Here is a 72,089-nt window from a genome sequence, read left to right as displayed (position 1 = left end):
TGTGTTCAGACTCACTCTAGTTTCTCCAGCTTGTGGGAGTTCTTGAGGAGCTCTGAGAGATGCTGAACTCCTGCATCACAAAAGCCGCCCCAACATGGGGAGTTAGTATGTGCGACATTACATTTGACATTACATTTGGCTGACGCTTTTTAACCAAACACACACATCAAGGTGTTCTGCACTTTCATCCTTGGAACAAGAGAAACACACAACAGTTTCATCGCTTTCATCTCAAACAGTCTATAGTCATTTACAGAATAGAAGTGAAACACTGATTTTGAATCAGGGCATAATACACATAACGCACATAAACTTGATGAAATCTAGGTGCCATTTGGACCTTAAATTCGAGCCCTAGTTCAAACACTACAACCACTAATATGGAGCCCTAGTTCAAACACTACAACCACTAATATGGAGCCCTAGTTCAAACACTACAACCACTAATATGGAGCCCTAGTTCAAACAGTAGACACTACAACCACTAATATGGAGCCCTAGTTCAACCACTACAACCACTAATATGGAGCCCTAGTTCAAACAGTAGACACTACAACCACTAATATGGAGCCCTACTTCATACACTACAACCACTAATATGGAGCCCTAGTTCAAACAGTAGACACTACAACCACTAATATGGAGCCCTAGTTCAACCACTACAACCACTAATATGGAGCCCTAGTTCAAACACTACAACCACTAATATGGAGCCCTAGTTCAACCACTACAACCACTAATATGGAGCCCTAGTTCAACCACTACAACCACTAATATGGAGCCCTAGTTCAAACAGTAGACACTACAACCACTAATATGGAGCCCTAGTTCAAACAGTAGACACTACAACCACTAATATGGAGCCCTAGTTCAAACAGTAGACACTACAACCACTAATATGGAGCCCTAGTTCATACAGTAGACACTACAACCACTAATATGGAGCCCTAGTTCAAACACTACAACCACTAATATGGAGCCCTAGTTCAAACTCTACAACCACTAATATGGAGCCCTAGTTCAACCACTACAACCACTAATATGGAGCCCTAGTTCAACCACTACAACCACTAATATGGAGCCCTAGTTCAAACACTACAACCACTAATATGGAGCCCTAGTTCAAACACTACAACCACTAATATGGCGCCCTAGTTCAAACACTACAACCACTAATATGGAGCCCTACTGTAGTTCAACCACCACAACCACTAATATGGAGCCCTAGTTCATACACTACAACCACTAATATGGAGCCCTAGTTCAAACAGTAGCCACTACAACCACTAATATGGAGCCCTAGTTCAAACACTACAACCACTAATATGGAGCCCTACTGTAGTTCAACCACCACAACCACTAATATGGAGCCCTAGTTCATACACTACAACCACTAATATGGAGCCCTAGTTCAAACAGTAGACACTACAACCACTAATATGGAGCCCTAGTTCAAACAGTAGACACTACAGCCACTAATATGGAGACCTACTGTAGTTCAACCACTACAACCACTAATATGGAGCCCTAGTTCAAACAGTAGACACTACAACCACTAATATGGCGCCCTAGCTCAAACAGTACAACCACTAATATGGAGCCCTAGTTCTGTTCAAACTTGTCATTCACAAAAAAAAAATAAGCAAAATAATAGCATAGTTGACCCTACAGTCAAGTTATCAATCCCTTGGCTACTTGTTGTCTCTGCATTTCCTAATCTCGTCGGCGGGACAGACTGACTAACTGTTCAATTATAGTGCTAATCCCGACATTCCTAACCCTGCTCACAAGTGCCACATGGTGGTTGTTTGGGTCATTGCAGCTTCACTGGGGAAAAATAAATAAAATATGTGTGATTGACGAGTGAAACCGGCCAATTAAAAGTGGTGCCCACTGTAATCAATGTTTGATAAGAAACATCCCCCAGACTTACCCAATGTACCTTCCTCTGCCATCATTCCAGTCTCCAGCTTCTCTTGCTGCTGGAACATGTAATAACCTCCTCCATTTGCTGCCACCATGTTGTCTATCTTGTCCAGGAGAGCAGAGACTTGACTACGGTCTAGGGTCTCATTGTTGTTAAACACATGGTATCTGTCACCACATTGTTTAATGACGTTCCGAAGAGAAAATGTTGGCTTCCCCAGGTAGTGTTCAATGGGCTTGTTCTTCAGATCATCTCCTTTAGTGAAGAGCACAATAGCATAATTGATGAAGTTATCACCGAAAGCTTCTTGAATTATCTCCACTGCTAGACGCTCCTCTGGAGTAAAGCGTCCCACTGGTATCACCAAGAGGAACACATGTGGGCCTGGTAGTACCAGTGAGATGCAGTTAGAGATTTCTTTATTGGTGTGTTCATTGTCACGCTCAGTATCAAACAACCCTGGAGTGTCAATCACTGTAATCTGCCTCCCATTGACTTCAGCTGTCTCTCTCTGACACGTGCTAGTAACCGAGTCAGCAGATAGTTCTGCCCTGAACATGTCTCTCCCTAAAATGGTGTTTCCTGTCGAGCTCTTCCCAACTCCAGTCTTCCCCAGCAGCACTATCCGGAGTTCTGGAGAACACACTGTAAAAAAAAGGAAAAGACAGAGATGTCCAACTGATCAAACCATACAGTAAAAAAGGTAATATCTCTAGCTCTAAATACATTGATGGGATCTAAAATTAACAGTAAATTACTGCAATAGTAATGCAAAAGTAGAAATAGTATCATGTTTTTCCACATTTTTTGTGACATGTTTTGAAAGATGAATCACATTATTTTGTGTCATATACTGTTATATCACATCAAATATAAATTATTATACCACCTATTTCCATGAAAACTAACTAATACAGCACATTTCTGTAAATTTAAGCATTATTATTCATAATACAACATTTATTTACCATATTTCTAGGTAATTCAATTTTTTTTTAATGTGAAAATGTTTCTAATTAAACATTGACAAACAACATCAAAATAAGGCAACATCTTGTTAAAATTACAACTACAAACTGTATTTTAATTATGGAAAATAACCATACTTTTATGTGAAAGTAATTTTCTGTTATTTCACAGTATTTTTTGGTGCCCCAGCTGCCGGAAATGTACTGTTTTTTTAAGATGTTTTTTTTTTACAGTGCATATTATGTTACAATTACTTAAAACAGTCTGTTTTTTGAATGAAACACAACCTTATTGTGTTCAAATGGTCATTCCAATTGAGTGATCAATATGTCTAATTGAATCAGTTTTCTGAACTGCATCATAGCTCATTGCCACAAAGTAATTGGCCAAGTTTCAACTTTCTGCTTGATGCTCTGGTCACTAAGCTGAAGGAGCATTTATTCTGATATCTTGATATGAATCCAGAAAAGAAAATATTTTGGGCCAGATCCGCATGAAAGCCTTTAGATCGAGGAGGTGGTTCCGGTCAGGTGATTAATGGCGCCGGCAAGGTGATACGCTGAGTTCTCTATCCTCAAAATGTTTGTAAAATAAGCAACTAGAAGTTTTATGTTGAAAATGAAGGAAAATAACGTTTATGTAATCTAGAGAAAGAAACGCAGATGTCCCGAAAAACAAGTAGAACTGGTAGGCAAAAAAAGAACCAAGAAAAGGAGACGGCGTCGGACATGGTAGACGCAGACGAAATGAGAGAACTTATGGCAGACTTGAAGAAATCCCTCTCGGGGGAAATTCTGGACTTTAGAATGGAGTTCAGAAGTTTCAAAAATGAAACGGAAAGAGACATTAAGCAAATAATGCAACAAAACGCGGCATTACGACAAGACGTCGAGACCCTAACGAAGAGAACAGATGAATTGGAGACGCGGGTGAGTGGACAAGAGGATGAAACGTTTAAATATCAAGAGGAAATCAAGCGCATGCAAACCCGTATTCATGAGATGGGTGAGCAGGTGGATTACATTGAGAACAAATCGAGACAAAATAACGTTTGCATCTACAACATCGATGAAAATACTGAAGGGGATGATATGACTACGTTTGTTCAAAAACTGTGCAAAGACGTTCTGCGCATTGAGCAGGAGATTCCAATTGCCCGGGCGCATAGAATTGGCCAAAGAAACGAGGGTTCTCTTAGCCCAATTATTGTGTCCTTCACAAACTTCAATGGGAAGAAAGAAGTGCTTAAAGCGGCCTGGTCAAGAACAGAGATACTCTTCAACGACAAGCGCATATATCTGGATCATGACTTTACAACAAAAGTGAAGCAACAACGAACTGAATATAGATCTGTGCGGGAACAATTAAAAAAGTTGCAGATTAAATCGCACATCTTGGCCCCAGCAAGGCTCAAAGTATTCAATCAGGATGGAACTACAACAGTCTTTAAGAATGCAAAACAAGCCCAGGAGATTCTACAACAGAGAGGCCTATACAAGCCAAATGAAGGCCCTACTGGATGAAGAATCTACTAAAGGTTCGCTGGGAAGTAGGCTGATGTTTAGGAATACAAAAACTGATCGATGCTTGACGAGGACATTTGTGAGTGTTTCCTTCATTGCTATTTCCAAAAGGAACTTATTTAAGTTATGTTTCTATCTAATTTCATAATTGATCTATCTGATAAAAGACCCCCATTGATATACGTTGGTTGAATGGGATGGTTTATAAGCTTCAGCTTCATATGAAATGACAGACTTGAGTGTTTTTTTTTTTTTTTTTTTTTTTTTTTTTTTTTGTGTTGTTTGTTTTTGATGGGATGTCAGAGGGACCCAATGTGGAAGCAAAGCTGAAAAGAGGATACTGATTAAATTCTCTCTCTCTCTCTCTCTCTCTCTCTCTCTCTCAGTGGAAATGTGTGGATGAATGTGTTGGTGTATGTGTGTGCATGTAAATAGGGGAGGGTTTTGGGATAGGAGTGAGTGTGTGAATCGAGAGCAGAAGTATAAATGTGGGGGTCTAGGGATGTGTATGTGGGCGTGCGTGCGCGTGTGTGTGCGGGTGCATGTACTGGGATGGCATCGGGATATGAGTGGATGGGTGTGCATGTGTGTGTTTGTTTGAGTGTAGAGCATGAGTATAGGTATGGGGAGTTTGGGGATGGGTGAGTGTGAGTCTGAGTGTGGGTGTGTATGTGTGTGTATGTATGTATGTGTGTGCTTATGCATAGTGGAGGACATCGGGATATGAGTGGATGTGAGCGAGTGTGTGAGCCTAGAGCATGAGTGTAAATGTGAGTGAAAGGACGAGAGTGTGTGTGTATGCATGACTGTGTGTGAATCTAGAGCATGAGTATAGATGCGAGTGTGAGTGTGAGTGTGAGTGTGAGTGTGAGAGAGTATGAGTGAGTGAGAGTGTGAGTGAGTGAGAGTGTGTATGTGTGTGTGAGTGTGAGTGTGTAAGAGTAGACTGAATGTCTGTGAGAAGGGGGGGGGGGGTTGAAGGGGTTTGGGGGTGGATCTTTATTGTGTTGTTTATATTCATTTGAAAGATTAATTAATAGAAAAGGGGATTAGAGGCTATGTATAACCTTGTCAGGTATTAATACCTGTGTGTAAAGTGTATATATACACTTTAAAGGCGGCCGAGGCACGCCAATACAACCATTGGAGGAATATGGTTGATGAATACCTTTTTTTTGTTCGGAACCAACTGTTTTCTTTTTTGTTCTTTCTTTTGTTTTTTCTTTTCTTTTTTAGACACTCCCTATACACTACATACATTACTCTTTCCATAGCTTCCAGTTTCCGTACGCACATTAATATTGTCGGTAAAGGTATAAGTATTGGCAGTAAAATAAATACGATTGATTTGAGTTTTGATTTCAAATTACTCAACTATTCGGTAGAAAAAATGATTTGCTACATTAATATGTCTGATAATTGATTGATGCATGATCTCAATGTAATATCACTGAACGTAAATGGTTTAAATAACAAGGTAAAGAGGGAGAAAATCCTCCTACAAATGGAAAAGGATAAAGGAGATATTATTTACTTACAAGAGACACATTTGCAAAAGCAAGAATATGAGAAACTTAAAAGAAAGACAAATGCTCAGATATTTTTCAGTTCATATAACTCAAGTCAGAGAGGAGTGGCAGTGATAATTAAATCACATGTAGGTTTTGAAGTAGAAACACTTTATAAAGACAAAGAAGGTAGGTATGTGTTGGTAGTAGGAAAAATAGAGGGAGCATATTTCTCATTCTTCAATGTTTATTACCCCCCAGACACAGGAGTAGTTCTTATGCAACAATTGATAGAACTTCTAACTACAAAATGTAAAGGGATAGCAATCCTAGCTGGAGACTTGAATCTGATTATGAATGCAAAATTAGACTCCACTAGTGGTAAGATACATAGAGCAGAAAAGAACGCAAGCCTCTTGAGGAAAACATGTGCAAATGTAGGGTTGGTAGATGTATGGAGGATGCTTCACCCTGGTAAGAAGGAGTATACATGCTACTCAGGAAGGCACTCTGTATACAATAGATTAGACTATTTTTTTATGTTTAAAAATGATGTGACATTGGTAAAAAAATGCAGGATTGGAGCAATTACTATGTCAGACCATGCAGCCATTACAATTGTAATCACAGTAAATAGCACTAAAGGGCAAACTACATGGAGACTAAATAACTCATTATTACAAGACGCAGAATTTATTTTAAAAATTAGAAAAGTAATTAAAGATTATGTAGAAATAAATGATACAGACGGTACAGATCCAGTATTACTATGGGAAGGAGCTAAGGCGGTTATAAGGGGCCATATTATATCATATGCATCAGCAAAAAAAAGAATAAGGGAAACACAACAGAAAAGGTTAATAGATGAAATTAAACAGCTAGAGAATAGACATAGTCAGACAAATAGCAAGGAGGACGAAGTAGAACTAAAAGAAAGACGTCAAAGGCTTGATGATATCCGTATATTGGAGATTGAGAAACTGATGAGATTTACACAACAACAGAATTGGGATGGGGGCCCAAAATCTTTAAAGCTCTTGGCTTATAATCTCAAAAAACAGACAAATAAAAGTTATATCACAAGATTAAACACAAAGCAGTCTGAAATTATTATTGATAAGGACCAAATTGCAGAAGAATTTGCTAGGTATTATGAAAAATTATATACAGAGGAGGTTAAGGAAGATGTAGTGTCAATACAGAATTATTTAAAGGATCTAGAGTTGCCAAGACTAGCACAGGAGAAGAATGAAAATCTGGTAAAGAGAATTACGACAGAGGAGGTAAATGCACAAATAAAAAACCTGAGATCTGGGAAAGCACCAGGTGATGACGGCTACACAAATGAATTCTATAAAATCTTTAGAAATGAAATAGTTCAGCTTTTAGTTAAGGCATATAACCATGCATTAGATTCAGGAAAATGGGCACAAACATGGAAATCATCAATTATAAGTCTAATATATAAACAAGGGAAAGATGCTACAAAATGTGCTTCATATAGGCCAATATCATTGCTTAACACAGATCATAAAATTATATCAACTATATTAGCTAATAGGTTAAAAAATATTATTGTAGATGTGATTGATGGAGATCAGTGTGGTTTCATACCAGGAAGACTATTGGTGGATAACATTAGGAGGACTATAAATATTATTGATTATGCTCAAAAACAGAATGAGGATTTATTGTTAGTAATGTTAGATGCGGAGAAAGCCTTTGACTTGGTAAGCTGGCCTTTTATGTTTGCTGTTCTCGATAAAATAGGTTTAGATCAAAAATTTTCTTTATGGTTACAGGCAATATATAATAATCCAGTATCCCGAGTGAAAACTAATGGAACTATATCAAGAAAATTTGTCCTACAAAGAGGTACTAGACAAGGAGATCCTCTTTCTCCACTGCTATTTGCAATATATATTGAAGTTTTAGCAGTAGCCGTAAGACAAAATGCAAACATAAAAGGGATTAGAATAGGAAAAGAAACACATAAATTAGCACTTTATGCTGATGATATAATAATATATTTAAAAACACCAGAAAAGACAATACAAGAATTAATGGTAGTAATTCAAGAATATAGTAAATTTTCAGGTTACAAACTAAACGAACATAAATGTGAGGCTTTAAGTGTAGGGAAAAATACTAAGCAGACCGTGAGGGATCTATTCAATATTAAATATACAGAGAAAATTAAATATTTGGGCATATATATAAGTAAGAATTTGGATGAATTGTATAAAATCAACTATGGTACCCTGGAAAACAAAATAAAACAAGATTTGAATAGATGGAGACTTGTCCCAGAAGGTTTAGTTGGACGTGTGGACACTATTAAAATGATGGTGCTTCCACAGTTCCTGTTTCTATTTCAAGCACTACCACTAGTCATAACAGAGTCTCAAATTACTGTCTGGAACAAAATGCTGACTAATTTCGTTTGGAACGACAAAAAGCACAGGGTTAAATTAAAATTATTAACTCAGCCGAGAGAAGAAGGGGGATTAGGAATGCCAAATCTTAAGAATTAGTTTTTCTCAACTCAAATTGAAATTATTTTGAAATGGATGAAGAGTGAGGAGAAGACCAAATGGGTAAAAATAGAAAGAGAACTAACTAAAATATCATTAGGTACTGTCCCATTTGTAAGTCGGAAGGTTCAGAAACAACATACTGACAATTTCTGCATTCAGAATACAATATTGAACTGGAGACGATTATGTAAGATAATCAATATACCGTCTGAATACATTTTACTTAGAGAAATTAAGCATGATCCAAATTTTATCCCAAGTAAAACAGATAAAATATTAGATGACTGGGCTAAGAAAGGATTAGTGACGTTCTCACAAATGCTCACAAAGCACACAGTGGATTCATATGATAGTATTACAGTGAAATATAATTTAGACTCAAAACATTTCTTTAAGTATCTACAAATAAGGAGTTATATCAATGGAAATCCACAAGGAGCAACAGAGAATCCTTTGTTGCAATACCTAATTGAAATAAGACACACTGGAAAGGAGAGACTTTCAAAAATATACAAAATACTTCAAAACATAAGTCAGAGAGAGAATGAAAAGAAGGGAAAATGGGAAGAAGAATTAAAGTTTACTATTACAATGGAACACTGGAAGGACTCTCTAAAAGACATTTTCACAATATCAAAATCAAAACACTGGAATGAATTTAACTGGAAAATTCATCAACAAGTATTCCTTACGCCAGATAAGTGTGGGAAATATCAGTTGTCAGGTACAAGGTGTTGGAGAATGTGTGGAGAACAGAATGCAAATCATGGTCATATCTTTTTTCTATGCCCTATGTTGAATGAATTTTGGAAAGAGGTTAAGAAAGCTTTGTATTTTATTTTCGACATAAAAGAAATATTGGACTGGGAAAATATCCTGGGTATTAACATATTGGGAAAAATAGCACTAATAGATAAAAATATATTTAATATAGTACGGATAACAGCCCTCAAACAGGTGACAATGTCCTGGAAACAACCTAAATTACCAAACTTAGATAATTGGCATAATTTAATAAAAAAAAGTCTTAGAAATGGAAAAACTCACATTTAAAGTAAGAGATAACTTAGACAAATGGAAGAAATTATATCCTGAGGAAAAAATAAACAAAATAGAACATTATTTCAATAACATGTGACAGATACTGGATGCAACACACACACGCACACACACACGCACACACACGCGCACGCACGCACACACACACACACGCACACACATACACACACGCACACACACACATACACTACACACTACATGGACATTACTCTCTTTTCTCTTTTTCTTTTTTTTCCCCATTATTTATTTGTTTATCTATTATTATTATTTATTTACTTTCTACCTATTTCCTTTTTGTTATATATAAAAAAAAAAAAAAAAAATGCAATCATAAAATATTCCTTGAATGACTTGATTCAATGTGTATGGATAAATGCAAAGACTGTTTAAATGTGTACAGCATGAATGACAAAAGGATTGCAATAAAGTAATAAAAAAAAAAGAAAGCCTTTAGATCCATCTGCAGCGGACATGCGGTATCTGACTATGGGCCAGATGTGCACCTGATAGAGGGTTCAGCTCTGCTAGCAATGCTGTTTACATGCTGTTTACATGTTATTAGTGGGCTTGATCAAGCAAGAACATGTTGTAGTGCACTTAATCTGTATACCTTTGGGGATTGAAGAACATGTCTAAGTGCAGTTAATCTGTTTACCTGATGTTGGCCCAGGCTGAGGCAGGGAGTCCATGCTGAGTCAGATCCCCCTCAGGCTGACTGGGACGAGGAGATGTGGCACATGTCTTGTGGACACCTCTAGGACTCCATACTTTGCACAATGCATACATGTATGTACAGTATGAGTAATTATTGGATTGGTTGTGAGTAGGCATGTTACTGAGGAAAACTGCTGGATTTACTTTATTTTATTGTGTCAGTTGCACATAAATGTTTTTGCTCAGAGTTCTGCATGTCTCAAAGATATTTCACTCTGGATGAAAAATGTACATCTTCAGCTCTCCAAACTGTATACCCCTAGAAACATTTCTTAAGTACCTTTAAGTAAATGCACAATTTAGAATATAACACACATGCTTGAACCGTCGGTTGACACCTGAACATTACCTCAACCAGACGTCTGCATGAAAACATTGAGCCTAATTCACAAGAGAAATGCACACGGCAGTGGGTTACTGACATATGAAAATAAAAATAATCAAATAATTTATTACAAGAACCTAGACCTAGTATCCGACCCAGTTTTCAGCTTAGAACCTAGACGTATCCGACTCAGTTTTCAGCTTAGAACCTAGACGTTATCCAACCCAGTTTTCAGCTTAGAACCTAGACGTATCCAACCCAGTTTTCAGCTTAGAAGCGTTTCAATAATTATAGGTAAATTGACCAAGGCACTTTTCCAAAACAACGGTGGTGCACAGTCATTTACCAGCTAAAGAAAAATCTACTTGGCTACCCAAATGAGAAATGGTACATTTAAATGTAGGCATTGTAAAATGTGGTATCTAAGGCTAAAGGGTTCACCTACCCGGTAACACTACATACATTTACAACTAACCATTTAATAAATTGTAAGAGCACATGTCATATATATTGCCAAAAGTATTGGGTCACCTGCCTTGACCCCCATATGAACTTCAGTCACATTCTACTCTTAATCCATAGGGTTTAATACGACAATGGTCCACCCTTTGCAGCTACAACAGCTTCAACTCTTCTGGGAAGGCTTTTCACAAGGTTTAGGAGTGTTTTAATGGACATTTTTGACCATTCTTCCAGAGGCGCATTTGTGAGGTTATACACTGGTTTTGGACAAGGCGACTGGCTCTCAGTCTTTGCTCTATTTTTTCCCAAAGGCATTCTATTGAGTTGAGGTCAGGACTCTGTGTAGACCAGTCAAGTTCATCCACTTGACTGGCCACATGCAGCAACTGTCAGTTTCTCAGGCTTTAAGCATAGAACCTGGCTCTCTGAAGACTACATATCCTGTTCAACTGTTTCCTCTGCCCAACTGATTCAGAATAAAAGTCCTCACTGCAATAATTAGCATTAGCATTAGAATTGTTAACATAGTTGGCATTTTTAACATAACTGCTAGCATTATCATTAGCTAAGCTAGCTATCCAACCAGATTAGCATGGTTAACATTGTTAGCAAAACTGCTAGGAAACATTAGCTAAGTTAGCTAAGCAACCTGATTAGCATATTAGCTTTATTAGCATAATTCCTAGGAAACATTAGCGAAGCATTAAACACCTATTAAACTATATGCCTATCACCATCCATTTACAATGATATACTTCTGTCAACATCAATCTAAACCAAAATATATCTGTCTATCAACATTCACTAAAATGTCTTTCTATCAACAGCTTTTAAGCTATCCATATTCAATTTTTAAACTGTCTACCTTCACACTATCAACTTTCATTACAGTAAACAATGGAACCACTATGTCTACCCTAGCAACACCTTATCTACATTATCTATCTACATTTTTCTCATTTTCATGCACTGGTAATTCCTAGGAATCATTTCTAGTTTACATAGCAGTCACATTATAAAGGTCTACCGGGGAAAATCTTGCTTTCATAAATGATATCTAACAAAAGCATAGCATCACTGACAATGTGTTCAATTAGCTGCTAGATGAAGCACTCTCCTTCACCAACCTGTGAGCTGTTGCACACTCAAGTGGTCGTCTCATCTGCTGATCTGCAACCGGAGTCCTGCACCGCTAGCCCTGGTCCTCTTGCTTTAATCCTTTCATTTTCTAATATATCTGTATATCGTTTCTTATATCTGTAACCATATGCCTTTCTTCAGAGAATTAGAAAGCCACCATCAGATGCAACAATCATAAAACATGTTCCCTATTTCTCCGTGCGAATGCAAATGGCCTGGCGACGCCCATGTCTCAATGAGACCAGTTGGTGCAGATTAATTCCCCTAAAGCATCATGGCGCCAAGCATGTTGTTGGGGCTGTTTTAGTTCAGTTTAGTTTCGTACTGTTCAGTTGGACTGCCTGAAGCTACAGTACCCTCCAGAATGATTGGCACCCTTTGGTAAAGTTGACTGAAAACAGGTATATATAAAAAAACAATCTTTTGGGGATTTATTGTGCTCCTACAATGAAAATGAGGAAAAATTCATTCTGGAAGGGAAGCACATTTATTCTGAGAAAAAGGAAAATCTCATAAAGAAATAAATATTTTTTTAACAAAATCACATTGCTTACACTTATTGGCATCCCTGAAAAATCTTATGTACAAAATCCAACAGAAGCATTTTCCTATCTAATTGCAACACATGTAAGTAAATCAGAGTGTCTGTGAACTTTCAGAAGTAGTTTGTGACATTGTTTTTCACTATGGTATGAAATAAAGTCACTCAGAAGCTAAATCCAATTGCACACTGTTCCCACTTTGGCCAAATCAAATGCTTGACATGTTTTGAAATCTGTTATCCTGTAGAATTCTTTCATTTATGACATAATGATTAAAACACATGCACTTATGTCTTAGTTAGGGTGTGGATACACACTTTATAAACCCCTTCCGAATACTACAATTCATGACTAACTCAAAACTTACAAGTGCTAAGTTAAGGGTATTTTGTGAGCTCATCTAAAGTGAGGATTTTCTTTTTTTTTTTTTTTTCTTATTCCTTTATTATTTAGCGGACACTTTTATCCCAAGTGACTTAAACATGTCTGCTAAATGAAAGGCCAAGGGTAGAACGGTGAAAGCCAGACTTAACCATGTCTGTTAAATGAAAGGCCAAGGGAAGAACGGTGAAAGCCAGACTTAAAACTTGTGAGTTAAATGAAAGGCCAAGGGTAGAACAGTGAAAGCCAGACTTAAACATGTGAGTTAAATAAGCCAGGGAAAGGATGGACAGCCTCTCGGGCTACTGCATGCTAGCTCAGCTCTTTATTCAGCTCTCCCACTTCAGAAACAAATATCAAATTATAAATATAGCCGCAAGCGGCGATGGCGGGCCCGAGCCCCAGCGGTGCGGAGACCTGTGACATTTCGGAATCTAACAAAGCAACATGTGCGTGTTGGTGGGCATGTGCATGAGCAACACACATGTCCACCAAATGTGGTCAATTTTCCTGAATGTATGTGTCAACCACAACAGACAACACGCTAGGTGGCGCTATAGAGTCCCTAAGCCACACCCTACGCCAGAGCTCTATCTCTGACTATCGATAGCAATAACGCATAAGCCCACCAAATTTGGCTCATTTTCATGAATGTGTGTGTCAACCACAACAGACAATGCGCTAGGTGGCGCTATAGAGTCCCTAAGCCACACCCTAGGCCAGAGCTCTATCCCTGACTAGCGGTAGCAATAATGCACATGCCCACCAAATTTGGTTCATTTTCGTGAATGTATGTGTCAACCACAACAGACAATAAGCTAGGTGGCGCTATAGAGTCCCTAAGCCACACCCGAGGCCAGAGCTCTGTCTTTGACTAGCGGTAGCAATAACACAGAAGCCCACCAAATTTGGTTCATTTTCGTGAATGTATGTGTCAACCACAACAGACAACGTGCTGCTAGGTGGCGCTATAGAGTCCTTAAGCCACACCCTAGGCCAGAGCTCTATCTTTCAGTAGCGGCAGCAATAACACACAAAACCACACAATTTGGTTCATTTTCGTGAATGTATGCGTCAACCACAACACACAATCTGCTAGGTGGCGCTATAGAGTCCCTAAGCCACACCCTAGGCCAGAGCTCTGTCTCTGACTAGCAATAGCAATAACACACAAGCCCACCAGAATTTGGTTCATTTTCGTGAATGTTTGTGTCAACCAAGACGGACAACTCGCTGCTAGGTGGCGCTATAGAGTCCCGAAGCCACACCTTAGGGTCAAAGCCCTGTCTCTGACAAGAAGTAGCAATTTCACATTTAGCTGCGAAATTACATCCAATTTATAACCTTTTTTCTGCCTATAACACCAACTTCCTGTTTCTTAATAAAACGCCATAATTCAAACCTTCGCCATTTCAATATACTTCAAAAATTCAAAAATCTGGTCGCAATTCCTCTCGGGCAACCCCTCAAGATCATTTTAGTGCTTATATGACATGATTTCGATAAACCGTCTAGGAGAAGTATTTCAAAATACATGATGTGCAAAAATCATAATCATAATCATAGCTCAAATTCTTCCAAGATTCACTATATAGTTTAAATGTAAAACTTGTTCAGAATAATACAACACACATGTCCACCAAATTTGGTTCATTTCCGTGAATGTATGTGTCAACCACAGTAGACGGCGCGCTAGGTGGCGCTGTAGAGTCCCTGAGCCACACCCTAGGCCACAGCTCTGTGTCTGAGTATCAAATGCAATTCTACATATGCCAGCTAAATTGCAAGAGTTTTAGAGCATGGCAAGTTGGTGAAAAATGTTACTGGTAAGATAATTATACTATAATAATATAGCCGCAAGCGGCGATGGCGGGCCCGAGCACCTGCGGTGCGGACCCGTGACATTTCGGAATCTATCAAAGCAACATGTGTGGGTTGATGTGCATGTGCATGAGCAACACACATGCCCACTAAATGTGGTTAATTTTCGTGAATGTATGTGTCAACCACAACAGACAACACGCTAGGTGGCGCTATAGAGTCCCTAAGCCACACCCTAGGCCTGAGCTCCGTCTCTGACTAGCGATAGCAATACGAAAAAAGTCCACTAAATTTGGTTCATTTTCGTGAATTATGTGTCAACCTCAACAAACTATACACTAGGTGGCGCTATAGAATCCCTAAGCCACACCCTAGGCCAGAGCTCTGTCTCTGACTAGTGATAGCAATAACACACAAGCCCACCAAATTTGGTTCATTTTCTTCAATGTACTGTATGTGTCAACCACAACAAACAATGTGCTAGGTGGAGCTATAGAGTCCCTAAGCCACACCTTGGGCCAAAGCTCTGTCTGACTGGCAGTAGCAATAACACACAAGTCCACCAAATTTGGTTCATTTTCGTGGATGTATGTGTCAACCACAACAGACAACCAGCTGCTAGGTGGCGCCCTAGAGTCCTTAAGCCACACCTTAGGCCAGCGCTCTGTCTCAGAGTAGCAGTAGCAATTCCACATGTAGCTGCCAAATTACAACCAAATTAGTCACTGTTTTCTGCCTATAACACCAACTTCCTGTTTCTTTAATAAGACGCCATAATTCAAACCTTCGCCATTTCAATATACTTTTGAAATTCAAAAATCTGGTCGCAATTTCTCTTGGGCAACCCCTCAAGATCATTTTACTGCTGAAATGACATGATTTCGATAAACCGTCTAGGAGGAGTGTTTCAAAATACATGATGTGCAAAAATCATAATCATAATCATAACTCAAATTCTTCTAATATTTACTATAGAGTATAAATGTAAAAGTTGTTCAGATTAATAGAACACACATGCCCACCAAATCTGGGCCATTTTCGTGAATGCGTGTGTCAACCACAACAGACAGCGCGATAGGTGGCGCTATAGAGTCCCTGAGCCACACCCTAGGCCAGAGCTCAGTCTCTGAGTAGTTTTACCAATTCCAGACGTATCTGCCAAATTTCAAGAGTTTTAGAGCATGCCAAGTTGGTGAAAAAGGGCCAAAAGGCCGTGGGACAGGTAAGGAGGAAAAAACTATAATAATAATAATAATAATAATAATAATAATAATAATAATCTGAGCAAAAACAATAGGGCCTTGCACCTACGGTGCAGCCACTTTCAGTGGCCGCACCTCGGTGCTCGGGCCCTAATAATCTGAGCAAAAACAATAGGGCCTTGCACCTACGGTGCAGCCACTTTCAGTGGCCGCACCTCGGTGCTCGGGCCCTAATAATCTGTACAAAAACAATAGGGCTTTGCACCTACGGTGCAGCCACTTTCAGTGGCCGCACCTCGGTGCTCGGGCCCTAAATATAGCCGCAAGCGGCGATGGCGGGCCCGAGCACCTGCGGTGCGGAGACCTGTGACATTTCGGAATCTAACAAAGCAACATGTGCGTGTTGGTGGGCATGTGCATGAGCAACACACATGCCCACCAAATTTGGTCAATTTTCCTGAATATATGTGTCAGCCACAACAGACAATATGCTAGGTAGCGCTATAGAGTCCCTAAGCCACACCCTAGGCCAGAGCTCTATCTCTGGGGGAGCAGGGAGGGGTTAGGTGCCTTGCTCAAGGGCACTTTAGTGGTGAACTGGTTGGGGATTGAACCGGCAACCTTCCAGTTACAAGCCCCAAGCCCTAACCAGTAGGCTACGGCTGCCCAGAGGGAGGGAGGGAGGGAGGGAGGGAGGGAGGGAGGGTGGGTGGGTGTGTGTGTGTGTGTGTGTGTGTGTGTGTGTGTGTGTGTGTGTGTGTGTGTGTGTGTGTGTGTGTGTGTGTGTGTGTGTGTGTGTGTGTGTGTGTGTGTGTGTGTGTGTGTGAGAGAGAGAGAATGACGGGGGAGGGGTGAGAGAGTGTCTGTGAGTCTGTGTAGAGAATTAGCAGGGGACGAGAGAGACATGCAGCTGAGAGAGAGAGCACCTACTCCTGCTCAGCTAAATGGATGGAGTATAAGACACATGCAAACACAAATAAACCTAAATACTCACTTACTGTGAACATGGCTAAAGTCAAAATGTCAAAATTGCAGCATAGGTTGATATGATTATAATTATTCGTCAACTCGCTTCAAAATATTTTAGCTAAAACTGTGTCCACCACAATTATTAATGCACTTTTAAAAAACACAAACAACACCAAATTCACCTAGATTCAAACCTTCGCCATTTCAATATACTTTTGTATACTTTTTAATATACTATACTCAGAGCAGTGAGCTGCCTGCCCAACCAGCGGCGCTCAGGGAGCAGTCAGGGTAGGCAGCTCACTAGCCCAGGGTTAGGTGCCTTGCTCAAGGGCACTTCAGCTGTGGACTGGTCAGGGATCGAACCGGCAATCCTCCAGCTACAAGCCCCAAGCCCTAACCAGTAGGCCACGGTTGCCCAAAGGGTGTGTGTGTGTGTGTGTGTGTGTGTGTGTGTGTGTGTGTGTGTGTGTGTGTGTGTGTGTGTGTGTGTGTGTGTGTGTGTGTGTGTGTGTGTGTGTGTGTGTGTGTGTGTGTGTGTGTGTGTGTGTGTGTGTGTGTGTGTGTGTGTGTGTGTGTGTGTGTGTTTGTGTGTGTGTGTGTGTGTGTGTGTGTGTGTCTCTGTCTCTGGAAAGCCGCGCGTGTGTCAATGTGTGTGTGTTAGTTAGGGAGGACCCGAGAAGGGGGGTGACAGAGTGCGTGCGTGTGTCTGTTAGTTGCAACAGAGAGAGAGGCAGAGAAGGACAGAGAGGAGGAGCTGTGTGATTGGGCAAATATGAAATTAAAAATAACTCACTTTCTGTTAACATGGTTAAAATCAAAATTGCAGCATAGCTTGATATGATTATAATCATTCATCAACTCGCTTCAAAATATTTTAGCTAAAACTGTATCCACCACAATCATTAATGCGCTTTTAAAAATCACAAACAACACCAAATTCAAAACTTTGTATATGACTGTCACTACAAACACATTAACTAATACTCCATCAAATTTCATCCAAATTAGTCAGTGTTTTCTGCCTATAACACCAACTTTTTGCTTTTTTTATAAGACACCTAGATTCAAACCTTCGCCATTTCAATATACTTTTGAAATTCAAAAATCTGTTCGCAATTCCTCTCGGGCAACCCCTCAAGATCATTTTAGTGCTTATATGACATGATTTCGATAAACCGTCTAGGAGAAGTGTTTCAAAATACATGATGTGCAAAATTCATAATGATAATCATAACTCAAATTCTTCTAATATTTACTATAGAGTGTAAATGTAAAAGTTGTTTAGATTAATAAAACACACATGCCCACCAAATTTGGTTTATTTTCGTGCATGTATGTGTAAACCACAACAGACAGCTCGGTAGGTGGCGCTATAGAGTCCCTGAGCCACACCCTAGGCCAGAGCTCTGTCTCTGAGTAGCGACTGTAATTTCACATGTAGCTGCCAAATTACAAGAGTTTTGGAGCATGCCAAGTTGGTGAAAAAGGGCCGCACGGGCTAAGAGGAAAAGAGAATAATAAGAATAAGAATAATCTGAGCAAAAACAATAGGGCCTTGCACCTACGGTGCAGCCACTTTCAGTGGCCGCACCTCGGTGCTCGGGCCCTAAATAATAAGAAGAATAATCTGAGCAAAAACAATAGGGCCTTGCACCTACGGTGCAGCCACTTTCAGTGGCCGCACCTCGGTGCTCGGGCCCTAATGAAGCTGTTTGCGGTGAGAGAAGGGTCCACTTCTCTAGAGTAATTGCTGAAGACAATGGGAACTCTAGGATGTTGTTATTGGTATAACATGGTAACATGGATAACAAGTTTGATAATACAATCAAAAATTGATTTTCTTAGCACTATTACTCAGTCTGAGCTTAGCTAGATTATAACTCCATTATAGACCAGCTCCTCAACAAGCTCTGGATCCAGTCCTAGATTCCACTAATCGTGTACAGTAGCTTGGCTCCCTTTATCTCTACAAATCTGTACATGTTGTACTTGGACTCACGTTATGCTGAAATTCTTATTACACAACTGTGAAATATACCAACATCCTTAATACTGCACCAAGTTACAATATTTGTAGAGAAAAAAAAGAAAAATATATATATGTATATATATATATACATATATATATATATATATATATATATATATATATATATATATATTTATATATATATATATATATATATTAATTACATGTTTCTTTGTGCTTTTAAGGTTATATCAATAAAAGCTTTAAGACATTAATATATTTTTGGCATTATGGCAAAATGGTTGTTTCTTCACACTCTGATGGTATATACTGTAGGTGATTGTGGATATTTTAACACAACAAAGCACCACACAGCACCTTTTGGGACAATAGTTCAATAGAGTGCTGTCATGCTGGGATGTCTACACTTGTAGTCATCTCAACTCATGCAGTGACTCCTTTCAGCCTGTAGAGGGAGTCAAAGTCTTCAGTGCTGCACAGTAGTTGCTACCACAATCTCTGAACTCTGGCCTTTAGTCAAATGTTAGTGTCTCTTAATGAAGATAAACAGAAAAAACATTTATGGAGATGGTCAGATCAGTAGCTAAGGGAGAGAACAAGAGATAATATGACATGTAATTTTGACATGAAGCTTTATGTAATTGGTGTTACGTAATTGGAATGGTAAATCAGTGGTCTTCATTAATAGGGAGCTCTAACTGGTGCAAGAGGCTGCAGCATCCAAACCTCATTTGGGTCCAATTGCCCAGGAAGACACTGGCTCTAATCTGACCTGCTGTCATTTCCCGATCCCACCCAATCTCGCTCTCTCCTGTCTCTCTCTCTCTCTCTCTCTCTCTCTCTCTCTCTCTCTCTCTCTCTCTCTCTCTCTCTCTCTATATACTGTATATACATACTGTATATATCCATCTCTCTCTCTCTCTCTCTCTCTCGCTCTCCCATAGCTTCCTGCAACTCTTCGCTGTAATACTGGAGTAGTCGAAAGCACCTTGAGTACACTGTGTTCTTAAGTTCACTCAACTGCATGAACAGATGCATACTCAATGATTAATGAAGCTACTGTATTTGGATGTCTGACAGCTGGGTCTAATCGCTAGACAGATGAACAGAGTGATGCAGATCATTAGTAGTGATGCAGTTTATAGTTTCGACTTTATCCTCAACTGGTTTATAGTTTCGACTTGTATATCCTCCACTGGTGTAGGAGTATGGAATCTGTTGATGTCTCAGTGAGTTGGTGCTGTTCTGCACTATACATGAAATGCCATAGGGTGGTGCAGAGGCGTCAATGGAAAATGCATGTTGTTGATTCTATTGTACAGTGTCTTCCTAATAAATGGACAATCATATCATATCATCAGCATAATCTATTTTATTTCGTTGGTATATTGATCAGATTGAGTTAGCATGAACATTTCCACTCATGTTCCCAGATAAGGGAATGACTTTGGGATGCATCATGTATGACATACTGTATGCTTTGATATGTTAAAGGAGCACTATGTTTAACTAAATTAATGTAAGTCAGTGTTTATCAATATACATGTCTCCTGTTCTTGGCAAATTGTCAGGATTGGTATCTTTGTTATGAGGTCAGGTGGGCATACCTGAGACACAGGTGTAGGCAGGGCCGTCACAACCAGATGTGCAAAGCAGGCAACTGCAGAGGGCGCTGAGCTGTCAGTGAATAGTATGCATTTAGTATTCTTAGCATATAGCAAGTTTATTTATGTAACACATTTCACACACACGGCTAATGCAATGTGCATTGCAGGAACAAAATCAAAGAGAGATAGACCATAACAGTATGAAAGGAAAAAAGTAAAATACAGGACATAGAATAATTAAAAGACATAAAACACAACATAGAATGATTGAAAACGACAAATGACTGGAACACAATCAGCTTAACCCTATGCTCTGTCATACCTCAAGTGGCTGTTGTGTTAGGTATAGCTGAGACAAGCTAACCAAAACAAAACCTGGAAAATCCTTCATCATCAGACAGTTTCTGGAGAGGCGGAACGTGCTGTGCGTACAGTTAAAGGTCTCCCCCATCACGTTGAAGAAAAAGACCCTTATTTAGCCCTCATCAGTGTTGGGGAGTGTAACGGAATACATGAACAGGTGTTATGTGGTAACTGGCTTCCTATGTCAACTGGCTTCCTTGATGACGTTCCACGATTGATGACGTTTCTTCGACAGATGTGGCACCTTGATTTGTCAACTTTCTGATATAAACAGGAGACGAACAAATACAAATATGCATGACATCTTTAAATGTCAAAATTGGTTGTAGTAGGCTACGTGCACTGGATCATGAATATGCCATCGAAAAACTAATACCTAAATAAAGTAATTATAACTCCACGTGGGATTCGAACCAGCAATAAACAAGGCTGCAAGATTGACAGTCTGTCACTCATCTGTTCACGCCACAAACTATCCATTGAACAATCATGATGTGCAGGCTACTTGACTTATACCATGTATATCATGATTGTAGCAAGTTAACACGGCTGATCATGTTATCTGGCTACCGAGTTATCTTGCTACCGTTACCCAAATTCGAACAGTTCCTGTCTGCTTAAAGAGGCGTGTCGCAAAGACGTCATAGTGGGATATCGATCTCTGTCCGATTGGCAAGCAGTTCAGTTCGAATGTTAACAGGTCTGCTTAAAGGGGGATTTAGCCCCCCTCCCCTTTGCGAAGACAGAACGCGGAAATGATCGAACGTTTGCGCCTCTCGCTCCGCTTTAACCCTCTCTGATTATACTGTATGTTCTCCCCCAGACACCTTTATAACTGCAGTCATTTCATATTTCTAATTATGACCAAAATATTTTGGTTGACCAAAACCACTGTTGTCTGCCTTTCTCTTTATGTAAGGTCTTGAGCTGGCCGTAACAATTGATTTGTGTTCATCTTCACCAAGTAAGGTCTTCATGACAAGGACTCATCTCTGTGTTCATCTTCACCAAGTAAGGTCTTCATGACAAGAACTCATCTTTGTGTTCATCTTCACCAAGTAAGGTCTTCATGACAAGAACTCATCTTTGTGTTCATCTTCACCAAGTAAGGTCTTCATGACAAGAACTCATCTTTGTGTTCATCTTCACCAAGTAAGGTCTTCATGACAAGAACTCATCTTTGTGTTCACCAAGTAAGGTCTTCATGACAAGAACTCATCTTTGTGTTCATCTTCACCAAGTAAGGTCTTCATGACAAGATCTCATCTTTGTGTTGGCTCTATACCCAACTTCCTTGTTCAAACAGCTTTAGGCAATCCAACTGAAATGTCTGATGAAACTTCAGACACACAGTACTCCAATAACTAAAAACAGCCCCAACAAGATACTTGGCAGCCCCAACAAGATACTTGGCAGATGAAACTTCAGATACACAGTACTGCAATAACTAAAAACAGCCCCAACAAGGTACCTGGCAGCCCCAACAAGATACTTGGCAGAAGAAACTTCATACACACAGTACTCCAATAATTAAAAACAGCCCCAACAAGACACTTGGCAGGGCTTACACATGCAAGAGTTGTATGTGGCTGAACAATGTATCAAACTATGTGTGTGTGTCTGTTTCCTGTGTGTTCCCATGGAGACCTCCTGTAGACAGTGAGGGGCTAGACTCTGTGGCAACATAGAGAAATCTATAAATTATCTCATTATAAATGTTAAAGTATTATTTTATATATATACTTTTTTGATGCCATGAGGGATATTCAGTCTCTGCATTTATCCCAATTTGTGAATTAGTGAACACAGACAGCACACAGTGAATACACAGTGAGGTGAAGCACACACTAACCCAGAGCAGTGAGCTGCCTGCCCAACAGCGGCGCTTGGGGATCAGTGAGGAGTTAGGAGCCTTGCTCAAGGGCACTTCAACCATGGACTGGTCAGGGATCGAACCTGCAACCTTTGGGTTACAAACCCGAAGCCCTAACCAGTAGGCCAGGGCTGTCCCCCTGTCATAGGAGAGATGCAGATAAAGTAGACCAATGTTTTTGTATCCTCCTTAACCTTCCTAAAAGAAGGTGCATATTTAGAGAGGATGCTTTTAAAAGCTGATAGTTTACCAACATGTTTTGCACTAGTGGACTGACAAAAGACTGATATCTGGCGGCAGTCCTGAAATTCCAACTTTACACCACCCTAGAAAGGTGTGACGATATCACCATAACCATCACGTGATTTTGGTAAGCGCTCAACTACCCGTCAGTATCGTCATGAAGAACTTTTCAAGGTGAGTGTTGCAATCAGGCTTCCTCCTGCTTAAAAAATTGTCTTAGTTTTCATTAAAGAACAGAGCTACAGTACATATATTTTTAAAAAAAACAGAAAGACAGATATCAAAAAGAGATGTATCAGATGTGATAGGCTATGTCCGAACCCCTGGCATAGGCTACTGCACTCACTAGATTTTGCGAAATCATGTATGAAATAGTCGAGTCTCTTTGATGCACGTACTGTAATTATCACCTCATTCCAAAATAGCCTATGTGTGTTTACTTACCTTTCCTACTGTAGGCCTGGCAAGGTACAGATACTAAAATCAGCTAAACTCATAACATGTGGCATTATTCATTACCACATAAACCATGTCGATTGCAATAATGAATGCAGGATCCACAAAGTTAGGCATTCCACTGTGATATAGGTGTCATTGTCATTGCTTATGATTAAAATGCAACCAGTTAAACGAAACTATTTTATAAGTTGGGCAGGCAAAACCAGTGGGGTGAAGTAGTAGAAGAAAAAGTTTGAAGTTGCTGTGACTGACGGTAGCTGCACCAATCTAAGTTTACCCACAGAGAAAAATAAAAATATGTTCACATTTGCAGCTGCATCCAGTTTATATTTCAATAGATGGTTACAATATATTTCATAAATATACCGTACAAGAATGTATATATGCAATGTGGAACCCTATATATATATATATATATATATATATATATATATATATATATATATTAGGGTGCATCAAGTGCCCCTCTTTCTCTCAAAAACTCTTCTATGGTGGATAATATTATGCCATTTGATGAATAAACAATAAATATGGAGTTTGGTGAAGATTGATAATGATCTAGGGGTACCATAATGCAAATATATATGACCTAGGGGTGCCCAGCCAGCCTGTTGATTGATTGAAATTACTCATAAGTGGTGAACTACACTATTACCAGGGTTGATATTGACAAAAATTGTGTTTCCCAAGAAAAGTAACATTTCGTATGATTTTGTATTGGAGATATAGCTCTCCGCGCCCTCTACAGGTTGAAACATGCCATGGCATTTTGGCCCAAAATGCTATTGGAATGCTGACGTAGTCCTGCACTTCTTTGGCGAGTCTCGTTACAAATTATGAATGAAACGCCCCAACACCTGCTGCCCTGATTAGCCTACCTGTGATAAGCCATATCTGCAGCGCTCATTCCCAGATTGACACGAAATCACCACGGTTGATTGGCTGCAGCAGTGCTGCACTCCCTTCCAAATTTCAGAACGTCCTGCCCATTTTGAAAGCCTTTTTCAGAAATGTGAAGTGGGTGGAGTTATGGGGTGCAGTTACACTTTAATTAGGCTTGTAAAGTGAGTTATTTTTTTAAAATCAAAGTTGAATATATACAGTACAGAACACTGTAATATTCAATTCATCCATTCTATGTCCTCTTTAACATTTGCACAGCAGTTAGTGCATTTCTCAAAACAATTAGTGCAAACAGCACCACCTAGTGGACAACCTAGTGGATAACCTAGTGGATAACCTAGTGGACAACCTAGTGGACAACCTAGTGGAGAACCTGCAAAAGCACGTCACTTGCTCTAAATGGATGGTCCATTCCTCAAAAGCAAGTATTCATGTCAATGAAACTGGCAGTGTCATCAAAATGAGAAGTCTTGACATCATCAGGTACAAGATTGAATGGCTTTGTCATGTTTTCATTATGACAGTTTATTCTCTCAGAGTTTTCCAACACAAAAAAAACACATTGCTGTAGTTAGGGGAGTAAGTCAGTAAGACACTGAATACGTACTGTAGTTTTTGTTTACTGTTTATTGCAATTCTACAGCATTGTGACATAATTTGTCAACTAGTTCAACACTCAAACAATGAAATTAAGACTATTAGTGTTATTGGGAACGACTATTCAGCATCCATAAGTATAGTTCATTTTAACTGACATAACATAATTAAAGGACAATGTTCTAAAACAGCAGAAATTGTGTGAAAGCAACTGATACACGTCCAAAAGCATTTGCGAAATTGCTACTATGATGTGCACAAATGACTAAATGTTGTGGAGGTTGAAGTAATAGTTATGAGAAGTTCCATTCTGATCTGAGAAAAGCACCAGAGCGACTGAGAAAAACTGTGTTGGAACTGTGCTTTTAGAACTGTTGTGCCCGATTGTGCCTTATAATGAGTGTCCTGAATGAACTGTGCTTTTAGAACTGTTGTGCCCGATTGTGCCTTATAATGAGTGTCCTGAATGAACTGTGCTTTTAGAACTGTTGTGCCCGATTGTGCCTTATAATGAGTGTCCTGAATGAACTGTGCTTTTAGAACTGTTGTGCCCGATTGTGCCTTATAATGAGTGTCCTGAATGAACTGTGCTTTTAGAACTGTTGTGCCCGATTGTGCCTTATAATCAGTGTCCTGAATGAACTGTGCTTTTAGAACTGTTGTGCCCGATTGTGCCTTATAATGAGTGTCCTGAATGAACTGTGCTTTTAGAACTGTTGTGCCCGATTGTGCCTTATAATGAGTGTCCTGAATGAACTGTGCTTTTAGAACTGTTGTGCCCGATTGTGCCTTATAATGAGTGTCCTGAATGAACTGTGCTTTTAGAACTGTTGTGCCCGATTGTGCCTTATAATCAGTGTCCTGAATGAACTGTGCTTTTAGAACTGTTGTGCCCGATTGTGCCTTATAATGAGTGTCCTGAATGAACTGTGCTTTTAGAACTGTTGTGCCCGATTGTGCCTTATAATCAGTGTCCTGAATGAACTGTGCTTTTAGAACTGTTGTGCCCGATTGTGCCTTATAATCAGTGTCCTGAATGAACTGTGCTTTTAGAACTGTTGTGCCCGATTGTGCCTTATAATCAGTGTCCTGAATGAACTGTGCTTTTAGAACTGTTGTGCCCGATTGTGCCTTATAATCAGTGTCCTGAATGAACTGTGCTTTTAGAACTGTTGTGCCCGATTGTGCCTTATAATCAGTGTCCTGAATGAACTGTGCTTTTAGAACTGTTGTGCCCGATTGTGCCTTATAATCAGTGTCCTGAATGAACTGTGCTTTTAGAACTGTTGTGCCCGATTGTGCCTCATAATGAGTGTCCTGAATGAACTGTGCTTTTAGAACTGTTGTGCCCGATTGTGCCTCATAATGAGTGTCCTGAATGAACTGTGCTTTTAGAACTGTTGTGCCCGATTGTGCCTCATAATGAGTGTCCTGAATGAACTGTGCTTTTAGAACTGTTGTGCCCGATTGTGCCTTATAATGAGTGTCCTGAATGAACTGTGCTTTTAGAACTGTTGTGCCCGATTGTGCCTTATAATCAGTGTCCTGAATGAACTGTGCTTTTAGAACTGTTGTGCCCGATTGTGCCTTATAATGAGTGTCCTGAATGAACTGTGCTTTTAGAACTGTTGTGCCCGATTGTGCCTTATAATGAGTGTCCTGAATGAACTGTGCTTTTAGAACTGTTGTGCCCGATTGTGCCTCATAATGAGTGTCCTGAATGAACTGTGCTTTTAGAACTGTTGTGCCCGATTGTGCCTTATAATCAGTGTCCTGAATGAACTGTGCTTTTAGAACTGTTGTGCCCGATTGTGCCTTATAATGAGTGTCCTGAATGAACTGTGCTTTTAGAACTGTTGTGCCCGATTGTGCCTTATAATCAGTGTCCTGAATGAACTGTGCTTTTAGAACTGTTGTGCCTGATTGTGCTTTATAATGAGTGTCCTGATGGATTCCATTTCCCCCCGTAGGCCCCCCCATTGGCAGTTGTTGGCATTTGTCTGTTGGTAGTCTTTAGAATGTTCATAAAACCAGCTATCAGTCCACACTGCCCAGACACTAGCAGACAAGACTGACCTTTATTATGAGTGTCCTGATGGATTCCATTTCCCCCCGTAGGCCCCCCCATTGGAGGAGGAGATATGAGATGAGCTGCTAACTGGAAGAGCAGTGAAAGGCCCCTTCAAGATGAGTTTCCCTGAGGAGCCACCAGGGGGAGCTACTGCGTCTGCCTGGGGAGAAGAGAACGTGGGGCCAGAGGGCGCTAATGAGCAGCAGAGGCCTTTGCCTGCTGGGGGGAGCGACCAGAAGATTGCTGCCAGCCTCCAACTGAGGGGAGACCAGCCAGATGAACCAGAGGGATTTGACAGGTAGGCTGACCTCAAACACTCACATCGGGTCTATTCAGTTATAGTCGCAGACCAGCCAACCTGTAGGCACTAAGTGTAGCAGTCACATTTTCACAAATACGCTGATACGATTTGTTACTTAAAAGTAGGCAAAACCGAGCAGACATTCAACTTCCCTGGAGCATGTGATTTCATGCAAAGAGTGAGATAGAGAGAGAGAGAGTGATGAGACTGTGAGGGAGAATTATAGGCAAAGCATGTGGATTGGCAACTCTTCATGTTAATTTCTAGACTATCTGCTGTTTCTAGTTAGTTCACTTGTGTGAGTACATCTTTTTTTCAGGCTCAGTGGTACTCTTTAGTTTCTTTAAGGTTTGCAGATCTGAAGTCGGCTGAAAGAATTGAATAAAACATGTCAATTGGGTTACAACTAGCAAACATATATTTGTGTCTAAGGTGCTTTTAAAGGGGACATATCATGCAAAACTCACTTTTTGCAGGCCTTTGTGTTCATATTTAGGCCTCTACTGTTCTTATAAACAGTCTGTGAGGGACCGAGGCGGTCACCCCATGTTGTGGGAGGTGTGACACTGGATGTGTTGGTGTTTGAGGAAGGAGATGGCAGGAGACAGCAGTTCCGCATACAAAAAATAGTCATTTATTTGATTGACGGGCAGATCAGGGAATCACAATCCGGGTCCAGGCATGATACAGGGTTCTTCCAGGCAACAACTAGGCACCAAACCAGGCACCAAACTAGGCAACAGACTAGGCACCAAACCAGGCACCAAACTAGGCAACAGATCCATACAAGGCGACTTTGCAAATCTATGGACCAAACTTTCCCCTTTGCCTCACAGCAAGCAAGGGTTACTTTTTTGTAAACTTCAAATGAAAAAGACTTCCCTTTACTCCTGGACCTCCAGCTCTTCCCATGTGGCTTCCCTGTCTCCCGTGTGTCTCTCATATGTGACTTCTCTATCAGTGAAAGAGCCCTGCCTTAAATAGGCTAGGCCAATTAACCAATTAGTGATTGGACTGAACCACTATAGGACGTGTGTGTGGGGGAAGGGGGCTGTACCATTAACACCACTGTTAAAATCAACAGTTCAACACAGACCTACATACAAATTTTCACATACATATACACAACAATGAAAACAAAACTAGTGCATATGTGTGCGCAAAGTCTGTGTAGTACAAGGCAGAGTCAAAAGTTATCAGAGGGGGAAAAGGAGAAGTCTTCTTTTTCACACAGTCCAAGCGCGAAAAAACCCCATCCATCCGTTTTCTGTAGATCAGTAGAAAGACTTTGGTGTCAAGAAAGTATGCTGCTGTGAGCCATTTGGATGGCTCCCTTATTCTGATGTCATACTAAGGGAATTTGCATAGACCAACCCTAGCACCAGGGTCTAACATATGTGGTTGGATGCCGGCTCTGTTTTAGTCATTTTCACCTGTGAAACGAGCAGCGTAATCAATACATGCAGCCGGAGGCGTGGCCAGCCCAGAAACGGCTCAATTTGGGAGAGACCAATTAGCCCTTTTCACGTGATGTCAGACGAAGCTTTGCTGGGTATCCTCCGGCATGTCCAGCCACCAAATACTACAGAAGAAGAAGAAGAAGTATTCATGGGTTTCATCAGGTCCCTTTCCACAGGTGTATTAATCAAGCACCATGCAGTCTGCATTGATAATCAAGGTGCTTGATTGCTTGGTATCCTCCGGCTGGACATGCCGGAGGATACCCAGCAACGCTTCGTCTGACATCATTGTGAACAGGGCTAATTCTAACCTTGTTTAAAAAGAGGTATGATATGTCCCCTTTAAGTTCGGAGGTACATGGTCTGTTTTTTAAAGTTAGGACCTACAAACCATTAAAAAAAAAACTCCATATGTTTTATTAATGTATTAATGATACATTACTCATTCACAAACAACATTGACGTCCTTAAAGGTTGGTTATTACTCCTTTTTTCATTTAAGACATTAAGGTCAATTTGCAAAAGAAGATTTTTTACATGGTCTGGTATTTTAAAGTCAACCTACAAACCATTCCAAAAAAAACCCAGTGTATCTCAAAAATGCTCCTGTGTGTCTGTAGTGGTTTTATATAGATAAATATCCTCACATGTGTCTGGGTTCATACTGTAGGTCAGAAAGGCGATCCTCTCCTGTGCCCAGTCTGATGTCCATGCAGAGTGACTGGTCCATGCTGAGTGACTCGTCAATGGAGGGTCCATGGAGATTCATCCTCACATGTGTCTGGGTTCATAGGTCAGAAAGGCGATCTTCTCCTGTGCCCAGTCTGATGTCCATGCAGAGTGACTGGTCCATGCAGAGTGACTCGTCAATGGAGGGTCCATGGAGATTCTGTGGAGAAGGACAAGAGAAGGCCACTAAGTAAGTAAACATTTACACTAAATAATTGACACAGTTAATTCTTATTATACATTGCAAAAAATACAATCTTACTTAAGCAATAAGCCCCGAGAGGCCGGTGCTGCCCTCCCCTCCCCCGGCGGCGGTTTATACTGTTTATTAGAACAGCTAAGGGGCGTTGCTAGGCACGACGCGAAGTCTAAACCACGGACACGAGTGGCGTATTGCTTTTCTAAAACGGTTACTACATTGATCTAATGGTATCCATTAAACAGTGTAGGGAGGCTTAATTAAGCAATAAGCCCCGATAGGCCGTGGGTTATACTGTATAATCGAACAGCTAAGGGGCGTTGTTAGGCACGACGCAAAGCGGAGTCTGGGCGGCAGCAATTTCATACAGTGTGTGGGGGAGATCAACAACCGTCTTGGAACTGCCACAACACACAGCAAGGCTTGGAACTGCCACAACACACAGCAAGGCTTGGAACTGCTACAACACACAGCAAGGCTTGGAACTGACACAACACACAGCAAGGCTTGGAACTGCTACAACACACAGCAAGGCTTGATGTGGTAACTGCAGCTCCTGTAATCCGTGACAACGCATCAGGGACAACGTTTAGAGTACCCTTCCGTTACCGTGACAACGCATCAGGGACAACGTTTAGAGTACCCTTCCCGTACCGTGACAACGCATCAGGACAGCGTTTAGAGTACCCTTCCGGTACCGTGACAACGCATCAGGGACAACGTTTAGAGTACCCTTCCGGTACCGTGACAACGCATCAGGGACAACGTTTAGAGTACCCTTCCGGTACCCAACAGTGAAAGCAAAAGGTTGAAGACTCTTTACTCCCTTTAGGAAGTGTTTTCTACGGCCCAGATCACAGCTAAGCACTCCTTTTCAGAGACAGAGTAATTTCCCTCAGCCCCATTCAACAGGCGAGATGCATAAGTGATCACATGTTCTCCATCAGTATCTTCCTGAGTTGATAATGCGCCTAGACAAACATCACTAGCGTCAGTAGAGGCTTTGAGAGATCTGGACCATCAACCAAATAGTCCACACAGTCTCTCTCATTACCTTATTCACAGTGACAACTTGCGTTGCCCAAATCAGAGGTGTATCTTACTACTTGTTCAGGAAATCGTGGATAGGCTGTTGACTTTAGGCTACAACTGAGCATGTCATCATTCATACTATTCCATCACTAAAATCATGTTTGCAAAACTAATATGGTTTGAGCACTGAACAATCTCACAAAATCACAATGATAAGGACTCTTTTTCAGGGCTAAAATTAGCGGTTCAACACCCCTAGAAATAGCCTAGCGCCGCCTGTACCCACTCTCACTCAAGTCACCTAGCGCCGCCTGTACCCACTCAAGTCATGTCATGTTGCGTAAATACAACATATTTCATCTCTGTCCATGCAGTGTGTCAGCTGAGCAGGTGCTGTGTGATGTTTGCCTAAGTCCAGCTGTGAAGAGCTGCCTGACCTGCATGGACTCCTACTGTATGAGCTGCATCAGACCGCACTACTGTGACCCAGACCTGCAGAGACACCAGCTGCAGGACCTCCAGCTGCACGGGCATGATGCCACTGGGCAGGTGGGCACGGATAGAGGCCAGGTGCAGATCAGTAGTCTGGGCAGGTGGGCACGGATAGAGACCAGGTGCAGATCAGTAGTCTGGGCAGGTGGGCACGGATAGAGACCAGGTGCAGATCAGTAGTCTGGGCAGGTGGGCACGGATAGAGACCAGGTGCAGATCAGTAGTCTGGGCAGGTGGGCACGGATAGAGACCAGGTGCAGATCAGTAGTCTGGGCAGGTGGGCAGGTGCAGATCAGTAGTCTGGGCAGGTGGGCATGGATAGAGACCAGGTGTAGATCAGTAGTCTGGGCAGGTGGGCACGGATAGAGACCAGGAGCAGATCAGTAGTCTGGGCAGGTGGGCAGGTGCAGATCAGTAGTCTGGGCAGGTGGGCAGGTGCAGATCAGTAGTCTGGGCAGGTGGGCACGGATAGAGATCAGGTGCAGATCAGTAGTCTGGGCAGGTGGGCACGGATAGAGACCAGGTGTAGATCAGTAGTCTGGGCAGGTGGGCACGGATAGAGACCAGGTGCAGATCAGTAGTCTGGGCAGGTGGGCACGGATAGAGACCAGGTGCAGATCAGTAGTCTGGGCAGGTGGGCAGGTGCAGATCAGTAGTCTGGGCAGGTGGGCATGGATAGAGACCAGGTGCAGATCAGTAGTCTGGGCAGGTGGGCACGGATAGAGACCAGGTGTAGATCAGTAGTCTGGGCAGGTGGGCACGGATAGAGACCAGGTGCAGATCAGTAGTCTGGGCAGGTGGGCAGGTGCAGATCAGTAGTCTGGGCAGGTGGGCATGGATAGAGACCAGGTGTAGATCAGTAGTCTGGGCAGGTGGGCACGGATAGAGACCAGGAGCAGATCAGTAGTCTGGGCAGGTGGGCAGGTGCAGATCAGTAGTCTGGGCAGGAGAACCCTGTAGTGAATATGAACCATTACTCTTATTAACACAGTGATTATTATGTGTTACAGCAGGATCCCCACAAGCCATCCATCAACAAAGAGTGTATGTTGAATACAACTTATCTATGTTATATCTACCATTATAAAAGAAAATCACTAAATGCTGAAAACTAAATGGTCTCCTGTGTCTCCAGATGTTCCTCCACCTGGACAGATCCGGTTCCCCTCAGTGACACCAGACTCAGTTACTGTCAGCTGGCCACCACCAGAGGGCGCTGGAGCCCACAGCTACAGGGTGAGCTGGAGAGGAGCCCAGAAAGAGCGCAGCTCCACAGTGGAAGGTCTGAAGATGGAGGTGACAGGGCTTCTTCCAGGACAGAAGTACCACTTCACTGTGGCCACCCTCACAGAAGATGGGCGTCAGAGTGCATGTGTGGAGAGATTTGTCTACACAAGTGAGATTCATAAATCATTTCAAAAACAGTTTGTTTAACTGACATTAGATCACACTGTAATAATAATAATAATAATAATAATACAAATCTAACCACACCAAAAACTGCTTTTCTAATAACTAATGAAGATCAAAAAATCAAGTTGGTATTGTTCTTAAGTATAACAACACTTACCTAGAGCCTAAAACCAATACTTAAATAAGATGAGTTTGACCTCTTTTAAGATAGAGAGTTAATTCTCTTCATTCTAAAATCAGTACTATAGATTTCGCTTTAGATTAATTTGTTTGATTTTATTTTTTTACAGTGTATAAAGATACTTACCTGGCACTTCCCTGTAAAATAATTTGGCTTGATTCAAAAAGAACTTATTTATCATCATAACAGCAAGCAAATTTGGTTACAAGAGCATTGGGCATTTTTTGTTTTCTTCTTAAAGACTTCTAAAAATAGACTTAAATGTTAAACTAAAAAGACTTAAAATAAAAAAAGTAAAACCTAGCTTGCGTTTTTAATCATATATTCATTTAACCCCTTCTTACCGGGTGTGTGTTACCCGGCACACATTACAACATCAACAAACAGGCTAAATAAAGCAGTGGCGCAAACAGGATCCTGAGCTCTCAGCGGTGGTGTGGTGAGCTAGCTGAAATATCCTGATACCAGTAGACTAGCAAACAATTAAACAAGACACTCCAATAATTAAATATAGCGTGGTGCCTCCACTGATACTACACTCACTTGAAAAGTCCAGCAGTTACTTTCCCTATGGGACCTATGCACTAAGGAAGGTACTGGGTTAGCATGCAGGCTAATATCAACAATCTGACTAAGAGCCATACTCAGTTTCAAGCAAAATATCAATATACAAGACAAATAGCCACTAATACAATGAGCTACCGACTATTTCGGTAAACAGGAAAATCCCAGCGGTGCCTACAAAATGTAACTCCTACTTAAAGTGTAAGTTTGGCGAAAATTGAAAAAAAATTGTTTTTCTGAATGAAAATACATCAACTAAGCCATGGAAGAAGCAATTTTCGTTGATCACGCAGTACAGAGCTAGCACAGGCAAGAGCTACAGCCCAAAATAGCAAACAGTAGGTTAGCATAGGGCCTACAGCCACACGCTTTCAAATTCGCATTTTTAAGCCACTAACATTGCTCAAAACAGCGGCAAACCTCGTCAGCCACTTGCTCTAGGTGTCTACACATAAAATGAAGCACCAATCAGTCTGTAAACATTGGAATAGTTTGTATTCACTTAGAATCAGTTCGAGACAGCAACCTGAAGCACAGAAATGTCACGCGAGATCTCACATGGTAATAGCATGGTACATAAGCATGTAAAACACAAAGCATTTTGGTCATTGTATTAATACAGTAAAACAACTGTAAAAAGAACTGTACTTTACAGGTGCTTACATTAAGATCAAAAAAGCTATTTTATCAAATTTAATGTCATCCACAAATTGCAACTCAAATGAAAGTGTTTTGTTTTACTGTCATCCTGGCCATTGGAATCAGTGCAAATAGCACAAAGGAGTTCGCTATTATATTGGTGGGAGCAATTGTGTCATCTCAAAATATTGATGGTGACCAGACCTAAACCCATTGAGTGTACTTTAGTATATTGGGATTTATTGGGACAATAAAATACATGGCTGGTTATTGCATGAGTCTGATGCAATCTCTCTATCAAAGATACAACCCAGGGGCAGCATGTAGAGAGAGAAAAGGAGGGGGCCAAGAATTGAACCTTGGGGGACCCCACATTTCATGGTGGCAGAGGAAGAGGAGTAATGTTTGTCTGTCTGATGCAGTCTCTCATTCTATTATGTTTCAGATCTAAGAGAGCGTCCAGATGAACTCCGAATAGTGCTGCTGGGGAAGACTGGAGTTGGGAAGAGCTCGACAGGAAACACCATCTTAGGGAGAGAAGTGTTTGAGGCTGAACCATCTGCTGAATCAGTCACTAGCACGTGTCAGAGAGAGGTGGCTGAAGTCAATGGGAGGCAGATTAGAGTGATTGACACACCAGGGTTGTTTGATACTGAGCTTAGTAATGAGGAGATTCAGAGAGAAATCTCTAACTGCATTTCGCTGGTACTACCAGGCCCACACGTGTTCCTCCTGGTAATACCACTGAAACGGTTTACTTTAGAGGGCAGAGAGGCAATAACGTTCATTCGAAACACTTTTGGTGAAAACTCCATCAAGTATGCTATAGTGCTCTTCACAAGAGGAGATGATCTGAGGAACAAGTCCATTGAACAGTTCCTGGGACAATCTAGATCTCCTATTATGACCCTCATTCAACAATGTGGTAACAGATACCATGTGTTTAACAACAACAACACCAGCGACCGTACTCAGGTTTCTGCTCTCCTGGAGAAAATCAACAAAATGGTGGCAGGAAATGGAGGAGGCTATTACACTAGTTGGATGTTCCAGCAGCAACACGAAATGGAGAGAAAGATGAAGGAGAGAGAGAAGGAACTGATTAGAGAAATGGAGAACATGAGATTGGAGAAGGAAGCTCTTCAGGCCAAATATGAAGCACAACTGGAGAGAATGAAGAAGAAAATGGAACAAGAAAGAAAGAATGCAGATGAAGAGAAAAGAAGAAGAGACAAAGAGTTCAGGGAAAGAGAGCAACGATTCTAAACAGAAATGAAAGAAAAATAAGAGCAGGAGGAACCGATAGAAATAGAAAGAGAGAAGAGGAGAAAGGAGCAAATTTGGAATGATCAATATCAGAGACTTATAACTCTTAGAACCTGATTGCCGCAAAGTGTGTAAAAAAAACACCCATTCTTCTGTGTTACAATGCTCGGCAACTATTTGTTGCAGCAAGATGAGACCTTTATTGCTTGTGTGGCAGGGCCCTCGGGTTTATCCAACCAAATGGATGTAAACAGAGGCAGTGGTATAAGCAATGTTGTATTTATTATTTCTTTTTTATATATATAAAATGAATGGCAGAAGTTAACAAGACAAACACAGACAGTCACGACATGGGACAAAATAAAAGACACATATGATACACAATATTAATACACCGAGATGCCCAGTATGTTGGAGAATGCTATGCAGCCTGACCTAACACAGGTACAGTAAGCATAATTCAGGTGGCTGCCCAGCCAGAAGTGCTATATAGCCACACACACACACAGGTGCAATACTCAAACTTTCCAAATGCAACTAGCACAAGCATGAATTGGTGGTCTTAGTACACACTCAACCACTAGGATGTGCTCACAACGCAAACTAGGGGAAGGCAGCCACAAGGTTAGCTTAACTGTGCTACACGATGGAGTAGACAAGCCACACTAGCACCGAGGGAGAGGAAAAGGGCACTCAGTAAATAAAATAAAACAAGACAAGACAAAAGGAAACAAAACACACAACACTCCCAATTCACATGCACTGAGTAGCAGGGCTACAAAGAACTAATACTACCTAGGACATAGAGTGCTATGCTAAGGAGTAACAGTTTACCGTGTGAATCCACTAATTTGCTACTATTACAATCTATTGCGTTCTCGTAACAGATTCTAACAGCGCAAAACACTTAATGTAAATGAAACCAAACAAAACGAAAATAAGCCAACACAACAGACAGACCATACGTCAGGCTACCTTGTTGCTAGTACTGACTATAACCCAAATAAACTATAGCGGGGGAAAACTGTGATAAACAGCCAGCTGTGATCTCGGCCTGTTCCACAATACGAACTAGTCCAGAGGGACGGGAGCAGAGCAGAGAGGTGCATAGGCTCCGCATTCAGTGTTCACCTTGATGGTCACAAGGAAACCGGAGGAGAGACAGACGACACTCCAGACCACAGCGAGGAAGTTGTTCAAAACCAAGCCACCATAAACTGCATGGCTTGCACAGACCAGCGACGAGCAACTTGCATGCCAAACCACCTGGGAGAGCGTCTCCTTTGTACTTGCTCAAAGGGGAAGGTACGTGCCGGTGATTACCAATCCCGCACACCCAGGTGATTACCAATCCCGCACACCCAGGTGATTACCAATCCCGCACACCCAGGTGATTACCGATCCCGCACACCCAGGTGATTACCGATCCCGCACATCCAGGTGATTACCGATCCCGCACATCCAGGTGATTACCGATCCCGCAGATCCAGGTGATTACCGATCCCGCAGATCCAGGTGATTACCGATCCCGCACATCCAGGTGATTACCAATCGCTCGTGAACGCAACCTGATCACATCCCCCGACCCGGTGAACCAAGTCTGACGTCGCATGAAGAGCACCGACCCGGTGAACCAAGTCTGACGTCGCATGAAGAGCACCCGATCACAGCTTGAAAGAGCAGACGTGGGGCTTTCCAACAAGACTACTCACTTGTCTGTGTGAAATTATGCTCATTTAAAAAAAAAAAAAAAAAAAACCTGCTCTGCGTTCACCTGCATTACTCTCGTTTGAATTACTCACAAACCTGAAATCGGATAGATATACCACGTATGTCAGACTAAAGAGGAGACAAAGAGCTATCAATTGATACCAAGTACATCCTTCTGGGTTATACAACAGAGGAAGTGACAGCAAAATAATAGCTTCATATGGCTTGACTTACCCCACGCGTTTGTGTGTTTAAGTGGCAAAGTCTGTTCATAATCCAGTGCTGTTATCATGTGTTTCTCTATGGCATGTTGATAATCCGGTTTGAGATACTAGCTAAATTCTGCATGGTAACCAATTTAAGATTGCATCCCAATTTGTTTGACTAATAAACACTTTTTCTTTTACTTTTTTCATTGCAATGCAGTAAAAGTTATTGTAAAAAACAATGAGCGTACACAGAGGCTAATTCGCAAACTTGGATCAAGTTAGGTCTTAAAGGTGAACTATGCAAGGTTTTTTTTTAGCTTAATTTACCTCAACTGATCAGCTTCGGAGTCATTGGAATGGTTATTTGACTTATTCCGGGTTGAATGATGGCTGGCTCGCTTCCCCCTAAAGCCTGTGACCGGAAAAAACACACTTGCAAGTTTGTGCCACTGGGCGGTGGCATGACAAACAGACAGTTTCGCAGCCTTGCGATCATGCTCATGAAAAGGCAGACTGACCGATTGTAAATTATACACACTAAAGCTTTGCAGAAAAACTTGCAAGCGTAAAACGGGAAAACAGTGAAAAAATCGCCAAACCTGCATAGTTCCTCTTTAAAACAGAGATGGAGAGAATTGAGAAGGCAACTCAGTAGGAGAGATAACAAAAAGAGAGAAAATATTAAAGGAACAGGAGAGAATGATGGGTGAGGAGAGGAAAGAAAAACAAGAATAATGGAAGGGAAAATGAACAAAGAGAAATAAGATCTGTTCACAGAGCACTGTTTGACACCAACAGTTATGGACTACATACATAGATATCATAGATGCAATGATCATGGATTTCAGCTCACAGAAACACATCCAGTTTGCCCTTTAAAACAGCTGCTCAGGGAGAGCAACTCAAAAAAACTAATTCAAAGATTACACACAGAAATCTCAGCCCCATGCCAAGCAGCCTTTCTATGGGGTGTACTATGAATCTCGATTAGTGGGTTAGTGAGGTATGCTGCGCTCAAAACCAGGGTATGCTGTCATACGAAAGTGGATTTGTTTTAGCGTCGCTGTATCACCATGTTATCTTATGCCCGCAACCAAACCTGGTCGGGAGCAGGTTATGTGCTAAGTTATAGCTCAAATCGTGAAAAACTACCGCCTTCTGACCAATCCTAACCAATCCATTATCTTGAAAAACAAAGTTATCTCACATGTGCTAATCTGTCATACTTCGAACAGGAGCAGCTCTGCCTCTGAAAACATTTTGAATCTCGGAGGCGCTTTTAACTACAGTATGTTGCGCGTGCAAACATGTCACTACTATGGATGTGCATGCCATGCAATATCTGATGACCATCGATTTTTTGATGTTATGGGTTAGACACTAAAAAAGACCACCCTAGATTTCTCTGCCGCTCATAAATGCGGAAGTAATCGTTGGTTAACCTAGGCTGTCGTGTGCGTCTCCACGTTTCCCAATCGGTCAAAGTCACCCCAACCACAAGAACGCGCACAGATCTGAGCTGAAAGCCTAGTTTGATAAATTCATCCGTGAGCGAGTTTCGTAATACCACTCAACTCTGATTGTGAGTTTCGCATTTATCCATCCAGGTTATCCAAAGAAAGCCTGGGGTGCGTTTCCCGAAAGCATCGTAAGCCTACGATGATCGTAAAGTCCCTCTTACGACCGTCTTAAGATTTGCCGACTGTTTCCCGAAACCATCGTAGCTTAAGAGCATCGTGAAAACACTCGTAGATCTACGAGTGATCCAGAGTTCTCGTTACTGCCTAAGAGTGTCGTAACGCTATGCCTCAGTGGAGTCACCAGCAGGATATGCAGGGGGATTACAACTAAGAATACAATGATCCAACTTACGTTACCATTCTTTATTGTAAATTTACTTGTGATGATTCAGATTTTAGCGTGCACAATAGCATTCATTCAATGGACATAATGTTATTAAAACCGGACAAGAATAGCCTACAAGTTATGAAAGGAGACGTTGCCAGAAAACTTTGCCATTATCTTTTTGTGTAGCCTTTTCTTTTTTCTTTTTTATTAGGCTTATGAGGTAAAAACAGAGAAAGGAATATGTGACAATAGTCTGTTCTGCGTCAAAATCTAAGCCTATAGGCTATGTTATTTAAGCCTACACATTTCCTCATTTTCTTATCAACCTCTTTATTCAAACGTCTGCATAAGTGACACGAAACATTATTGCACAGGCAGCACACCGTGCTCTCACAAGTAGGTTAGCAGAAAACTCGCATAAACGATGTAGGAGTAATCTAGCCGAAGCCTAATATACATATCTTCCAACAAACATACAAACGGGGCAACAATCTAATGTTAAATAATACAAAAGTATGTATGCGTGTGGTATATGGCCTAGGCTAATTGGAATGCTCACATGCAGATGTCAAAGGTTTTCTATTTTCGTATTGATGTTAATTAATGTATAGATCCGAAGTTCAGACGGTGGCTTAGCTATGACGTGCAGTCACCTGACATCACCATCAAATTAGGGGATATTTCAGAACTTTTATCGTGGACAGCTCCCTTAAGAGCATCGTAAGAGCAGTGCACGCGCGTTCACGCTACAAGCATGTTCGGGAAACAGTCAGCAAATCCTAACGATCGATCTTAAGATGAATCGTAGAAAACCCTCGTAAGAGTGTCTATCCATCGTTATCGGGAAACGCACCCCTGGTTATGTTCAGCGAGATTCGTAGTATACCCCACTAGTCTCCCCTCTCTACAACCATGAACTGCTCTTGAACTTAACTATTGGAAACTGAAATGTATCTGTATCTGTGTTTGATATCAATGTTAATGTATTAGTGTGAGAAGTAAAAGGGTCTCATTTGTAGATAAGTGTATAAATGTTGTTCTGTGGTCTAGGAGAAAATGGTCTGTGTTCTGATGAAAACACTCCTATCGCCCTTCGCTGTTGATGAGAGATATCCTGTGTATCCATGGTCTTTTACATGTATAGTGTCTGTGTTCATTTCTAGTTTGGAATGTTATCCAAGAATCTCCTGTTCTGGCTGGATACTGTAATTTCCTGACTATTAGCCGTGGCTTATGCAAAATGTATTCCGCTATATGAGGTTAATACAGGGGGCAGTTAATATAGTGTTAATATGGCTTTGTTTCTTTTAACTTGCATAAAACACTGGCTTATACACAATGCAGCTTATATGCGGGAAATTACTGTACTTAACGGTAATAAGAATGAGGTGTGAGGATTTTATTCTGCTTGCCAGAGCTCCCACCTTCTGTGTAGTTAAATCTATGCTAAGCACCATTCCTGCTTCTCAGGATTCACTTCTGTGTAGTCACATCTATGCCAGGTATGCTATTGTGACTATTAGGTCTATTTTAGATTGATTGCTGAATTGTCTTTGATACTTTATTGTTGTCTGTGTCTTGAACATTATTTGATTGTAAGATTGTATTTCTGTCATTACTACAATAAAGTGTCATGTTAATTGGTAATCTGTAACTTTCCTGAGGTGGTATTTCTAGAATGGAATTTGTTTAACCAGACACCTAAGCAGTGTAACCATGTATATTATGAGGACTTGTTAAACTCGTTAAAAGTGGATTAAGTTAAAAGTTATTTCAGTAAGATTTCACCAACCCAATGTAGCATCTGAGTGTTAAAAGCCTGGGCCTGGAACAAAGAAACTGCTAAACATCACTGAACTGGGAAATACTGTTGATGGTGTCGGGTTGGATCCTTTATGATTACCAAATAGCCTTATAGTGAGATAACCTTTTGCAATGTTATCGTTGATTGATACTCCATAGCCAACAGTAACAACCTGGCTAGCCTTTATACTGTAGCATAATTGGAGTCAGATGGTTAATACATATTAAATAGTTTAACTCAATCTCAATGAAGCGCGGGATAAGACGGAATGTTTGTATTTCCAGGCTTTCACCTACAGTGCTTAACTGATGAGTACCACCGCCCCATCTCCAAGGGTGATCTTCTGCGCCCCATGAGCTGGGAAGTTGATGGGAGGCGTCCCAAAAAGCTGGTACCTGATATCTGCACATCAGATGTCATCAGCGATAAATCATGTCACACTGAAACTGAAGGAGAACTGCATCCCTACAGACAGTACAAGGATATCTACACCAATTCAGATCATGATCAGCTTCAGGAAGTCATTCAACATTAATGCTTTAAAGTCTGAACTATGAATCCAACACACCCTAAATACTGCAGAAAAAATGCAATTTAGACTCGGTGAGCCACACTTGGAGAAACACTGGGCTCAAAGTGTGCTCCGCGGAGTGCAATATATGATTTTTTTCCCGCTGGATATTTAGGAAGTTAGGTGGTCAGTGAGGTTTTTTTCATTGGTCAAAAAAAGTAAAGATTTTAGAGGACGGACCACACCCTTGAGGTGTATCACTTTGAATCTGAATTCAGAAAATGTTGCTGTTCATCCCAAGTCTAAAGATTATTATTTTTAGTCGACTCCACCATGTAAATAAGCTACTCATTATTCATAAGGGAGGTTTTTCTCATCACATGATGGCAGGAGTTGTTTGTTATTGCATTACATTAAAGGTCCCAGAGAATGGATGAATTGAGTATTGCACTGTGTTCTCTGATGTTAAAATAGTATATTTTCAACTTTGATTTAAAAAAAATAAACTCAATTGCAATTTTACAAGACTAATTAAAACCATATATTTAGGCTGGGTATTGAAATGGTCTGTTTGACTAAATGGCGCCCTCTTTGGCAACCCCAATTGAACTTCAATGGCTTTGCGAGGTCTGACATCACAAGCAAGCAGTTTTGCTGAATCGCCCGTTTTTTAGTGTCTATTTCTAAGTTCAAGATTTCCATATGAAGGAGGGCACAATCATGCCTCATGTTCATGATAGCTCTTTGTTTATGCACAACCTCTCATAATTCATGAAAACCAAGAAAAAAATTATTTCCATTCTCTGGGACCTTTAATCACTACATCTGTGGTGTGCATATGTGTCAATGAAAATTAATCATTACACAAATCAAAACATGCATGGTGTGCAGGTATGTAAATAAAACAGAATCATAACATTCATGGTGTGCAGGAATGTAAATAAAACTGAATCATAACATTCATGGTGTGCATGAATGTAAACTAGAGAATGTAATTCCAAGGAAATTACGAGTGCATGAAAATGCAAAAATGTACAGATAAATCATATATGTTCATTAAGGTGTTGCTAGGGTAGACATGGTGGTTTCATAGTTTATGAAAGTTGATAGTGCAAAGATAGACAGTTTAAAATTGAATATGGATAGCTTAAAAGCTGTTGATAAAAAGATAATTTAATGAATGTTGACAGACCGATAGTTTAATTGATGTTGATAGGTAAATACTTTTAAATGGATGGCGATAGGTAAAGTTTAATGGATGTTTAATGTTTCGCTAATGTTTGCTAACAGTTATGTTAATAATGCTAATATGCTAATCAGATTGCTTAGCTAACTTAGCTCATGTTTGCTAGCAGTTTTGCCATCAGCAAACTTAACTAGAGAATGTAATTCCAAGGAAATTACGAGTGCATGAAAATGCAAAAATGTACAGATAAATTATGTAGATATGGTTACTAAGGTGTTGCTAGGGTAGACATGGTGGTTTCATAGTTTTTGAAAGTTGATAGTGCGAAGATAGACTGTTTAAAATTGAATTAGCTTACCTGATTACCAGATTAGCTAACATGGCTAATGATTTTTAGCAGTTATGCAAAAATGCTAACTATGCTAACAATGCTAACCATGCTAACTATGGTTACAAGGTTGATTAGCTAATTTAGTTGATGATTTCTAGCAGTTATGCTAAAAATGCTAACTATGCTAACAATGTTAACTTTGCTAACGATGCTAACCAGGTTGATTAGCTAACTTAGCTAATGATTTCTAGCAGTTATGCTAAAAATGCTATCTATGCTAACAATGCTAACCATGCTAACTTGCTAGTGAGGACTTTTATTTTGAAACATTTGTTGCTAGGCTATCCATGATGGCCACTATCAGAAATAAAGAAGTTACTGTAGTATAATCATGTTGGTTGCTATGGAAACTGTCATAAAAGCTTAATTTTAATGGTTGCTATGTTGGTTGCTAGGTAGCTGGAGGTTTCATGTAGTTGACTGGAGGCATAGTTGATGATAACTGACAGTTGGAATGGTTGAACAGTTAAATAGTTGAGTATTTTCAATGGTTAAATGATTTAATAGTGTATTATTGCAGTGAGGACTTTTATTTTGAAACAGTTGTGGACAGAGTAAACAGTTTAACAGGATATGTAGTCTTCACAGAGAGGTTGCTAGGTTACGGGGACGCTGGCGAGACTGACGCCACTCCAGCTGGCATGTTTTTATTTGACTTTTTTAAAAGTTTTATAATTTCATGTGAATATTTTTCCAATCGACTCATAGTAATATTTATCATACATATTTTTGTATTTAGTTCGCTATTTTTATTGACATTTTCCGCCAGGGTAATCGCTATATTCAGAAGTTTCCCGTAGTTTCGCCTAGTTGCGTTGGCTCAGCTACCACTGCTCGGTCATCAGCGAGGCAAGAAAGCTACTGCGGTGCCGCCTACCTGTCTGCCTGCCTGCCTCATCTGCCTGCCTGGTCTCTGTGGATCCTGCACGTCCTGTCCTTGAAGGAATACTGCTAACACCTGGCCTGGACTGACCAGCTAGGCCTACTCACTGCGAGTTGCGCTGCATTGGAGCTTGCGCGGTTTCGAAACTTTGGCTACACAGTGTCTCTCTCCCTCTCCATCCTGCCGGCGGATCGCTTAGATTGCCGTGTTAGTCGGTTGACTAGCTTGTCCTGGGAGATCGAGGCTTTGTGCTGTGTCTGCCTGCGTTGTTGCGCGCCCATCTAAAGCTCACATCAACAGCTCACATAGTCTGTGTAGACTACTGTACATGGGTGGATTTCTTTACACCGCGGAGGAACTTCGACAGCACGCCTTCTCCATTGCCACCTCTATTGCCACTTCTTCCATCGATGCAGATGTGCTCCACCTTTGCAAGGCTTCAGGGATCCTTCGGAGGAAGCGCTACACGCACAGAGGGTCACGCCGCTCCTTTACCATCCATCGAGCGACGGAGGATGCCATCCCGACTCTGCAGTCTCGATGCGTGTAGTAGATGGGAGAATGTTAACTCTGTCATGTTAGAATTGTCCACTAGGGGGCAGTATCAGTTCAACTAAAAGACAATGTAGTAAGTAGCTCAGTGCTGTGCTGTAGAAGTAGTATTCAGAGACTGCTAGGCTGATGTATTGCTCCAACAAGTGTTCTAGTAAACTTCAGATAATGACTACATGCTGTGCGCCTGTCCTTTACTAATATCCAGGATATTACATCTGGCGACGAGGAAACCGGTGAGCTCGGTGGACGTTGTTAACAACAAAGATAACAAGGAGAGTCTTGAGAGCTCGACAACGCGGACATACGGCTAATGTCGGATGACGGGGAAGCTAACGCTAACCAAGACGTCGAGATGGCTACTGCAATGGTAGGAACGCTTACTGCATTTGACAGTCAGACCCAGACTTGGGAGGAATACGTCGAAGTGTTGGGACATTTTTTTGTGGCGAATGGGATCACAGATGAGGGAAAGAAGCGGGCGATATTGTTAAGCTCTGTTGGCAGTCGGACGTACAGTTTAATGAGGAACTTATTGAGCCCACACAAGCCTGGCGAAAAGTCATATAAGGATTTGACGGATCTGCTTCAGTCACATTATAACCCGAAGCCCAGCGAAATAGTCCAAAGATTTAAATTCAATTCGAGGACTAGGGCGACAACTGAAACCGTGACTGAGTATGTGGCAGTGCTACGTGAGCTAGCTCAACATTGCAACTATGGTGATAAGTTGATGGAGATGTTACGCGACCGGCTCGTGTGTGGCGTTGCAGATGATCGCATGCAGAGGAGATTGTTGGCGGAGCCTGAGCTCACATTTGAGAAGGCCTTGAAAGTTGCACTGGCCATGGAAACGGCGAATAGAGATGTGCGTGATCTGCAACTGAAAACACTGGAGGGCACCGTGAGTAAATCAGCACCCCAACTGCTAGTGCATAATGTGGAGTCACACTATAAAGGACAAGGAAAAGCAACACCGTTCACGTGTTACAGGTGTGGGGGTGAACACATGGCGAAAGACTGTCGATTTATCAATGAAAAGTGCCATGCCTGTGGTAAAAAAGGACATGTAAAGAGGGTATGCAAATCCTCGCCACCTGCAGGCCAGCAGCTTAAGGGTGGAGGGAAGCACAAGCAGTTTGAAAAAAGTTTCAGGAATGATAAAAAGCAGTCTGCGCATCACATTAGCGAATCCCCGGAAAGTGTCACCAGTGATGAAGAGGTGTTTACGATTTACAAGCTAACAGAGCCAAAAATAACAAAAGTAGACCCCATGGTTGCACAGCTTAACATCAATAAGAACATTGTTGAATTTGAGGTGGATACTGGCTGTAGTGTGACGATTTTATCAAAGACAGAATATGCTAAGTTACGAACAGCAGGGGGCACACAACAGTTGCAGGACTGCTCAATGACTTTGAAAACCTATACGGGTGAAAAAGTACCAACACTGGGGGCGGCAGATGTTACTGTAAGGTACAAGGGCCAAGTCAAACAGCTGCCAGTAGTGGTCGTAGCAGGCCCAGGACCAAACCTGTTAGGCAGGGCATGGATAAAGGCGCTGGGAATGAACTGTGTTCTTATAAACAAGATGGAGCAGCAAGAGCTGACATTGCAATGTGTGCTTCAGCAGAAGGAAGAGGTTTTCAAGGAGGAACTGGGAACCTGGAGAGGTCCGCCAGCGAAAATCTACGTCAAAGAGGGCGTGGCTCCAAAGTTCTATAAACCCAGGCCAGTACCCTATGCTATGAGGAAGAGGGTGGAGATAGAGTTAGAGAGACTCTCAAACCAGGGAATTATCGAGCCAGTGAAATTCTCAGAGTGGGCAGCACCGATCGTGCCAGTGTTAAAACCTGATAATTCGGTGCGCATTTGTGGAGACTACAAGCTCACTGTCAACCAGGTGTCCAAACTCGAGCAGTATCCAATACCAAAATTGGAGGACTTGTTTGAGAAGTTGTCAGGTGGCGAAAAGTTCAGTAAACTGGACCTGAGCCATGCGTATCAGCAGGTGATACTTGATGAGGCATCCAAGCCATATGTCACTATTAATACGCATAAAGGTCTGTTTCAGGTGAATCGTCTTCCATTTGGGGTCTCCTCCAGTCCAGCCATTTTTCAACGAATGATGGAGAGTCTGGTGGCTGGTATCCCGAACGTAGCTGTGTATTTGGACGATATTCTGCTGACTGGCCAGAGTGACCAAGACCACTTGGCAACGCTGAATGAGGTGTTAACACGGCTGCAGGAAGCTGGTCTTCGTCTAAAGCGCAGCAAATGTGCGTTCATGGAACAGGAAGCCGAGTTCCTTGGACACAAGGTGGATGCCAATGGACTTCATCCTTTGCCACACAAGGTCAGGGCAATACAAGATGCACCAGCACCGTCTAATGTCACAGAACTTCGGGCCTACCTAGGACTGCTCAACTACTACAACAGGTTCCTGCCAAACCTGTCGACATTGTTATCGCCTTTGCATGAACTGTTAAGGAAGGAAACCGCATGGAAATGGGAGGCAGGACAAGAGAGAGCTTTTGAGGAGTCCAAGCGACTCATGCAGTCGTCTGATGTGTTAGTGCATTATGACAGCCAAAAAGACCTGATCCTGTCTTGCGATGCATCTCCTTATGGAGTGGGTGTGGTGTTGTCGCATCGCATGCCAAATGGACAAGAGAGACCGATCAGCTTTATGTCTAGGACACTAACATCTGCTGAATCAAACTACTCACAACTGGACAAAGAAGGTCTGGCGGTGATATTTGGCATTCAGCGGTTCCATAAATATTTATATGGAAGAAAGTTCGTAATTTGCACTGACCACAAACCTTTACTGTCTCTTTTCAATGAGATGAAGGCAGTGCCTCAAATGGCCTCCCCTCGTATACAGCGGTGGGCAGTAACTCTGAGAGCGTATGAGTACGAGATTGTTTACAAGCCAGGAAAACACCACAGCAATGCAGATGCGTTGAGTCGACTCCCTCTGCCTCAACAGTCTGTAAAGAGAGAGCAAGAGGACCGAGTGCTGATGATGGAGAATGTGACCCTCGTCTCGGCAGCAGAAATGAGTAGATGGACAAGCAGAGACCCTGTGTTGTCCAGGGTGACACAGTTCATCCACCATGGTTGGCCGCCACAAGACCGAGACCCAGCTTTCCAACCATATGCTGTTAGGCAAACCGAGTTAAGTGTGCAAGATGGATGTGTCCTGTGGGGCTCACGTGTAGTGGTGCCGCCGCCGGGAAGGGACACTTTGTTACAGCAACTACATCATGGTCACATCGGCATCACTAGAATGAAAGCTTTAGCGCGAAGCTACTTCTGGTGGCCAAAGTTGGATGCCGACATTGAAGCTGTTGTTAAAAGATGTGTCGCATGCCAAGAACACCGTAACTCACCAGCTCCCGCACCACTCCATCCCTGGGAGTGGCCGAGCAAACCATGGCAAAGGTTACACATTGACTATGCAGGACCTTTTATGGGACACATGTTTTTGATTGTGATGGACGCTCATTCCAAATGGATGGATGTTTATCCTGTAACGACCTCAACCTCAGCCAGCACGATTGAATGTCTAAGAAAGAGTTTTAGTAATCAAGGACTACCAGAGACAGTTGTGTCCGATAATGGCTCGTGTTTTGTGAGTGCGGAGTTCAGAGAATTCATGCAGAAAAATGGAATCGAACACATCACTTCAGCTCCTTATCATGCTTCCTCCAATGGTTGTGCTGAGCGCGCAGTCCAGACATTCAAGTCAATGATGAAGAAGGCAGGTGAGGGAAGCCTGACCACTAAAGTGTCAAGAGTGCTGTTTAGCTACCGCATCACACCACAGTCCACCACTGGGCTGTCACCGGCGGAGATGTTGCAAGGGAGAAAATTAAGATCAACGTTAGACCTTATCCATCCGGACCGCAGAATGAGAGTGGAACGGAAACAGAACATTCAAAAGAAACATCATGACAAGCAAGTGGCAGGGAGACAATTCCAGGAGGGAGATGCAGTGATCACAAGGAATTTTAGTCATGGACCTAAGTGGATTCCCGGGTTCATTACCAAGATAACTGGTCCTGTCTCCTACAAGGTCATGCTTGGTGATGGCAGCATTGTGCGCAGGCACGTCGACCAGATTTTGGCCAGGGTGGAGGACAAGGACTGGGAACCAAAGATCATGGACACCCCGGGGCCGGCTGAATCTCCAGCAGCAGCTATGGCGGCTTCAAAGAGTTCCATTCCTGAGGGAAACTGTGGTGTTCCAGAAGCAAGCACTCAAGATGTGGCTGAACCGACTTCAGAAAATGCCGAACCATCAGTTAGGGACATTCAACCTCCAGGTGCTCCACTGCAGTCACGATGTTCGACTACACCTGCTCGTCGGCCGGTGAGACCGATGTCGAAGCCAATTTATTTGAAAGACTACGAGTGTTAATGATATTGTAAAAAAAAAAAAAAAAAAAGTGGACTGTGTACTTGGTGTGACAGTACTTAGTCATGGTTAAATGAAAACATGTTTAAACATTATGTACTTTATTTCAAGGTCACAGTTAAATGGGAGTGGCTGTTGCATGTTTCATGGATTTTATGCAGGGAGTTGTATGTTGTTCCCAAGACGTATATTCTGTTGAAATGTTTGTTAACGGAAGTAAGCAACTGCTTAAGGGGGGAGGAATGTAGTAGATGGGAGAATGTTAACTCTGTCATGTTAGAATTGTCCACTAGGGGGCAGTATCAGTTCAACTAAAAGACAATGTAGTAAGTAGCTCAGTGCTGTGCTGTAGAAGTAGTATTCAGAGACTGCTAGGCTGATGTATTGCTCCAACAAGTGTTCTAGTAAACTTCAGATAATGACTACATGCTGTGCGCCTGTCCTTTACTAATATCCAGGATATTACAATGCGGCTCTCCTGGGCGACTCAATCCAGTTGGCAACTTTGCACTCCGAAAGAAAGTCCTCCACGAACATCTCATCACCATACGGACTGTGCCTGCTGCTGCTTCTGCTGTTGCCACTGCTGTACCCGACGCTGCTACCACTGACTCCGGTGAGGAGGTCTCGCACAGCCGGGTAAACTTTCCTAGCTGTGGCTCATTGCAAGACCGGCATGAGCAGGACTCTTCTCTGGTTAGATTTGCTGTTTTAAATGCTCGCTCTATTTCAAACAAAGCATTTATTCTTAATGACCGTTTTACCTCCCACCATCTAGACTTTTTATTTATCACTGAGTCTTGGCTCTCTGGTGATGACATCATTGCACTTGGTGACCTTTGCCCTCCTCAGTGCAGCTTCTTAAACTCGCCTAGGCTCTGTGGTCGTGGTGGTGGGCTAGTTACAGTGTTTAGGAACAGTTTCAAATGTAGATTTGTACCTACTGATGTGTTTTCTACTTTTGAACTACAGCTGTTTAAGATTAACGCATCTGTACTTTGTGCCTTAGTTTACCGTCCACCAAAAATTAATTGTAAATTCATTCAAGAATTTGCCGATCTTCTGTCTTATATGGCCTCTCATGCTGATAAGTTACTAATCTTGGGTGACTTTAACATCCACATATGCTGCCCATCTAAACCTTTGGTCAATGAGTTTTTAGGCCTTGTTGACTCTTTTAACCTTGTGCAGTCAGTTATGGCCCCTACACATCAGAAGGGTCACATACTAGACCTAGTATTGTCCTCTGGTTTCTCAGTTTCCAATGTTAATATCGTTGATACTGGTGTGTCTGATCATTTTATGATTTTATTTGAATCTGCTCTGTTTTGTCCCACCCCTCCTTCCCCTTCATCCTACTCCCTTGTCAGAGCTATTAATTCCACCACGGCTTCACATTTCTCTAATAGTTTCATGCTCTCTCTTTCACCTGCTGTCTTAGATTCGCTTTCCTCCTGCACAGACACTGAGGATCTACTTACTCTTTTTAATACTTCCTGTCTTGCCACCCTTGATTCTGTAGCTCCTTTAAAACAAAAGCGGTGTAAACCCAATAGGTCAACTACTCCTTGGCTTAATTCCACTACCCGTTCGCTCAGAAAGGCTTGCAGGAAAGCAGAACGGAAATGGAAAAAAGATAAACTACAGGTTTCCTACAATATATTTAGAGATTCTCTTAAGGCTTATCAAAACACAGTCAAAGCAGCGAAGGCAGATTTCTATGCTAAGCTTATTAACAAAAATGCCCACAGACCTAAAGTGTTGTTTAACACAATTAATTCTATCATTAATCCTCCTTCCACCATATCCTCTCTGCCTGCTACAACAGAAACCTGTGAGATGTTTCTCAATTTCTTTATTGACAAAATTGACATCATAAAATCTCACATCTCACCCTCAACTTCTGATCCTGCTCTGTGCCAGTCTGTTATTAACCGCCTCCAACAGTTCCAACCAGTCTCCTCCTCACAGCTGTCTGATGTGGTCTCTCATATGAAGCCCTCTTCTTGCCACTCTGATATTCTCCCATCTCACCTTTTCAAGGAAGTTTTTGCAGCCATTTGCCCTTTTGTTTTGAGTACCATTAACAGCTCTCTGGCTAATGGAGTGGTACCCTCTGGCTTTAAACACGCTATTGTACAACCTCTCCTGAAAAAACCTAGCCTTGATCCTATTGATTTGAAAAATTATAGGCCCATATCTAAATTGCCCTTTCTATCAAAGATCTTAGAAAAAGTTGTTCTGTCTCAGGTCTCTTCCTATTTAAACACTTCTAATATCCTCGACAAGTTTCAATCTGGTTTTAGACCACTTCATAGTACAGAGTCTGCATTACTTAAGGTCCATAATGATTTAATGCTCTCTGTTGACTCTGGTTCCTGTGCCCTTCTGGTCTTATTAGATCTTAGTGCTGCTTTTGACACTATTGCCCACAATATCCTTTTAAAACGCCTGGATGTTGAAGTCGGTCTGCAAGGCACTGTATTAACTTGGTTCAGATCCTATCTAACTGATAGATCTTTTTCAGTGCATTTAGGTAATGCTTTGTCATCATCTGCTCCCATTAAGTGTGGTGTCCCCCAGGGTTCTATTTTAGGGCCTCTGTTATTTTCTTTATATATGCTTCCCCTGGGGTCCATTTTTAACCGTCACAATATTCGTTACCACTGCTATGCGGATGATACCCAATTTTATATACCAGTGGCACCTGAAAATTCCTGTTCATTGAGCAACCTTTTTCTTTGTCTCAGTGACATTAAGAATTGGATGGCTAACAATTTTTTACAGCTTAATGAAAATAAAACAGAAGTGATCATTTTTGGACCATCAAACTCTGTCAACACTCTTAGCAAGGCTCTTGGCCCTCTGTCTGTTAACCACCACAGTGTTGTTAAAAACCTAGGTGTTTTCCTAGACTCTGCTTTGACTTTTAACAAGCAAGTCAACAGCGTGGTCAAAGGGAGTTTTTTCCAGCTTCGATTAATAGCCAAACTTAAGTCCTGTCTTTCCTACAGTGATTTAGAAGTCCTTATACATGCCTTCATATCATCTAGACTTGATTACTGCAACTCACTGTATGTAGGTTTAACTAAGTCAACCCTGCACAGACTCCAGATTGTCCAAAATGCTGCAGCAAGATTGCTAACTGGATCTAAGAAACATGACCACATTACACCTGTGTTGGCTAAACTTCACTGGCTCCCTGTTGAACAAAGAATTAATTTTAAAATTCTGCTCTTTGTTTATAAAGCCTTACATGACTTAGCACCTCAATACATCTGTGATCTCTTAATTCCTTACTGTCCTCCTAGACTTCTTCGTTCTTCCTCACAATGTCTTCTTTCTATTCCCTCTGCTTCACTTAAATCCAAAGGTGACAGAGCTTTTTCTGTCTATGCCCCCCAACTCTGGAATAGCCTTCCTGATACTATCAAATCTTGCCCCACTATTACTAGCTTTAAATCCAACTTAAAGACTTACCTCTTCTCCCTAGCTTTTAACACTCCCTGACCTCCCCACCTCTCCCTCAAATGTTTCCTTTTTGTTTATCTCCACTGTTTCTTATTTGTTTTTATTTTTAGTTTCATTGTTTCATTAATATTATCACAATGCCCATCCTTTTGCCTACTAATATTGTATTATTATTATTATTATTGTTGTTATTATTATTGTTATTTATTTGTTCTATGTAAAGCACTTTGGTGCAATGCTGTTGCTTTTAAATGTGCTATATAAATAAAATTTGACTTGACTTGATTGTATGCTTAAAGCCTGAGAGAGAGAGAGCTGCTGCAGGTGGGGCTGGCCACCTGGCATAAGATTCTAATTGCCCTATTATGATGTCATAATCCAATGTTAAGTCTATGGGAGAAATTTTTTTTAAAAAAATTAATATAAATTCAACGATAAAGTTTTCAAAGTTGAAAAAAACATAGCTGAAGTCACCTAAGTAAGACCTACGCAGTGCAGTTTGAATGAAGTTTCTACGTCGAACGGTTGAAGCTGAATTGAACGCACAAAAAGCGTTAGAAGAAGAACTAGAAATGCAATTCCAAGGAATTACCAGTGCATGAAAATGCAAAAATAGATAGATAATGTAGATATGGTTATTAAGGTGTAGCTAGGGTAAACATGGTGGTTGCATAGTTTACAGAGAGTTGATAGTGTGAAGGTAGACAGTTAAAAGATGAAACATTCCAGTTCTAACTTTACTAATGATTTCTATTCATGTTAAAATGTTGATTAGCTAACTTAGCTAATGATTTCTAGCAGTTATGTTAAAAATGCTAATAATGTTAGCAATGCTAACTTTATTAACAATGCTAACCAGGTTGATTAGCTAACTTAATCGATGATTTCTAGTAGTAATGCTAAAAATACTAACTATGCTAACAATGCTAAATTTGCTAACAATGCTAACCAGGTTGATTAGCTAACTTAGTTGATGATTTTTTGCAGTTATGCTAAAAACGCTACCTATGCTAACTATGCTAACCATGCTAACTAGCTAACTTGCTAGTGAGGACTTTTATTTTGAAACATTTGTTGCTAGGGTATCCATGGTGGCCACTATCAAGAAACAAGAAGTTACTGCAGTATAATCATGTTGGTTGCTATGGAAACGGTCATAAACACTTAATTTTAATGGTTGCTATGTTGGTTGCTAGGTACATGGAGGTTTCATGTAGTTGACTGGAGGCATAGTGGATGATAACTGACAGTTGGAATGGTTGAAGAGTTCAATAGTTGAGTAGTTTCAATGGTTAAATGATTTAATAGTGTATTATTGCATTGAGGACTTTTATTTTGAAACAGTTGTGGACAGAGGAAACAGTTTAACAGGATATGTGTAGTCTTCTGAGAGACTGTATGCTTAAAGCCAGAGAAACTGACAGTTGGTGCCCAGGTGGCCGGCCAGCTGGCGTAAGATTCTAATTGCTGCCGTGATGTCATAATGAGCAATGTTAAGTCTATGGGGGAAATTGTAATAGTTTTTAACTCATAGTTTAAAAAGTATAAAAGTTACAAAGTTGAAAAATACAAAGCAGGCATGGCATAAGCAAGACCTACACAACAACGTTTGAATGAAGTTTCTACGTTAAACGGTTGAAGCTGAATTGCGTGCGTTAGAAGAAGAACTAGAAATGCAATTCCAAGGAATTACCAGTGCATGAAAATGCTAAAAAAGATAGATAATGTAGATATGGTTACTAAGGTGTAGCTAGGGTAAACATGGTGGTTGCATAGTTTACAGAGAGTTGATAGTGTGAAGGTAGACAGTTTAAAGATGAAACATTCCAGTTCTAACTTAACTAATGATTTCTATTCATGTTAAAATGTTGATTAGCTAACTTAGCTAATGATTTCTAGCAGTTAAGCTAAAAATGCTAATTATGCTAGCAATGCTAACTTTACTAACAATGCTAACCAGGTTGATTAGCTAACTTATCGATGATTTCTAGCAGTAATGTTAAAAATGCTAACTATGCTAACAATGCTAAATTTGCTGACAATGCTAACCAGGTTGATTAGCTAACTTAGTTGATGATTTTTTGCAGTTATGCTAAAAATGCTAACTATGTTAACAATGTTAACTATGCTAACTAGCTAACTTGCTAGTGAGGACTTTTATTTTGAAACATTTGTTGCTAGGGTATCCATGGTGGCCACTATCAGGAAACAAGAAGTTACTGCAGTATAATCATGTTGGTTGCTATGGAAACGGTTATAAACACTTAATTTTAATGGTTGCTATGTTGGTTGCTAGGTACATGGAGGTTTCATGTAGTTGACTGGAGGCATAGTTGATGATAACTGACAGTTGGAATGGTTGAACATTTCAATAGTTGAGTAGTTTCAATGGTTAAATGATTTAATAGTGTATAATTGCAGTGAGGACCTTTATTTTGAAACAGTTGTAGACAGAGGAAGTAGTGAAACAGGATCTGTAGTCTTAATGAGATTGTATGCTTAAAGCCTGAGACAGAAGGTGCCTCTCATAGCGTTTACGCGTCCTCTCTCGCTCCTCACTGATCTACATAAAGAATGATGGAGCGGCAACAATGGGATAGTCTAGCCCTTCTTCTATCTTTCTTTATGTAGATCATTGAGGATCGAGGAGCGAGGGAGGACATATAAACGCTGCTTGAGAGGGACCCACAGTAAATACTTTAAAAGTTGTATGTAGATAGTCTAATTAATGTTGATAGACAGAATGTTTAATGGATGTTGATAGGCAGATTGTTTAATAGATATTGATTGACAGTTTAATGGGTGGATGAGTGAATGGTCTGAAGAAGATGAGTGGATAGAAGGTTGGATGGAATGTGCCTTATATTCTTGTTAAGAGAGACACTGATACAGCTCTCTGAGAGTAGTTGACACAGGTGTAATCAATTTAACTGGCTAGTCTTAAGAGTGCCAGAGTACTCTTAAAGCCTGAGACAGAGTAAATAATTTAAAAGTTGAATGTAGATAGTCTAATTAATGTTTAATTTAAAGTTTAATGGATGTTGATAGACAGATTGTTTAATAGATGTTGATAGACAGTTTAATGGGTGGATGAGTGAATGGTCTGAAGAAGATGAATGGATAGAATGTTGGATGGAATGTGCCTTATATTCTTGTAGAATGGAGAGACACAGCTCTCTACTGAGAGTAGTGGATACAGATACAGGTGTAATCAATTTAACTGGCTAGTCTTAAGAGAGCCAGCCTGAGACAGAGTAGATTGTTTAAAAGTTCAATGTAGAGCGTCTAATTGATGTTGTTGATAGGCAGACTGTTTAGAATGGGTGGATGAGTGAATGGTTTGAAGAAGATGAATGGATATAAAGTTGGATGGAATTAGGAGGACTTATTTTGATACTGTTGTGCGCAGAGGATACAGGGGAACAGAATATGTAGTCTTCAGAGAGGAGCCTGAGAGAAACTGACAGTTGGTGCCCAGGTGGCTGACCAGCTGGGGTAACATTCTAATTGCTGCCGTGATGTCATAATGAGCAATGTTAAGTCTATGGGGGAAATGGTGATAGTTTTTAACTAATAGTTTAAAAAGTATAAAAGTTACAAAGTTGAAAAATATAAAGCACATATGGCATAAGCAAGACCTACGCAACAAAGTTTGAATGAAGTTTCTACGTTAAACGGTTGAAGCTGAATTGCGAGCGTTAGAAGAAGAAGTTTAATAATAATAATAAGAAGAATAGGAAGAACAGTACAGTGCATTTTCATGCACTGTAATAATAATAAGAAGAAGAAGAAGAAGACCGAGGAAGAACAGTACAGTGCATTTTCATGCACTGTAATAATAATATCGATAATAAGAAGATGTCGGATAACAGTAGAGTGCATTTGCATGCACTCTAATGATGGTGTTGGAGCTGTCAGTGGCTGCACAGTCATATGTGTACAGTGAATACAACAGAGGGCTTAACACACAACCCCGTGGAGCACCAGTGCTGAGAACAAAATCTCAACTTCACAAGCATCTACATACACCAAACTTTTCAGTCTCATACCTAACCATATTTAGAAGGTTTTTACAGAAGGGCTTGTTAATATATTATTCTTAGCCTGATTTGTATGACATGTTATTCCTAAAAAACATAGCGAAAATTGACTTTTTAAAGGCTATTGTCATTATTTCCTGATGTACTGAATAACTGAATGAGATATCCATAATTCCCTCTGTTAAATACATTTAATCTCTTGTGTGAACAAAATGAAAAGAAAAAAAAACTGGCTTTATCCAATGGTCATATTTTATTTAAGTTTAAGCAAATCAGCGCATATTTAATTGTATCATGCCTGATTTGCATATTCAAACATTAGTACAGAAAACTTGTAATACATTTATTTTTCATATTGACCTAGGCAATCAACTGGTGAAATTTCATTGTGATATCTGCTTTTTATTTTTTTTTTTACCCTATTCACCTGTAGTATCTCCACCTTATATTCAACACATTGGACAAGAAAGGCTTAATATATGAAATTACCCAAGGGATTTCACCAGGCACCCTCCTAAATCTTCAAGAGGTACCCCTAGTCTACTAGATTCTGCAACAAAAAAAAAACTTTAACCGACAAAACCAGGTTCACCTAAATTATGGCATTTGGCTGCTGGTCTATGATGTATTGATTTCAGAAAAAGACAGTTTCTGGTAAGACATTTGCTAAACAATATTTTTCACACTAGAATTATGGCAACTTGTTCAATATTATTCCTAAAGGGTGAATGTATGGGTTTAGAGGCCTGAATAATCTTTTTATGATATTCAACTTCAGAGATATGGACCTTTTTCAAGCAAAAAGTGACCATGGCAATCCATTTGACATGAAAATAACCTGAATATAGGAAGATAATGATAATTCCTTGTATCAAATCAAGTAGAAAAAGTGTCATTATACAACAATTTATGACTAAAGAAAACTGAGATATAACCTTTTCTCTTTTCAGTGGGGGCCGTTTTGGATTTTACGGTAACTGCCACTAGGGGGGCCACCCCAACTTGTATCCATGGATTTTTAAAAACCTTAGGCCCATACCTAACACCCTGCCAAAAATCAAAAACTTTTCCAGAAGTGCCCAATCTTCATGATTTTTCACGTATTCGGCCCTAGCTATTTTCGGACGTGGAATATCTCACTTCGGCCCCTCGCAAAGCCCTGGATGCGATCACTCTCTCTTCTCCATCCAGCTGCTGAGTGAGGACCGCACCAAGCCCCACGTTACTGGCGTCCGTTCGGACTTGAAATTCCACATCTGGCATAGGTTGACACAGTACCGGCGAAGAAAGGAGAGCCTCTTTTAGTGCAAGGCAAGCACGCTGGCAGGTTTCTGTCCATTCCCATTTAACTCCCTTTCTCTTCAGATGGTTTAACGGCGCGGCCAAATCTGCCATTCTGGGTATGAATTTGTGGTACCATCCAATGAGACCCAGAAACCTCTGTAGACTTTTCAAATCTGTGGGCGCTGGATACTCTCCAATAGATGCCACTTTCATGGGATCTACTTCCACCCCCTTTCCAGACACAATAAGACCCAAGAAGGATAGAGGAGTCTGGAACAGATGACATTTCTTTACATTAAGGGTGAGTTGCGCCTGATGTAACTTGGCAAAAACTGTATCCAAATCAACTAGGTGCTGTTCAGGTGTTTTGGAAAAAAATATGATGTCATCAATGTACACAAAGCATTACTTCCCTTTCAACTCGCCTAGAGCTTGTTCCATTTAACGCTGGAATGAAGCTCCAGCATTTCGTAATCCGAAAGGCATAGATTTGAATTGGAATAATCCCTCCGAGGTGATCACAGCAGTCTTCTTCTTGCTCTCTTCAGACATCATAATTTGCCAGTATCCACTTTTCAAGTCGAACGTACTAAAGTAAGCACGGCCTGCATAGACTCCAGTATCTCATGAACCAATGGCATTGGGTAAGCATCGTGGTGAGTTTTGGCATTCACCCCTCTATAATCAACACAGAATCTGAATGAACCGTCAGGTTTGGGAACAAGCACCACTGGTGAAGCCCATGCAGAGGATGACGGCTCTATTATTTTATCTTTTAACATTTTGTCTATGTGCTGATGGATAACAGCTTGCTTATGAGGGGATGTTCTGTAAGCCCGTTTCCAGACAGGCACTTCATCTGTGGTCAGAATCTGATGTTGAACGATGCTGGTGCGGTTCCATACCATTGGTCCAACATACCATTAGTCCGACATCTCATTAGTCCGAAAATGAACCATTGACCAGAGATCCCATTAGTCCGACATCCCATTGGTCCGAAAAAAAGAGGCCCATTGGTCCGACATCTCATTAGTCCGACCATACAATAAATAAACAAATCCAGACTTTGGTCTATTTCCTAAAAACTCCGTCTGCCACTGTTTACAGTTAGACTGATGTAACGCTGTAGTTTGATTTCAATTGCAGGGACATAGGCTAGGTTAGTGGATGGGTGCGTGACTGTCACGCAGGTGACCTCGCATCCCTCGATGAACTTCGATCATCTAGCATTAGATGTGTTTTATTTTGCAAACGAACATCGAAGCTAACATGTTTCAGTCTTATACTTTCACACGACAAAACCACAAATTAGCCTTCCAACATAGCTAAACGTAAGGACAATGAACTTACCTTTATGGTCTAGGCTACAAGTTATCCACAGTTAGTCCACAGTTATTTCCATCGTGCATTCTTCTCGATATGAGCTAGAAATATAATAGAGCCTTGCCATATTCTTCTATCAGGTGGGTGGCCCTGGGGAGGGTCAACTGGTCTACCTCCGGGATTTTAATGTGAGGGGTCGACATAAAATTCAGGACCTGTGGAGCCCAGTGGTGTATCAGGTCGTAAAACCCCCCCCTGACGGGAGAGGGGTGTACACGATTGCACCAGTGAGTGATCAGAGTAGGGTAAGACATGTTCATCGTAATCTCCTGAAGGCCCGTTTAGGACCGGACCCTCCTATGTGTCCCCCTCAGACTGGCTTATTGGCAGAGGAGATTCTTGTTGCAGGGGAAGATGAGGTAGATGGTGACTTGGCCCTCTTGGTCCCTGCGTCTGCCCAACACCCCCAAGAAGGACCTGCACCTATGGCCGTCTGCTCTCTTCCAGTTCCTGAGCATACCCTCGGCCCTGTTGCACCTCCTGTCCCACTAGAATTGTGCCTGCCAAGCACGAGCATGCCAGTGATGCCATTAGCTCCCCCATCGGAAAACCTGCCTGGTACCAGTGAAATAGTCCAACGGCGCACCTCCAGGGCTACGGCGGGCCAACACTCTAACCCCCACCGGCTACCACAAGCCGCAAACCACACAGCAAGTGATCCTGTTGGCCCGTTATCTAGTGCAATTTCAGCCGTATTTAGGCCCTGGAATTAGGTAGTTTGAGTTTGACTTTGAATTCCACCGTCGGGACGACGATGCAAAAAGGTGGGACAGATTGTAGTAGGACTAATGGGTGGAGTCCTTTGTAATTAGTCAGCCAATCCGTTTATCTGGCTACCGGATAAAATAGTAGGGTGCGTTCGCTTAGGCAAACGCCTGGACACCTGCCGTTGCCACTTCCTGTTAAGCCCCTTCCTACCCGGTTGCTGCACCGTCAGTGCTTGCCTCACTCTTCCCGCACTGTTTGCCTCTCCCTTCTCGTTCATTGTCTGGCTCCGTGACGAGCTGCTACTTGAATTGGCCTGGACACCTGCCGTTGCCACTTCCTGTTAAGCCCCTGTCTACCTGGTTGCTGCACCGTCAGTGCTTGCTTCGCTCTTCCCGCACTGTTTGTCTTTCCCTCTCGTTCAGTGTCTGGCTCCGAGTGACGAGCTACTACTTAATTGGAATTGCAAGTCGGCGTTGGCATCTACCGCCGTCTGGGCTAGCTCACTGCTGTTTTGCTGTATTGATTCTCCTGCAATCGCATCGCTACTTCCTGCTTCACCGACGCTAGCGGCGGTGGCGGATGCGGACACCCTATCTCACTACTGTGTTTGTGGCGTGGTTGTGTTCTGTGTTGCCTGTCCTGTGGTTTATGTGTCTGAATGCAGGCCTAACCGTTGACTTATTATATTGTCTGTGGTGATTTGAGTTGATCCCTCAGTTTGTATTATTTCTGATGTGTCTGTTTATGTTCTTTTGATGCACTGGTAGGAGGCCATTCTCTCTTGCTGCAGATCACCAGTGATCGCAGTAGCTGCCGTCCTGAAACTTGTGTTAAGTTGTATTTTGCTGATTTGTGTTATTGTCCTGTTGTATTCCTCTTTTTGATTTACACACTGGGGGGAGGCCATTATCTTGCCGCAGATCACCAGTGTTTGGCAGCCTAACTATTTGGAATTGGTTTGGTTAAGTTTATCACCAGCAAGACACTCCCAGCTGCGGGCCACCCATATCCCATTGCACGGCTGTGCGTGTGCGTGTGTGTGTCCCTGTCTATTGTTAATTTCTGTCTCTTTATTATTCCCAGGAGCTGAGGGCCTAACGTGGGGAGGGCAGCTGTTCCTCTGAGGTGGTGGTGTCCCTTCCTGTGTGCTGTGGTCACGTGTGCTCTTTGCTGTGGATCCTCCTTGCCGTGTGTGTGTGTGTCCGCGCACGTGTGATTGGTTGACTTCCCAGGACCCCCCTGGCCTATGGTGATCTCTCTCCCCACTGGTAAGCCTCAGCCCCGGTCCTCTTCCCCTGTCTGTGTCTTATCTGTTTGCGAGTGTATGCGAATCCTACTGGTATCTGTTTTATTACTTTGTGATTCTATTTGTGCATCAATAAACACTTTTATGGATGGAACCACGTCTTTTGCATCTTGAGTAAAACGAACTTGTGTGCCATTACTGAACCTGGTTGTGAACTAAACATTGAAGTAATATTCCTCTGGGTGAAATTCCCAGAGTGGCGTAGTCGGGCTCTTTACAATACCACTTTGTCACACATTGTTTAATTGCATATAATATCTCTGTAGTTCTCATGTAATATCATTGTATGCACATGTAAATTTTTTTATACACGCGCACCTTACCCGAATGCGCTAGGTGATGGGGGCGGTCTGAAGAGGGTATCAAGTGCGTGTGTGAGATTTTGAATCTGTGGCGCCAGTAGGCCTAGCCAGCTCAGTGCTGCGGCAACGAGTGTTTTTAAATGTTTTCCTGCGAGTTTGAAACTAACAACAATAAAAGACTACAGAGTAAACGTATTTTCACATCAGTTAAACGCTGTGCGCAGTTTGGACCGGTGCATTACCAAACAGAGGACGCACGAAGAGAGAAAGTCTTCGCGGACTGCTGGTGCATTCACCAGAGTTGGTGAGATCGATTGTTTTTTTGTGTTTCCATATTGATAGCTCTAGCAGAGAGACAGCAATCGCATTTTCCCTTTTTTTCCTGAGCATTATATTTTTTTGTTTGCTACATCGCGGGACGTTTTGTCGGCAGCGGCCCGTTCGTTTTCCTGGATTGGATTATTGACTCTTGTGCGCGTGGCAAATACTTGTGCGCCTGGCAAACAGGACATCTTTCGTTTAGTTTAGACTTTTAGGTTTATTTTCTGGACTGAATGAGAGGGGGAATTGCAACGCTTGGGATTGTTCGGGACATTTATTTGTGTGTGAATATAAAGCGCCGCTGTGCACGACCTGGGTTATTGTTAGATGTGTGTCTTCCTTTACTGTTAAACAGTGCTTAATTTGAGCCGGAACAAGCCGGAACAAGCCGGAACAAGATCCGGAACCTCCGACGTTGGATCCGGCAGCTATTCAAGGCTTAATTTGAGATCCGGAACCTGGCCTTACTTTCCTTCTCAAACTATGTTGAAATCGCACCTTTCACAGCCCAATTTTAAATTTTTCCAGGGGGAAAAAGCCCCGGACCCCCGGGAAATGGAAGGGTCAGCCGAGCCCCTTATCTTTTGAACACCTATAGCGACGCGCCTGGTGCTGTCGCATTTGTAGAACATTAGAATTTGTGGTTGCAAAGGACAGGCTATGAAACGTCTTGCCCTCAACCGTACACCGCGCTAATGACGTATTTAGCAGTCAAAATCCAAAACGTGTATAGCAGGGAGAAATCGTTGGACATTCTTCATTATTTTGTTATTCAGCACCCCTGGTCAAAAAGAGGTTCCCGCGCGCCTGGTTCGTTCGGACCTTTTGGCCGCGGTCAACACTGTCCCCATCTCAAGTGCATGAGCGGGGTTTTTCGCAGATTAACTTGGATTTGCGCAGCAAATAGAGCATCTCTTTTCCCCTCTACCATCTCCTCACAACTCTCTATTGGCCTTGTCGGCCCACTGCTTAAGCTACCCGGTTCAATCCCATTCCCTACGTGAAATCATGGATTGCCAAAGGACATATCTGCACGGGATCTGAGGAGTGGGGAAATAGAGGCAGGTGTCTATCTATGGATACTGTATGGGCTGTTTTGGACAAATAAGATATATGTGTAAGTAAAATGAAGTCTTAATTATTCTCTGCTGGTACTCTCAATATATTGTGTTGTGTTAACGTGTGTTTGGAGAGTTAACGGGCGAACTTTGAGTGAGTATTGGGTGCTTGTTTGGAGTTCATCCTTTTACTCTGAGCATTGTCCGTTGTGGTTAAAATAACCTTGGCTAGCTTATGTCTTGCAGTGTTGGCGAAATAAAGCCTTAAACATGCGAATCTGCACTCTGTCTCCGCACTCGGTAACTGGTTTAATTGTAGGCTAGTGCACACCGAATCCTTGTGCGTCGTCGTCCTGCGTACCCTTTATTTATTTAATTATGTATTTATTTATTTATTAATTTATACATTTTTGAGTCGCCAGATCCACCCATCATCTGCGTTCCGGCACCTCCCACTTTACAAATTAAGCACTGCTGTTAAACCGAAGAAAGCGACATTGTTTCATTGTTATAATCAAGAGACGCACTCAGATGTGTCTACGTTGTAGCCTACTTCATTCTCAGAATGATCTGTTTATTGCCATTCATATTTAGCCATTAAAAAAAAACCTTGTGGGTTTAATTAACACAGCCAAAAGTAAAAGATTGATTGTTATAACAGGCTAGCACATTTCCACCTGTTGTTAGACACAAGATGCTGCAAAAAAAAGACGTCTCTTCTTTTCCGCGAATTTTGCATCTTTCAGTTTCAAGTCATCCATGCATCTCTATGTGTATGGTCGGACTAATGGGACGTCGGACCAATGGTTCTCTTTTTTTCGGACTAATGAGATGTCGGACTAATGGGATCTCTATTGAATGGTTCATTTTCGGACGAATGGGATGTCGGACCAATGGGATGTCGGACCAATGGCCAGTCCCCGCTGGTGCAACCTAATTTCTCAGTCCATACAGAGTTCCATTTATGTAGCATTGGCTGGACTATTTTTGGCTGAGATTCTATGTTCAGGCGTTCAGATGGGGATGGCTCAGGTCGTTCTGTGGCCATATAGAAGTGCAGACCTGCAACAGACCATTTAAGAGAATTTCTAGTCCTAGAGAGGAAGTTGTGGACTTTATCTCCAGGAATCCAGTACTTCCCTTGTGATGGTTGAATGGTCCTCTGAGTAGCGCGGAGAAAGTCCAACCCTAATAGAATTGGCATGTATAGACTTTCATCCTTTAACACATAGGTGTCCACTCTGTACAAGACATTATGCAAACTCATCATGGTATTTTCCCCATTGCCCTGCTTTCTTGCCCATCTGCCATTATTACAAAAGCCTGATTATCACAGTTCAGTAGCCCCTCCCCCCTCTGGGCTATCTGTTGCCATTAACTTTCTTTAATCAGTGTGTATGTACTGCCTGTGTCTAATACAGCATCACCTCTAGCCCCCCTGATCTCTATTGGTATTACTAGGAGTGATGGGATGCCTTGCATTGTATTGAGTTCTCCACTCTTGTCTGTTTTTTGTTTTTTTAATGACGTTTGGGATGATTTCTTATTTTGGCGGTCAGGTGGATTAGTGCTTTGAATTTTGCTCCAATAATCCTTGGAAGAGGCCCAATCACGTTCTACCATCGAGCCGGTTTTAACTAATTGGTCCACAGTCGTCACTGTGCCCCGCATAGCACTGGCTAAGCGTGGATTGCAGGCATTCAGGATGCGGCGCACCAATTTCTCTTCACTCATGTCAGCCCGCCACCGCAGGCAAAGTGCTCTATTCTCTAGTCGTACGCAAAGTCTCTCAGACACTGTGTTGGAGTCTGTACGGTCACTCGTAGCTGTTCCTCTATCTCTGATTGATAGTCAGACGTCAAGAATGCTGCGAGAAAAGAAGTCTTAAGAGTCATTGCATGAGAAAACCAGGCAGAGGTGGGAAGAAGGGGGTCGGCCAAATCGGCTCATACTTTGTATATGTGATAAGTATGTGGAACTATGAACAGCCATATACTTAAAACCCTCCAGCTGTTTTTTGTTATGGAGTTCTGGGACCCCTCTCAGAGACCCTCAAAAATCCAACAATTCATGGCTGAAAATGACTGAAATTGCCATTTCTACCCTGATAAAGATATGAACATAAGCTTTATATTTCCATAGAGCCTAGGTAGCATAGTTTTAAAGACCAAAAGGTGCACCAAGGGGTTATCTACACCACTGAAAGCAGAATGTCCCCCCCTCTAAATTTCGGTCATTTTTAAGAAGCATTATCTCGTATTCGCAGTGGCTTTGGTGGATGGTTTTACTGTTGCTGGAGAAAGGAACATATTCTGATTCAAAAACAATTGTCGTCTAATTGGGCCACACATAATGTGTGCCGTGCCAGGAGGGTCTTTAGCAGAATTTGTCGTGTTTTGGCCTATGATAAACCATTTTCAGATCGCCATCACATGGCCATACCATGGCATTACATCACAAACAGATTTAATGCCAGATGTTTGCGATGTAATGGCATGGTATGGCCACTCGGTGACGATCTGAATAGTCTAGTTTCAAATGTATGACAACCAAGAGCATCAATGCATGCAGAGGTCTGCACTCTTTGAGTGCTTTTCTAGTTAATTAAAGCTTTCTTTAACAATTTGTCATACAGTGACACAAAAATTGACCATAAATTACCCTATAGTGAGATATTATTACCTGGTTTATTATATTCCAAAATCCGAAAAAATACCGGAAAGACCCTCCTGGCACTGCGCACATTATGTGTGGCCCAATTAGACGACCATTGTTTTTGAATCAGAAGATGTTCCTCTGTCCAGCAACAGTAAAACCATCCACCAAAGCCACTGCGAATGTGAGATAATGCCTCCTAAAAATGACCAATTTTAGAGGGATGAAAATCCTGCTTTCAGTGGTGCAGATAACCCCCTAGTGCACCTTTTGGTCTTTAAAACTATTCTACCTAAGCTCTATGGAAACATAAACCTCGTGTTCATATCTTTATCAGGATAATCAGGGTAGAAATGGCAATTTCAGTCATTTTCAGCCATGAATTGTTGGATTTTTGAGGGTCTCTGAGAGGGGTCCCAGAACTCCATAACAAAAAACAGCTGGAGGGTTTTAAGTATATGGCTGTTCATAGTTCCACATACTTATCACATATACAAAGTATGAGCCGATTTGGCCGACCCCCTTCTTCCCACCTCCTGCTTGTTCTGCCTGGTTTTCTCGTGCAATGACTCTTAAAATCTGGCCAGTTTTTAATTTTTTTCTTTGACGCCATCCACCAACTGTGGGCAGGACCTTTCAAGACTGTGCCTAGCGTTCCCAACAATTCTTGATCGTTTAATGGCCGTAAAGATAGAACATTTTCGCACTGTTCAACAAATTCAGTGACGTCAGTGGTGCGTGTGGTGGACTCCCCGAATTTCGGAAAATCAACGCGAATAGGAGGCTTTGAACTACCCCCATGTATGCCTAATGCGGACATGACACTCTGTCCTGTGATTACGCCCTGCTGCGGAGTTGAAACTGCCTGTGGGTTCCACAATTTGCGTGAACTTCTGCGAGAGAGCATTTGTACTTCTTCACTCCACCTCTTGTCACGGCGGCGCAAACAGTCCACTATGCTCACTTCAAGTTGTGATCTTCTCTCATCCACATAAGCCTTCATCTCCCGCAACTGCCTGTCCATGGATGTCCGTAAGCCTTCTTCTCTGCTGATGGAGGCTTCAACCATATCTTTAAGGCGTTGGTCAAACGTGTCAATATTGTCTTCACATTGAACAATTCTTTCATGTAATTTACTTATTGATTCATTGACATCTTCCCCGATATCATCCAGTATTAATTGTTCAGGGGACTGTTCATCTAGATACATCTTCTCTAATAGGCTGGAGACTTCAGTGACATCTCCACGGGGCTCTCTTACAGTGACGTGCCTATCAGGCCTATCCTGCCTATCAGAATGTTCTTGCAAACTCATGTTGAATGTCAATAAAGTATGTATAATGTAAATGAACAAGTTGTGTAATTATTTGCCCTCTTTGCAACCTGAAATGTCAAGGCCAAGGAATGACTCAAACAACATTCGTTTGCGTGCAGGACTAATGTTACGCAATCAGCCGTAACCTATATCTTCCTTCAGAAAATAACCCGAAAATAAAAAAAACTAAAAATAACTTAAACTAGAGGGTCGTGGGATGCTGAAAAGGAGTACCCTATCCCCGTACTGGCCACCACTGTAATAATTCCTAAGTATTAAGGAATTATCACATACGCTTAATCGAACTCGCGGCACCTTGATCAGCATCTGTTGCGCACGGCGGCGCAACCAACACACTACACTTCATGCTCTATAAATTAATGAACATAACCAAATACTTCGTTCACCGTGTGTATTATCAAGTGTATTTCATAATCATTTAAACTCTCCAGTGATAAACAGCATTTAACTTCCCCGCACTCAAACAAACAACTATACGAACAGTTTTAGGCCCAGTCCAAAAGGAAACAAATGATAACCATAGTCTCTTATAAGTTTAGTCCATGTGTCCAGCAAAAATAACTAAAAATAAAGTCTTTGTCTCACCGCAAACTTTAGTTTATGACAGTCAGGAAATTGCCCAGTCCGACGCGTTAGTAAAAAAAACAGACAATCGCGGCTTAGCTTGCGCTCCAAAAACAGTGTACTTATCCAACAAAAAATAGTAATCCCAAAGAAGAATTGTAGGAACAAAGAAAACACAGCGTCTTTACCAGGTGACCTGTCTCCAAAAACTCTCTCTTTCCCAGCGGCGCTCTCCATTCAAAAACTTGACAGTCTCTCCTCATTGGTCTGTCATCAGACCAAACCCCCATCCCGGCCTAAAACTTGTGTGTTTCATAAAGGGATAGCACAACATAAATACAAAGCAATAATAGGAAAATAAAATACATGTGTTTATATGTATATACAATATACAGTATTTAGTATAAATATGTATATACAATAACATTTTCATTTCTCATTTCCCCAACTTGTGTTTCATTTCAAAAGGGACAAATCTTTATTCAGTGGATTTGTTACAACACACCATGGGCAACAATATGGCAGTGACATGAGCTAAAGAACACAATACATGTTAATGAAACAAAGGCAAAGGCAATTCCAGAGAGGGTGTTGTTCTTCCATCACAGTATGGGGCATTTACTTTTCTTTGGTTCTGGCGATAACTCGGCTTCAAGTCTAGCTGTTTCCTCGTGCCTTCTTCTAAGCTCTTCTCTAGCTCTCACTTTCTTCCTCTCATCTTTGTTCTTGATCCATTTCTCCAGCTCCTCCTCTTCTCTCTTTCTCTTCTCTTCTGTCTCTTTCAGAATCTGTGCCTTCTGTCTCTCAATCTCTTCTTCAACCCTCTGGTACATCTCAGTGGTGTAGTGGCCCCCTCCATTCACCGTCACCATCTTATCAATCTTCTGCAGCAGCTCTGTGACCTGAGACCGATTCTCTGGGTCCTCGTTGTTAAACACATGATATCCCCCACGGAACTGAGCGATCAACTCTACTAGTTTTGTATCCCTACCCATAAATTCTTCAATACTTTTCCCCCTCAGTTTATCTCCATGAGTGAACAGAATCATTGTATATTTGTCTGATTTTTCACCAAAGATTTGCTTAATCAACTTAACTGTATCCTGCTCCTCTGTTGTGAATCTACCCAGCTGGATCAAAACCAGGAATGCATGGGGACCCGGAGAGGACAGATAGATGCACTTTACAATCTCCTTTGTGATCTCTTCATTGCTGTAATATGTGTCAAACAGGCCTGGAGTATCAACAACACACACATCTCTCCCATTCACTTCTGCTCTTTCCTTCTTACTCTCTCTTGTCACAGAGGAGGCCAAGAAGTCTGATATAAACGCTTCTCTCCCCAGGATGGTGTTTCCTGAAGCGCTCTTTCCCACTCCAGTCTTCCCCAGCAGCACAATCCTCAAAGCCTCACGCCTCTCTGTGGAGTTAAAGAGACTACAGTTACATCTTGACTCACTGCTGATGTGAAATATATTCTGAAAGAGCTCACCTGTGTACAGTTGTACAAAAATGATTATGGTAATTTCCGGTGTATTAACCACATTGTGTATAAGCCACAGGACGGTGTTTTATGCAAGTTGAAAATAAAACTATATTAATACTATATTAACTGCCCCATCCATTAACCTCATAGCTGATGACATTTTGAAATTACGGTAATTCATACAGTTTTAGCAAGTGATATGTCAGTTTGTCCTGTACAATATTAGGAAAATCACATGATATTCAACACAATGCACAAATAGGCATTTGACTTATTGCAAATGCAATGCATTTTTGGCTGGCTAGTCCACTGTTCTGTGTAGTAAATCCATTACATGGATGATCAAAATGCAGCGGCCTGTCTGGTCTTTAATCAGCCAAGGAGGCTCCTCTGTTAGATACTGTTCAGTAGCAGCCACAGTCAGATGAATTGAGATGAGATGAGTCCAGAATGAATTTAATCAAGCCAGTACCTTTCCGGAAATGTTCCTTAAGTGTTGCCCAGCTGCGACATTTCCGGAAAGGTACTGGCTTGATAAAATTCATTCTGGACTCTCTATCCGACCACATAAAGACCTTGGGATATTTCGGTTTGGCTTTAGGGACCCTCTACTCACTACCACGTAAATGTAATGTTGTTTGGAACAGTAGAAGGGGTATAAAAAAAGCGTTTTGTAGCGGCGAAATGACATGCACAGTTCACTTCGAGGCTAACGAGTTTTTGGCTAAAAACGGTAAAATCGAACCTTCTCAAAAAGTCCGAATCCGAATTACATGATTTGATGTCAACTCAACATATGTACTCCAAATCATCCCTAAATTGATCTAAAGTGCATTTCTCTCCGGATAATCCCTTTAAGACCGTGCTCTGTCAAGTGGCATGCGTGTATATCAGTGTGACAAGAACTTCTTGAGCACTTCTTGATCTGACAGAGACGAATTGGTGCGCCCGTTGCAGATAATTTCTCTGCACTGAGAACGTTATAGACAGGTTTTAGACCTATACCTGCTGTTGATCTAAGCCTACACATGCCTTAAATGTGTCACCTGTCTAAACAATATGCTGTGGTCTAGTCTAGTCACCAACTGATCATGAACGGATTGAACAAAAAGAAGAATAGATTTGGCAACACTGTTTATTCAAAATAAATAAATTAAATATTTAAACTGAAATAAAGACATGACGCCAATGACGATTGTCTTTGTGCACAACCAACAGTGCAGCATTGCTAAGTGGTTAAGATTTTCGCGAGGATTCCTCAAGGCCATAAAATACATTTGGGTTGCACATAAATTGACAGGGTCGGTCGGCAACCAAAACCAAAACTATTTTTTTTTTAGGCCTTTGTTATGTGGTAGAGCTGTAAAGTTCCATTGTAAGTAGCCTTCAGTTTCAGTTTCAGTTGAACATACATTATCTACAGAAGGGAAAATAATAATCAAGGAACACCATGGGCACAGCAGCACAATGATATCATGCAGCACCTGAAAGTCCCTGTAGACTAACTTCCAGCAACAAGGTTGAGCTGCAGCAGATGTGACTGGATCATTACGCCTGAATGAGAGTATAGTCTCATGTCAAATCAGCCTAGAAAATCGCCACGTTTCATTTTCCATTGGTCTTATTACACTTTCTAACTTGAGAGGAGACAAGTATTGAATAGGAAAATTACCGGAAATCTTAGTCACTTTTAAACGTGATGCTAGCAGGCGAGAAGCTAATGCTCTAATCAGACTCAATGATCTATGCTAAGCTGGAGCTAAAAGTGGGATTGCCAGACTCAGAGAACGGCTGGACGAACTGGAGAAAGGTAAAAAATCAATTGTTTAAAGGGATATTCCGCCATTTCTGGAAATAAGCTAATTTCTCACCTCCCCTCGAGCAAAACAATTGATATTTACCTTTTTCCCGTTGATCCAGCCATACTGTGAGTCTGGCGATACAAATTTGAGCTTCAGCCTAGCATAGATCATTGAAACGGATTAGACCAGTAGCATCTCGCCTGCTAGAGTCATATTTAAAAGTGACAATGGCCCAATCCCAATGTCCGGACTCACGAACTCACGGACTTTGGTGCGCGTTCTCGCGAAATTCGTAAGGGTTTAGGGCTGTCCCAATGTCGAATAACAACGGGCGGGAGGGTTTGAGTACAGACTTACCGAGCCCTTTCCGTGAGTCTGCATCGGCATTTGAACTGTGGGTAAGGGAATTACCCACAGTTCAAACTGTTGTGATGTTTACCGCGGAGATCATAGAAAAATCCGGAAATGAAGGTAAACAACAGCACGCACGACACACGTGCATGGTGCAAATGTTAGCAACGTCTTTGTTAGTAAACATCGCCAAGGTACATGTGATCTTGTGAAGTGCTGTCCCAATCCCAAATACCTATCTGAGCCTATGTGGCCTCACACACTCACTCACTTAGCACCTGAGATCAATTAAGTCTGTGAGTCTTTAGTTCTTAGTCTTTAGGGCTGACATTGGGATTGGGCCTAAGATTCTTCCGGTTGGGCTCCAGCTAAGATGGCCGCTTAAACGTGAACTTGCAAGGCCACCTTCGATGTATTTATTGTCGGACTGAGTCAAAAGTGCTTTAACAACAATTTTATTTGTTGACAATTGCAATGGATTCGGCAGAGAAGAGAACTGCGGAGGAGTTATCCCCCCTCACCCCCTCACCAACATCTAAATCGGCTAAGAAGAGAGCCAAGAAACAGCTCTTCGATGAGAGCGTGGACTCCATCTTGGAGAGCAGCGCTGAGGGCCCTGTGTTAGCCACGCTAATATATGAGATGCGGGGGACTCTACGCGAACTTTCCCTGGATGTGAAATCTATAAGGGCCGATATGGACGCTTTTCAGAAGAAACTCTCCAATGTGGAGACTGAGGTCTCAGCAATGAACGCCTCTCTAATGACTTTGAATAAGCGTAATGACATTATGTAAGCCGCTCAGCTAGAGGATAGGGTTGCAAGTGTGGGATACATTTTATGTTTCTCATTGTATTAACCATTTACTATAGCTTACTTATAGAATGAACTCTAGTTGCCATCCTGGCCTTAGGAATGTGGAGATAGCCAAAACCCCTGCTGTGGCAATGTGAGGATGGTGACCCATGGCACACAAACACAAACATGGTTGAGGAGGTCTTGGAAACATTCTTATCTCTGTTAATTACCAGGTGGTTAAAGA

At 41.5% G+C, this 72,089-nt stretch overlaps 4 protein-coding genes across 4 annotated transcripts in view; 2 read left to right on the top strand and 2 right to left on the bottom strand.

Annotated features, from left to right (window-relative positions):
* The window catches only part of LOC134079088 (GTPase IMAP family member 9-like), a 3,494-nt gene extending 668 nt beyond the window's left edge, over positions 1-2,826 (bottom strand). The window contains exons 1-3 of the mRNA XM_062535257.1: positions 2,814-2,826; positions 1,934-2,560; positions 16-70 (exon numbers count right to left, since the gene is read on the bottom strand). Coding sequence (XP_062391241.1) covers positions 16-70; positions 1,934-2,560; positions 2,814-2,826 — 695 coding nt within the window. The remainder of the gene's footprint in view (positions 1-15; positions 71-1,933; positions 2,561-2,813) is intronic.
* Positions 2,827-27,304: 24,478 nt separating this feature from the next.
* Positions 27,305-35,616, top strand: LOC134079087 (uncharacterized). The gene is made up of 7 exons (XM_062535256.1): positions 27,305-27,486; positions 29,620-29,868; positions 31,284-31,502; positions 32,393-32,445; positions 32,537-32,797; positions 34,066-34,120; positions 34,621-35,616. The coding sequence occupies exons 1-7, from the start codon at positions 27,305-27,307 to the stop codon at positions 35,462-35,464; spliced, it is 1,863 nt and encodes a 620-aa protein (XP_062391240.1). The 3' UTR covers positions 35,465-35,616.
* A 9,297-nt stretch (positions 35,617-44,913) lies between these two features.
* On the top strand, positions 44,914-60,991 carry LOC134079086 (uncharacterized protein K02A2.6-like). The gene is made up of 5 exons (XM_062535255.1): positions 44,914-48,889; positions 49,440-49,597; positions 59,240-59,386; positions 59,474-59,717; positions 60,951-60,991. Exons 1-5 carry the CDS (start codon positions 44,914-44,916, stop codon positions 60,989-60,991), a joined length of 4,566 nt encoding a protein of 1,521 aa, XP_062391239.1.
* Positions 60,992-64,623: 3,632 nt separating this feature from the next.
* On the bottom strand, positions 64,624-70,444 carry LOC134079085 (GTPase IMAP family member 7-like). The gene is made up of 4 exons (XM_062535254.1): positions 70,402-70,444; positions 68,032-68,829; positions 66,431-66,580; positions 64,624-64,721 (listed from the first exon to the last, which is right to left on the bottom strand). The coding sequence occupies exons 1-4, from the start codon at positions 70,442-70,444 to the stop codon at positions 64,624-64,626; spliced, it is 1,089 nt and encodes a 362-aa protein (XP_062391238.1).
* Positions 70,445-72,089: the final 1,645 nt, after the last annotated feature.

This window comes from Sardina pilchardus, chromosome 4, assembly GCF_963854185.1.
Source record: "Sardina pilchardus chromosome 4, fSarPil1.1, whole genome shotgun sequence".
Lineage (NCBI taxonomy): Eukaryota > Metazoa > Chordata > Actinopteri > Clupeiformes > Clupeidae > Sardina > Sardina pilchardus.
The sequence above is the reverse complement of the archived record's forward strand: the minus strand, read 5'-3'. Positions and strand labels throughout refer to the sequence as shown.

Bases quoted from the DNA above. Each gene is read 5' to 3' on its own strand.
- LOC134079087 (XM_062535256.1), top strand. From the start codon at position 27,305: ATGAGTTTCCCTGAGGAGCCACCAGGGGGAGCTACTGCGTCTGCCTGG. The intron at 27,487-29,619 runs GTAGGCTGACCT...TTCATACTGTAG, and splicing joins GAACCAGAGGGATTTGACAG to GTCAGAAAGGCGATCCTCTC. The intron at 29,869-31,283 runs GTAAGTAAACAT...CTGTCCATGCAG, and splicing joins GGACAAGAGAAGGCCACTAA to TGTGTCAGCTGAGCAGGTGC.
- LOC134079086 (XM_062535255.1), top strand. From the start codon at position 44,914: ATGGCTACTGCAATGGTAGGAACGCTTACTGCATTTGACAGTCAGACC. The intron at 49,598-59,239 runs GTGAGGAGGTCT...TTCTTCTATCAG, and splicing joins CGCTGCTACCACTGACTCCG to GTGGGTGGCCCTGGGGAGGG. The intron at 59,387-59,473 runs GTGAGTGATCAG...TGTCCCCCTCAG, and splicing joins GGGTGTACACGATTGCACCA to ACTGGCTTATTGGCAGAGGA.
- LOC134079085 (XM_062535254.1), bottom strand. From the start codon at position 70,444: ATGATCCAGTCACATCTGCTGCAGCTCAACCTTGTTGCTGGAA. The intron at 68,830-70,401 runs GTTAGTCTACAG...TTAACTCCACAG, and splicing joins GCTCAACCTTGTTGCTGGAA to AGAGGCGTGAGGCTTTGAGG. The intron at 66,581-68,031 runs GTAAATGCCCCA...AACGCCTTAAAG, and splicing joins ATCGCCAGAACCAAAGAAAA to ATATGGTTGAAGCCTCCATC.